The following is a 72,089-nucleotide window of genomic DNA, read 5'->3' on the forward strand; positions in this document are numbered from 1 at the left end:
TTACTGCATGGTGGTCAGAAAAGATGCTTGGAATGATTTCAATCTTTTTTAATTTACCAAGGCTAGATTTATGGCTCGGGATGTGATCTCTCCTGGAGAACGTTCCATGTCCACTTGAGAAAAAGATGAAATGCATTGTTTTGGGGGTGAATTATCCTATAGATATCAGCTAGGTCTAACTGGTCCATTATATCATTTAAAGTTTGTGTTTCCTTGTTAATTTTCTGTTTCATTGAACTATTCATAGGTATGAGTGGGGTATTAAAGACTCCCACTGTTCTTGTGCTATTGTTAATTTTCCCTTTCATACTTGTTAGCATTTGCTTTACATATGGTGGTGCTCCTATGGTGGGTGCATATATATTTATAATTGTTATATCTTCTTCTCACATGGATCCTTTGATCATCATGCAGTGACATTTTTTGTCTCTTTTCATGGACTAGATTTTAAGGTCTATTTTTATCTGATAAAAGTACTGCTACTCCTGCTTTCTTTTGGTCTCTATTGGCATGGAATATCTTTTCCAGCCCTTCCCTTTCAGTCTGTATTAGTCCGTTGTTTTGAGGTGGGTCTTTTGTAGAGAACATGTATAGGGGTCTAGTTTTCGTATCTGTTCACCAGTCTTTGTCTTTTGATTGGGGCATTCAACCCACTTCCATTTAAGTTAATTATTGATAAGTATGATCCCACTGCCATTTAGTTTGCTGTTTTGGGTTTATACACCCTTTCTGTGTTTCCTGTCTAGAGAAGATCCTTAGCGTTTGTTGAAGAGCTGGTTTGGTGGCGCTGAATTCTCTCAGCTTTTACTTGTCTGTAAAGCTTTTAATTTCTCCTCCATATTTGAATGAGGTCCTTGCTGGGTACAGTAATCCGGGTTGTAGGTTTTTCTCTTTCATCACTTTAAGCATGTCCTGCCATTCCCTTCTGGCCTGAAGAGTTTCTAGTGAAAGACTAGCTGGTTTCCTTATGGAAATCCCCTTGTGTGTTATTTCTTGTTTTTCTCTTGCTGCTTTTAATATTTATATATTTTTTGTGTTTGATCATGTTAATTCGATTAATGTATGCTTTGGGGTGTCTCACCTTGGGTTTATCCTGTTTGGGACTCTCTGGGTTTCTTGGACTTCAGTGACTATTCCCCTCCCCATTTTAGGGGTGTTATCCTATTATCTCCTCAAGAATTTTCTCATGGCCACTGTCTTTTTTTTTCTGGGACTCCTTTCATTTGAATGCTGGGACATTTAACAGTGTCCCAGAGTTCTCTGAAGTTGTCCTCACTTTAAAAAAATTTTTTTTTTCTTTTTTCCTCTCTACTTCATTTATTTCTATCATTTTGTATTTGACCTCACTTATCCTATCTTTTGCCTCCTTTGTTATAATGTTGATTCCCTCCAGAGTGTTTGATCTCATTGATTGCATTATTCATTATTGATTGATTCCTTTTTATGTCTTCTAGGTCCTTGTTAAACATTTTTTACCTCTTCTCAATCCTTGTCGCCAGGCTATTTATCTGTAACTCCATTTTATTTTCAAGATTCTTTATTATTTCTGAGTTATTTTTCAGGTGGACTCCCTATCTCCTCTTTTGTCTGGTTTGATGGGCATTTATCATGTTCCTTTACCTGCTGATTTACATGTTTTAAGCCCAGCTTTGACTAATGTCAGTGAATCACACACTTAAAAAGTGATGAAAGGAACAATTTTTGATACATCCCATTTATCACATTAAAAATAAAATAGAAACTACCCGAAACGATTATACCCTTTAAATACTATCTCAATATCTCTCTAAAATGCCAACCATCCTGGCTTCCCAGTTCCTTCGGATCATAATTCGACCCCCATACCCCTAGACTGCTCTTCATTCTCTGATCTCATCACCCCCATCTCCAATGCCAAATCCCTCATTCTGGCCTCAGTAAACTTTCTCCTCGTCTTTGAAGATCCAGACGGCCCCTCAGGTCTTTTTCATTTGTTCTCCCTTCTACCTGGGACATTCTTCCAATCAGGGTACAGGCTCTGAGATCTAGCTGCCCAGCAGAATCACCTGATGAGTTTATGGATGCCCCAGCCCCACCTCAGAGAGTCAGATACCATTATTTGGGGAGAGAGGGTGGCACCTGGACATTTATTGTTGATTTAAAACTAGCCAGGTACTTCTAACATTCATCCAGCATTAGAAATCACTGCCCAAGACATCATGCTCAGTCCCCACCATCTTTAGGTTTCATTTCAAAGGCCAGTTCTGCAAGAGGCTGTCTCCAATCACACCGTCTACCTCCCTTCCATCCTCTACTTATTTGACTCTATCCATCTAGGATTATATCATATACAGATCTGCTTCCCAGTGAGAATGTCAGATGGATGGAGGCAGAGGCTGTGTCCTCAGTGCTCGGCTCACAAAGATGCTCAGCACACAGCTGTTGCCTGAAGGAATCTCCACTGGTGCCCTCCTGGGTCTAGATCCAGCTTTAAGGGCTGGAGTTCTCCATGAAGACCATGAGGTGGAGATAGTGCCTGGCTGCATTAAAGGTCATCCCTAGACCCACCCCTGTGCAGGGCTGCGTAGTGGGGCCAAGGTGGGGGAGCGGGCAGTAGTGGTATCAGGTAGCTGTGGGTGCCCATCCTGCCCTGCACCAAGCCATTGTTCAGGGACAGGAGCAAGAACCATGGCAGGAGCAAGAACCATGGCAGACAGCATAGTGGCCTCCCTCTTCTCCTCATTTCTAGACTCTGAGCCACTGAGCCCTGAAAACACCCAACTCAGACTAAAATCAGAAGGAGAAGGTCCTGCCCCACAGTCGGGAACCTCCAAGCCCTTCCCCTCTTACCTGGCAAGTCCCTGAGCCCTAGAAATAACCTCCTGGGATGAATCCCACAGACCTCTCACCTAGCTCATTACTTGTACACAAGGCTGGTATGCTGGCTGTCGCTGGTGTCTGCAAGCAACTTGAATATCCATCATCCAGGGGCTGTGACACGACCTGTCATCTTCCACGTGGCAGGCTCCCATACACAGAAAGGAACAGGGAAGCTCTTGTAAAGTCCTCTCTCAATCAGTCTCATTCCATTCCTTTCACAGCACTAGCCAGGGATGGCCTGAGGGGCCTATGCCCTGCTTTTGTCCAGCCATGGAGCTGAAGGGTGTTCACATATTTAAATGATTGGAAAAAAAAAAAAAACCACTTTGACCCATGAAGATGAAATGAAAAGTGTGTGCCTGGGCAGAGTCAAGGTCACATGTTGCCCACAGAGCTCCTTTTAGCCCAAGCTGCCATCTTGGCCACTGAGAGACAAATTCACTCCCTCCCAGTGTTCTTCAGTGAGTGACCCAGGATTTACCTTCTGTCTCCATCTCTGTCAGAAAATCCCCAAGAACTGGACTTCCCAGGAAAGCTCCCAGTGGGGGCCGTTATTTATAAGGTGGAGAAAATTGTTCCTGACCTCTTGTGGCCCCATCTCCATCTTTGGTCCAAACCTGATACAGCCATCCCGACCAAATGGAGAACTGCACATTCGACGATGACCAAGGCATTTTTTTCTAAAACAGTTTAATTTAAATAAGGTGAAGAATCTGAAAAAATTAGGGCATGGAGAGAACCCAAAAGAGCATACCATGTGAATCCACTGGTTCAGTCACAGAGAAACACCATCATCAAAAAAGATATTTAAGTTTAATACAAATGTAATATGAAGAAAATAAATGCTAAAAGCAATTACGCTTCACAAATAAGGCCAGCTAGGCTAGTTTTTTTGTTTGTTTGTTTTTTGGTTCTTTTGACAACTGCAGTTGACAGATGTTCTTTCCTGTTTCCTCCTAGTACTTTCTTTTCTTAATTTCTTTCCTAATATGAATAACTAGCTGGAAACTGTAGAGTTCACATCCTCTTATCAATAATGAAGAGAAAGGAAACAAAACTAAAATGTACAACACAATGTACTGGAATGATATTGTACAATTAACTTTTCTCATATACATACATCACCCTTTTGCTTTGTTCAATGCTTCTTGTTTTACACAACACACAAAATGGTTCTACAGCACATGTAATGTAACAGCACAGTGGTGGTCTCCTTCCTGTCAAACTGCCTTTGTTTCATGCCGACATGAAACCATAAAATTCCACCATATAAATATTACATACATGCTTCATCTCAGGCTCAAATGTCCTCTGCATGTGTCTCGCCTTTGACTTCTCACTTCTGTGAAGCATGGTCATCTCTTACCAAGAAATTGTGAGTGTCTTTAAAGTATCCACAAAGCAAAGAAAAACTGTTTCACAGCTTCTCACTTGAATACTTTCTAAGGTCTTCTCTTCTGCAAACTGAGCTGAGTGGGGCTTGCTTCTAGTTAATCATCTGTAAACAAGGATCGAGTGTTTTTGTTTTTTCTTTTTTCCCTTTTATTGGAGTGGAGTCATCATGGAAATCACATCAAATTAATGAGCTCCTCCATGTACCCTTCCGGTGCAGAGAGCTTCCCTTTTATAGCATGGTAACATAGTATTTCAAAGGGGCCAATGGGTACATGTGATGTGTCCATAGCAGCACTGAACTCTGTGCTGGAAATTCATGATCCTAATATGCTGTGTACAGCCATACAGATGGAAACAGCTCATGGGGCATCATAGAGGAGGAGCTGTGCATTTCAAAGTGACCCTGGTGCCCTCTTGGTACCCCTGTGACAGATGGCTGGCTGGCCATCCTTTCTCCAGTATCCAAACATTCTCTTTGTTGTTGGGTGTGTTTTTTGTTTCTTATTCTCTCTCTCTCTCCCTCTCTCTCTCTCTCTCTCTCCCTCTCTCTCTCCCTCTCTCTCTCTCTCTCTCTCTCTCTCTCTCTCTCTCTCTCTCTCTCTCTCTCTCTCTCTCTCCCCCTCTCATAAGTTAAAGCTAATACAAATGTGAAAAGGGGAAAGTACTCTAGGCTCGATGACATTCACAAATTATAAATTTATTTAGTCAGTTTAGTTTAGTTTACTTGCTCATTGTGTTCGACTCTTTGTGACCCCATGAATCGCAGCACACCAGGCCTCCCTGTTCATCACCATCTCCCAGAGTTCATTCAGACTCACATCCATTGAGTCCATGATGGCACCCAGCCAGCTCATCCTTGGTCATTCCCTTCTCGTCCTGCCCCCAATCCCTCCCAGCATGAGAGTCTTTTCCAATGAGTCAACTCTTCTCATGAGGTGCTCAAAGTACTGGAGTTTCAGCTTTAGCATCATTCCTTCCAAAGAAATCCCAGGGTTGATCTCCTTCAGAATGGACTGGTTGGATCTCCTTGCAGTCCAAGGCACTCTCAAGAGTCTTCTCCAACGCCACAGTTCAAAACCATCAATTCTTTGGCGCTCAGCTTTCTTCACAGTCCAACTCTCACATCCCTACATGACCACAGGAAAAAACACAGCCTTGACTAGACGGACCTTAGTCGGCAAAGTAACGTCTCTGCTTTTGAATATACTATCTAGGTTGCTCATAACCTTTATTCCAAGGAGTAAGCATCTTTTAATTGCATGGCCGCAATCACCATCTGCAGTGACTTTGGAGCCCCCCAAAATAAAGTCTGACACTGTTTCCCCATCTATTTTCCAAGAAGTGATGGGACCGGATGCCATGATCTTCGTTTCCTGAATGTTGAGCTTTAAGCCAACTTTTTCACTCTCCTCTTTCACTTTCATCAGGAGGCTTTTTAGCTCCTCTTCACTTTCTCCCATAAGGTTGGTATCATCTGCATATCTGAGGTTATTGATATTTCTCCCAGCAATCTTGATTCCAGCTTTTGTTTCTTCCAGTCCAGTGTTTCTCATGATGTACTCTGCATAGAAGCTAAATAAGCAGGGTGACAATATACAGCCTTGAGGTATTCCTTTTCTTATTTGGAAACAGTCTGTTGTTCCATGCCCAGTTCTAACTGTTGCTTCCAGATTTCTCAAGAGGCAGGTTAGGTGATCTGGTATTCCCATCTGTTGAAGAATTCTCCACAGTTTATTGTGATTCACAAAGCCAATGGCTTTAGCATAGTCAATAAAGCAGAAATAGATGTTTTTCTGGAACTCTTGCTTTTTCCATGATCCAGCGGATGTTGGCAATTTGATCTCTGGTTCCTCTGCTTTTTCTAAAACCAGCTTGAACATCAGGAAGTTCACAGTTCACGTATTGCTAAAGCCTGGCTTGGAGAATTTTAAGCATTACTTTACTAGTATGTGAGATGAGTGCAATTGTGTGGTAGTTTCAGCATTCTTTGGCATTGCCTTTCTTTGGGATTAGAATAAAACTGACCTTTTCCAGTCCTGCGGCCACTGCTGAGTTTTCCAAATTTGTAGGCATATTGGGTGCAGCACGTTCACAGCATCATTTTTTTTTTTTTTTTTTTAGGATTTGATACAGCTCAATAGGAATTCCATCACCTCCACCAGCTTTGTTCGTAGTGATGCTTTCTAAGGCCCACTTGACTTCACATTCCAGGGTGTCTAGCTCTAGATGAGTGATCACACCATCATCATTATCCAGGTCATGAAGATCTTTTCTGTACAGTTCTGTGTATTCTTGCCACCTCTTCTTAATATCTTCTGCCTCTGTTAGGTCCATACCATTTCTGTCCTCTATTGAGCCCATCTTTGCAAGAAATGTTCCCTTGGTATCTCTTAATTTTCTTGAAGAGATCTCTAGTCTTTCCCATTCTTTTCCTCTATTTATTTGCATTGATTGCTAAAGAAGGCTTTCTTATCTCTTCTTGCTATTCTTTGGAACTCTGCATTCAGATGCTTATATCTTTCCTATACAGTCACCCCCAATTATGAAAAACTAAAATAAAAAAGGGGGGAGATTGTCAGGGTATGTTCACTTTAAGGGATCCAGTATGTTTTCTTCCTTTGCGTGCCATTTCTCAAGTACTCTCTGTCCCTTATCAGTCCCTGGAAAACAGGAATGAGTAGAGCTGCAGGCAGTTCTCAGGACTGAGATCATGGGAAAAAGCACCTGCTTGGACTCCCTTCAGTGACTCCCCTCAGGCACTCTCTTCAGTGACCTTTTATTTAAAGGACTATCCATTTTGAACTGTGGTGTTGGAGATGACTTTTGAGAGTCCCTTGGACTGCAAGGAGATCTAATCAATGCATTCTGAAGGAGATCAGCTCTGGGATTTCTTTGGAAGGAATGATGCTGAAGATGAAACTCCAGTACTTTGGCCACCTCATGCGAAGGTTGACTTTTGGAAAAGACTCTTATGCTGGCAGGGACTGGGGGCAAGAGGAGAAGGGGACCACAAAGGATGAGATGGCTGGATGGCATCACTGCCTCGATGGACATGAGTCTGAGTGAACTCCAGGAGTTGGTGATGGACAGAGAGCCTTGGCGTGCGGCAATTCACAGGGTCGCAAAGAGTCGGACACAACTGAGCGACTGAACTGAACTGATCCATTTTGTTGCCAAGGGTGCAATTCCATTCTTTTTAATGGCTGAGTAATCTTTTTTTTTTTTTTTTAAGATATACAGGCATGCGTTTCTGCAAATAAAGTATCCTTGTTTCACTCGAGACTTGCATCCCCTCCGTCACTTTTCTTGTCGAACCCAGCCCCCAGGTCCCTGTCCATGAAGACCGTGACACTCATGCACCTCACAACTGGGAGATGCTGTATCTCCCAACCACGTTCCTACATGCAAGCCTCCTTGTCCCACCAGATTCCATACCCGACAGCATCACCAATCCTCATCTTCCTATGTGATGACATCACTTTGCTAATCCAAAACTTCAACAGCGCTCTCTGCCTGCAGCAGTGTTTTCCCAACTTGAACCTTTCCCCAGGTCAACCACCTCGGTGGCTTTGAACATCCAAAATCCCCCTATGTATGCCTCAGCTGATGTTTATAAAGTCACTTTGCACTTAAAGCAAACAGAAAGTCATATCATCACCAAAAGCAGGAAAGCATAATACCTGCCATACACAGACAGCGACTCTACAAATCAACATAATGAAAACCAAACTGTAGCAGGAAACTTGAGGTGGGTGCTATGCTGCTGCTGAAGTCTCAGGTCTGCTCTGCCTTTGTCAAAAAGAGAAGCTAGAAGAAGGGATGAGGAAGATGCCTCAGCTCCAAAATCAATGTGTGCTCAAGATGCAATCATAAGACCTAGCGAGAGTGAGAAGGGAATTGACAGGCAATTCAGTTATAATTCCATGCCTATTCCTATTCCTATTCCTCCTAAAGTCAGCTCATGTCACTCTCCCTTCATGTCTCCTGAACCTAAATCCCAGTTCCAGTGCCACTGGGAAACCTCCAGCCACCGAAACAAGGGGCATCATTTCTTCCTCCATGTACTCAATATGCAGAAGTGGAGAGGGAAAAAAAAAAAGTTTGGTTTTCAGTGGAAGAAAATGAAAGAGAAAGATCCTGGAGCTGAAGGACCCTGAAAAAGCATAATTCTGTGGATAAACTGTTTTGGAATGCCCTAAGACTGGTGTGAGAGCATGCAAGGGAAAGCGCATTGGGCTAGGAAAGAAGACAGCATAAACTCCACAGAAGATGAAAACTAGAAAAGTTAGTGCCACCCGAAACAGGCTGCCAGGTTATCCCTTGAGAGGAAAGATTTTTACAGAAAGATCACTTACCTAGAAATGCTTTTTTCCTCTGAAGGCCTCCAAGGAATGTGGGTGCTGGGACCTCAGGGACAGTTTCACACAGTTTCATTCACTACAGTCATTTCTGAGGGCAGAAGCACTGCCCAAACCAAATGTATCTTCTACCTCACCCAAGGTCAGCAAAGAATCTGTCTCCTTTGATTCAAAACTCAAAAAAAAAAAAAATTCAAATAAGGTAAATACTGATCCCTTTGGAGAAATGCCACAAAGCTGCTTGCCCAGCCATCTGTCACCTCAACTGACTGACCCAGGGTGCCCCGAATGATTCCTAGGGAGCCACAGTTTGAAAACCACTGACCTTAAACCTTCAGGCTTTCCCTGAGGACATGGCTCCCCTCTACCCTGGCAAAACATAAGAGTACATTCACCCATTAGGGGGCAACATATCAGAGCCTAGATTGGAGCCTAAGAGAAAGGAGAGGGCATCTTCCTGGAGCCAGAGAGGTCAAGGGTCTAAAATACAGAAAGAGAGAGATGTAGGCAAGGCACTGTGGGAAACAGAGCCACCCTCCTTCCCCCACCCCCATCCCCACCCCCCCAAACTTCCCCCGCCCACCACTCAACCGACGGAAATCCAGGGATCCATGGACATGGCTCCAATGACACCGTCATGCCCCCTGTTTGGCATGCTCAGAGAGGGAAGGCCAGGACAGCCAGGGTGGCCTTAACCCTGTGCCCCTTTTTGCTCTGTCTCCCTGCACACAGAAATAGGGAGGCCCCTTACTCAACTATAGAGCCTCACCTTCAAGAACACTGTTCCTCAAGTCCCCCCCTCTCATATCTACTGCTTCTCTGGATTTCTACTTTATCTCAAAAGGAAATGCAGCCATCCCTTAGTACCCAAGATGGAATGGTTCCAGGAGCCCCCAAGGATACTAAAATCCAAGGATGTGCAAATTCCTTCTATAAAATGGCCTAGAAGGATGAACACAACTGTGCCTTTGTATCTGAGGGTTTCACATTCACAGATTCAACCAAACACAGAGGGAAATTTGGTTGGTTGCCTCTACAGGTGAGAAATCCATGGATAGCGAAGGCTGCCTATATATTATATCATATTACATTGATTCACTTTTATTTCACAATAACCTCTTCCTAGGCAATGATATCAATGAAGTCAAAGACGTTTGACTTCTGGGATGACTTGATGTTTTTCCAATACACATGAAGTAAAATCATAATGACTGCAAAAGTCAAATATGACCAATGTGTCCTCTAAAATAATGTCTGCATACTATCCATATACCACACCCTTGGAATATAAGAGATTCGATCTCTGGGTCCAATATGGCAGTCACCAGCTACCCATGGCTATTGTATTTAAAATAATTCTTATTAAATTAATTTAATAACATCTGAAATCCAGGTTCTGGGTCACACTAGCCCCAGTTCAAAGGCTCACAGTTCAAGTGCCGAAAGAGGCCAGTTGTTGAACACCTGGGGAGAAGACCTGCAGAGACTCTGTCACCTCTACCTGCAGCCTGAAGACAGACAATCTCCCACACCATAGGAATTGCCATGGAGCTGGGAGGGGTACAGGTCTGAGATTCTGCTTGGCCCCAAGGTGTGTGGGATGGATCCTCACTGGGCCACTGTCCTTGCTTCTCTCAGCTGGTGTCCCCTTCTCATTCAAGGCACTGGTTTCCAGGGGTTGCTGCCTGAGTATTGGAGGAGGTGCCCTGGGATGACTTATTTAGTGTTTCTGTGTTCACCTCGGGGTCTATGTCCTGCTGAGGGGTGGTAGCTGAGTGCAGAGGGGGACGGAAGCCACATATAAGCCGAGCATAATAGCTCCCAGGACTGCAGGGAACCCTGCTCTGTGCAAACCACGTGTTAAGAGATGACACACAGCCCCACCAAGGTTACAGCAAGAGCCCAGAATAATTGGATCAAAGCCTTCCCAGACATAGGAATTCCAGACTGTGTGTGAAGATATGTTCATTTTTAACAAACTGTGATTTAAGTTTTATTAAATCATTCTGGAGAGAAAAGAATGTTCCTGAAGCAAACAGTATGGCTGTTCCAATTTCCTAATTTCCAAATGTAGGCCAGTGTTCACCCCAATGCACTTGCTTTCACCCTGTAACAACATAGTTGAGAAGTTTTGACAGACCACAGGGACCACAAATCCTAAAACATTCATTCTCTGGACCTTTATAAAAAAAGCTTACCAACCCCAGCCTAGAGCTTCTCAAACTTGGGTCATTCATCTACCACCTTTGAAAAATGTGGCAATCTATTGACACATTCCCTTGCCACATTATTTATGTTATTTGTATTTAAATAAATTATTTGAAGTGGATGCTTTTACTTCTAAACACAGAAATCTAATATTGGCCATAAATAGGCACTAACTATAAAATATTACAAATACATATTATTAATAAATTCTAACTAGAAGTTGTTTCCAGCTAGAGTTTCCTGGCCTGGGATCTGCTTGCTGTTCATTAGAAAGAGATTTTAAAGACAGATTGGTTTCAAATCAACACTTTGTCCTTCACAAAAGAACTGGTGATTGTTTATAGCCTTGAGTCCAAGATGAGCTCCATGGCTTATGCACTGTACAATGTGCATTGTAGAATGGGGTAGAAGATGCATTTAATTTGTGTGTGTGTGTGTGTGTGTGTGTGCGCGCGCGTATGTGTCTGCTTAGTCATTCAGTCATGTCCGAATCTTTGCAACCCCATGAACTACAGCCTGCCAGGCTCCTCTGCCTGTGGGAGTCTCCAGGCAAGAATGCTGGCAAGGGTTGCCATTTCCTTCTTCATGGGATCTTCTCAACCTAGGGATTGAACCCAGGGATCTTCTCAACCTAGGGATTGAACTCAGGTCTCCTGCATTGCAGGCAGATTCTTTACCATGTTAGCTACGAGGGATGCCAACACTGGTTTGGGCAAAAACAAATACTGTCCCCAGTAGAGAACCACAGCAAACCACATGAAACTAAAGTCATCTGGGCTATCACTACAAGCTCCATTCACACAAGTGAATGCTGCCAAGGAAACCAGAGGGTGGAGACAATGGTGCCTGGAGACTCGCCTGTGTCTGCCTGCTGCTCTCATGTATGTAGGAGTCATTGGTGGTGAGTAAGTGTGGCAAGTGCTCTGCGGTCCAGGGGGAGCCAAGGGCCCATCCACCACAGTCTGGGCCAGGGGGCACTCCTAAGGCCCTACCTGACTGGGTGCAAGACTTCATGTGCTAGGGCCAGTGGGCCTGGTGGCAGGGGTAGTCACAGTAGCTGGTGTTCCAGCAGCAGTAGGACATGGCCTCCTTCTTGCAGTTGGCACACCACTGCTACTTCTTGGTCTCATCCACTGCCTGCCACTTCTCCAGCTCCAGTTGCTTCTTCACCTCAGCAATGAGCTGACCCTGCTCCTGCTCGAGGCTTGACCACATCTCTGCATGGTTAGCTCTGCCAGGGGCGGGGAGAAAGAGGATGCCAACTTCATCCCCATCACAGGCCATGGGATTGTTCACACCAGGTCAGAAGGTGAATCCTAAACGGGGGGAACCCCAGGGTCTCAGATGCCCTGGTCACGTGAGCCAGTGCAGAGAGTCACCCAGCTTCCCTGAACTCCAACATCTTCATCTGTAAAATGGCCATCCACCCTGCTCACCATGAATGTCAGCATGATTATGAATGTCAGGTTCCTGAGGATACTGACAATGGGGCCCTGTGGTGATTCTGCAGGAAGTGCTCACATAAATCCTCAGAAAAATTTCCACTCAATTCACTTCAAAATTTACCATTTGTATAAGCTTTTTTCTCTATTAAAAACTTATACAGCACCTATGATTGGTACGCACTGTTGTAAACACTTTATAAAGAGGAACTCTTTTAATCCTTACTCTAATCTTAAGGAGGTGAATACTACTATAATACCCATTTCACAGATGAGGAAACTGAGACACACAGCTAAGATGAACAGAGCTGGGACAACAACTTAGATATACTTCCTTCTTGAAGTGTTTAGTGGCAGCAGATCTAATCTGCCAGACAGGGCATCAGGCCGGATCCTTAGGCTGACAGGACAATTATCAAGCCGCTCAGACTACTGAGATCTCTCTCAATTTTACAACAGGTCAGAGCTCACAAGCAGGAGCAGCTACCACAGCTGTTGTGTTGCATTTGTTGCTGATGTTGGTATTCGGAAGAGAGGAAAAGGGGTTCCTGCCACCTCTTGCTTCATACCTGGTTTCTCCAGGTTAGACTCCCCAGGATGCTGTGTTCTCCCAAGGAGTGGTAAGTCGCCCCAGCCTACTTTTGACTCAGTTCACATCTGGGCCCAACTCTAGACATGCCAAGAAGTTCCTATCCAGAACCTTTGTCAGTGCAGGCCAGGTCAGCAGCACTTACCCAAGTTGTATTTCATGTCCGAGAACTGTTGGTATAGCCACTGGAGATTTTGTAGCTCTGTAGACCTGTAAGGAGACAGAAAGACTCACAAAGTGCATCTGGGTGCCTGTTGCCAATAAATAGGGCTCGGAAGCTCCAGCTATCACTATGGGGTTATTGTCACGTGCTGAGTCAAAGGGTGGGAAGCCTGGTCTCTCCTGGCCTCCCCCAGATGGTTGCCAGTAAGTTAATTCAAATTCATGAGAAATTCTGCTTAAGAAAAACAAATACAAATGCTCCATCTTTTCTAACAGATGCTCCAGTAAAAGCCATTTAAGGTGAAAAAGAAGAGTAGATTTTCAAAGTAACTAGTACAGAGCATGTACATAAGTCCAGTTTGTTTGTTTGTATAAGTCCAACAAATTTACGCTAAGCGACCAACTAACACAATCAGCTATACAGTATAGTACCAGCGACATCACCGCTGCTTTAATGCTTGATTCTGGACATCCTGGGTTTGAAATAAAGATACTGTAATACTGGACTTTATACAGTAAAGCACAGAAAGCACAACCACTTGTAGAGGATGTATATGGGTGACAAGGTAAACAAGAGATGTGAACTAACTTACATGATTAGACATGCAAACATTCATGTCTTTCAAAATTTAAGTCTGAATTTGGCAATAAGGAGTTCATGATCTGAGCCACAGTCAGCTCCTGGTCTTGTTTTCGTTGACTATATAGAGCTTCTCCATCTTTGGCTGCATAGAATATAATCAATCTGATTTCAGTGTTGACCATCTGGTGATGTCCATGTGTACATTCTTCTCTTGTGTTATTGGAAGACGGTGTTTGCTATGACCAGTGCATGTTCTGGGCAAAACTCTATTAGTCTTTGCCCTGCTTCATTCTGCATTCCAAGGCCAAATCTGCCTGTTACTCCAGCTGTTTCTTGACTTCCTACTTTTGCATTCCAGCCCCCTATAATGAAAAGGACATCTTTTTTGGGTGTTAGTTCTAAAAGGTCGTGTAGGTCTTCATAAAACCGTTCAACGTCAGCTTCTTCAGCATTACTGGTTGGGGCATAGACTTGGATAACTGTGATATTGAATGGTTTGCCTTGGAGACAAACAGAGATCATTCTATTGTTTTTGAGATTGCATCCATGTAGTGCATTTCCTATTGAGTACATACATTTATTTACATCTTAAGTAAAGTTTCCGTATGGGTGGAACAGTCTTCATCAAGGTTAAAGCCAGACATGAGACCGTGTGGCCTGCCCTGCATACCAGGTGCAGAGGCCAAGCATGAGGGTGGCGGTCCTCCTGTCTCACGTCTTTTTGCTGGTTCCAGTTTCTCTGGTGTCTGGGTTGTTTCTCTCCACAAGATGGGTGATTGTGTCCCAGTATGTCCTGAGTCTCAGAACGTGTCCCGATGGGACTCTTTTGGGATGAGGCTCTTTGAGCTGGTACTAGTGTTATGCTCAGAGCAGGTTGACCCTTGCTTCTCCTCACTGCCTCTCCAACAACGGGATTTACTGCTTCGGGAATGGTCTGGGCAGGAGGGAAGGCAAGGGGAAAGGGGGTTTTAGCATTCCTGACCATCCCTGGCCATTGCTGCCCACCCCCTTCTACTTGATCTGTACCTGCTCCCCCAGGAAGCCACCTTCCTCTCCCGACTCCCCCCAACACACAGGGGAAAAATCCTGCCACCATTTACTGAACTGAACTTTGGGGTCTTTAAGGATTTAACAAGAGCTGGTTGGAAAAAAACAGAAGGGCATCATGCTCAGAGGAAATAAAGATTAGTGGGGAAAGGTACTAACTTATTAAGGAAGATGTTTCTTATGCAGTACTTGGGTTTAGGCACCCTTGCTGCATGAGCAGACATCAAGTACCCCAGGCCATTGTTATGTTCAAACTTGGGCACTAAAAAAGGCACTGAGATTTGGCGTTCTCTACTTACTTCTGTTAATGGAGTTTCTTTCATCACTGTATAGGCAACTTGAAAACAGACTTATACCTAAACCAGCCAAAGGAAAAGGAGGGAGGACCAGAATGGTTAAACCCAGCTGGTTTAATGGTTAAGATCTACTGGCTCCCGGTAAGGAAAAGCTACAGGGCCAACTGAAGGGTGAAAGAAACAGAGTAAGACCTTAGGGAGCTACAAAGACATGTGCGTTGTAAGGAGCTACACTGTGGATGAGTAAGATGTGACAACACTGAAGGAAGAGCCAGATGAGTTTTCTGTTCAGCTGGGAGATGACCCAGCCTGCAGGCTCAGTGGGGTGGCTGACTCTGAGACCCATCAGCACATCACTAAGATCCCATCATACCTTAGATCATTTACCAAGTTTAGACAGATTGGGACAAAACATTTTTTAACTTCTTGAGGTGGGATGATAATATTCGAACAAAAGAAGTTGGCTTCATTGACTATACCAAAGCCTTTGACTGTGTGGATCACAATAAACTGTGGAAAATTCTGAAAGAGATGGGAGTACCAGACCACCTGACCTGCCTCTTGCGAAGCCTGTATGCAGGACAGGAAGCAAGCATTAGAACTCGACATGGAACAACAGACTGGTTCTAAACAGGAAAAGGAGTATGTCAAAGTTGTATATTGTCACCCTGCTTATTTAACTTCTATGCAGCATACATCATGAGAAACGCTGGGCTGGAAGAAGCACAAGCTGGAACCAGGATTGCTGAGAGAAATATTAATAACCTCAAATATGCAGACGACACCACCCTTAAGGCAGAAAGTGAAGAGGAACTAAAAAGCCTCTTGAAGAAAGTGAAAGAGGTGAGTGAAAAAGTTGGCTTAAAGCTCAACATTCAGAAAACGAAGATCATGGCATCTGGTTCCATCACTTCCTGTGAAGTAGGTGAGGAAACAGTGGAATCAGTGTCGGATTTTATTTTTTTGGACTCCAAAATCATTGCCGATGGTGACTGCAGCCATGCAATTAAAAGATGCTTACTCCTTGGAATAAAGGTTATGACCAACCTAGACAGCATACTGAAAAACAGAGACATTACTTTGCCAACAAAGGTCCGTCTAGTCAAGGGCATGGTTTTTCCAGTGGTAATGTATGGATGTGAGAGTTGGACTATGAAGAAAGCTGAATGGCGAAGAATTGATGTTTTTACACTCTGGTGTTGGAGAAAATGCTTGAGTGTGCCTTGGACTGCAAGGAGATCCAACCAGTCCATTCTGAAGATGAGCCCTGGGATTCCTTTGGAAGGAATGATGCTAAAGCTGAAACTCCAGTACTTTGGCCACCTCATGCGAAGGGTTGACTCATTGGAAAAGGCTCTGATGCTGGGAGAGATTGGGGTCAGGAGGAGAAGGGGACGACAGAGGATGAGATGCCTGGATGGCATCACGGACTCAATGCACGTGAGTTTGAGTGAAATCCAGGAGTTAGTGATGGACAGGGAGGCCTGGCCTGCTGCAATTCATGGGGTCACAGAGAGTTGGACATGTCTGAGCGACTGAACTGAACTGACTGAACTGTGAAGCTTAGAGACAGAATCAGAGTGAGGCAGTAAGGGACCAGACCATCACCTAGCAGGGTGACTACTCTTATCATCACCTAGTGATAGGCAGGCATGGTGATTTCCTGAGCTCCGGTTCTGGAAGAGAAGAAGCAAAGACAGTGATAAGGACCTCCCAAGTTATATAATCACTCAGGAGAGAACGCTTCCTCATCACTTCCATCTGGGACCCAAAGCAGGTGTTATTGTGGAGGGCACAGCTGGGGTCCGCAGTCAAGCTCTCTTATGGTTCTTGTCCACCTCTTCTTACACATTCCTCCCTACTCATGACACCCACACTGTTAGTCCTCTGGAAGGTCAGTGATGCAGCTGGTCATCACGACACGGAAACTCTTGACAAAAATGCAGTGAAGTTACATTCAGTCTCCCCAGTTCTGTTGAAGGCAGAGAGACCAGCTAGGCAGCAGGGCTTAGCTTACTTAGCACAGAAACCACACCCCAGAGCTAGGCTGGCCACCTGAGTAACTAAAGAACCTGACCTCTCCCACGGACAGGACAGGACACGCGGGCTGGTTCAGCCAGTCACTGTGGAGGACAGTGGGTGTTACTCCAGGGCGCATCATGAAAAGAGCAAGGACAGAGCTCCTTCAAGAAGCCAGATCAGGAATCCCCTGGTTAGGGGAATCGGTGCTGGTCTGGACTTGGTGCTTTCAACCAGGTGCAAGTCCTGGTTAGGATTTGGTGCTTCCACTGCCAAGGGTACAGGTTTACAGGTTCAATCTATGCGTGGGGAACTGAGATCCCATGAGCTGCTGAGCGTGGTCAAAAAGAAAAAAAGAGAGAGAGAGAGAAACCAGACCATCCGTCCTCACTCTCTCATTATCTACTGCAGCTTCCAGTGGCCATGAGAGGCACAGCGAGGAAGAAACCAGGCAAAGCCAAGACCCATCACTCAGGAAAAGACACACCCATAAAGGAAACACACACAGAGACACTCACAAGGAGAGCTCTTTGGCTGCTGGGAAAAGTTCCCTGTTGGCTGCCATGAGGTGGGTTCATACTTATACTTCTGGGCTGGGTAGTTTCGTCGAGGCGGGTCGTCCATAGTAATTGGGACAGAGGTACGTTGTGTGTCACACCTGTTGCTAACTGGAGATAGTACAGCATCCTCAGAGACTGGCAGAGAGCTACAGTCTGGAAGAGAGCTTGAGTCTGTGCAACCCCATCAGCTCACTATCCTGACCTCCAATAGGCTACTGATCTTAGCACTGGAGAGCTGGTGGGTCAATGTCGCCATTTTCCAACTTAAGGCATTTAAAGAAAACTAACGCTTTTAAAAATGCATACTAAACCGTGAACAGGATCACTGGACACTGCACTAGATTACAGGTGGGAGTAAGGCAACAGTTCAGTTCAGTCGCTCAGCCATGGTGCAGAGGGTGGAGTGGGGAGAAGAACATCCCAAGGAGCCTGATAAATGGGGTGAGGGGCGTGGAGGAGGGAAAGATCCTGAACTGTCAGTATTAGCGAGTGCTGCAGTATTACTCTAGAGTGTGAGCTGAGTTGGAGTTCCCTCGAGGCCTGACCAGGACTGTGAGCTCAAGCCTTATCATTTCCCCCCTGGTTGCACTCCACAGCCATCTAGCTGAAGGGTTGTGTCAAAGCAGACAGACCAGCTCATGTCTGACTCTCTAGGTCATCCCAGTGCACCAGCCCTGAGCACCCTGTCTCATGCATCAAACTTGGAAAGGTACCCAAATTGGAGGGGAAGGGGTTAGAGGATTAAATAAAATGATGACATCAGTAACAAAGAGTAGTAGGTAAGGCCTGGGATTAGGTAGGGTGTCAGTTACAGCCCCATCACCTGCTGCTGTGATGGAGACTGCTGGCTGGCTTGCTGCATTCCATAGGTCACTAGGCGTGAAATATGCTTGGAATTACAGATAGAGGTTTGTAACACTGTATGGGAGGAAGTGGTGAAAACCATCCCCAAGAAGAACTGCAAAAAGGCAGTGGTCTGAGAAGGCCTTTCAACTAGCTGAGTGCAGAAGAGAAGTGAAAAGCAAAGGAGAAAAGGAAAGATATATCCATCTGAATGCAGAGTTCTGAGGCATAGCAAAGAGAGAGAAGATAGCCTTCCTAAGGATTCAATGCAAAGAAATAGAGGAAAATCATAGACTGAGAAAGACTAGAGATCACTTCAAGAAAGTCAGACATACCAAGGGAACATTTCATGCAAAGAGGGGCACAATAAAGGACACAAGTGGTATGGACCTAATGGAAGCAGACAATACTAAGAAGAGGTGCCCAGAATACACAGAAGAACTATTGATAATGACTGGGATAACCACGATGGTGCACTCACTCAGCTAGAGCCAGATTTCCTGAAGCAAGAAGTCAACTGGGCCTGAGCAACTACCACTATGAACAAAGCCAGTGGAGGTGACGGGATTCTGGCTGAACTATGTCAAATCCTAAATGATGAGGCTATGAAGGTGCTGTACTCAATACCCAAGCAAATTTGGAAATCTCAGCAGTGGCCACAGTACTGAAAAAGGTCAGTTTTCATTCCTATCTCAAAGAAACGGCATGTCAAAGAATGTTCCGACTACCAACAATTGCACTCATCTCACACACTAGCAAAGGAATGCTCAAAGTCTCCAAGTCTTCAACAGAAAGTGAACCAAGAACTTCTAGATGATCAAGAGGGATGTAGAAAAGGCAGAGGATCCAGAGAGTATACAGCCAACAACCGCTGGATCACAGAAGAAGCAAGAGAATTCGAGAAAAACATGCAGTTCTGCTTCACTGAGTATGCTAGAGCTTTGGACTGTGTGGAAAATGCTTAAGCAAATACCAACGCTAGAACAACTTACCAGCCCCTGAGAAATGTGTATGCAGGTCAAGAACCAACAGTTAGAATCAACATGGAACAATGCACTGGTTCCAAATTGGAGGAAAGGAGTATGTCACGGCTGTCTATTGCCACTTTGCTTAGTTAACTTCTATGCAAAGTACATCAAAGGAAAGGTCGGATTCGATAAAGCTCAAGCTGGAATCAAGATAGCCGGGAGAAACATCAACCTCAGATATGTAGATATGCATATTTCAAATGTGTAGATGACAACCTCAGATATGCAGATGACACCGTTTGTCAGAAAGCGAGGAGGAACTAAAGAGTCTATACTGATGAAAGTCAAAGTGGGCAGTGAAAAATCTGGCTTAGAACTCAACATTCAAAAAACGAAGGTCATGGCATCCGCTCCCATCACTTCATGCTGAATAGAAAGGCACACAGTGGAAACACTGACAGACTGTACTTTCCTCAACTCCAAAATCACTTCAGATGCTGAATGCAGCCATGGAATTCAAGGACACTTGCTCCTTGGAAGAAAAGCTATGACAAACCAAGACAGCACATTAAAAAGCGGAGACATTAGTCTACTGACAAAGGTCCATCCAGTCAAAGCTATGGCGTTTCCCGTAGTCATGGATGGGTGTGCGAACTGGACCATAAAGAAAGCTGAACGCCAAAGAATGGGTTGATGCTTTTGAATAGTGGTGTTGGAGAAGACTCTTGAGAGTCCCCTGGGTTTCCAGAAGATCAGCCAGTCAATCTGAAAGAAAATCAGTCCTGAATATTCATTGGCCGGACTGATGCTGAAGCTCCAACAGTGTGGCTACCTGATGCGAAGAACTGACACACTGGAAAAGATGCTAACCCTGGGAAAGACTGAAGGCAGGAGGACAAGGGGATGACACAGGATGAGATGGTTGGATGGCATCACTGACTCAACGCACACAAGGCTGAGCAAGCTCGGGGCAGCTGGCGAGGAACAGGGAAGCTTGGTGTGCTGTAGTCCATGAGGTCACAAAGAGTCGGTCACGACTGAGCGACTCAACTGAACTGAATAATGCTTATGAGAACCGTCCACTATAGCTGAGTCCTGGCTCCAGCTCTATGAAGTATTCAAGGTTTTGGAACAAGTCTGATACAGCAAATCTCCAGGAAGTTCCAACAACCCCAGAAATACCTGCATATTTCAGATGTTCATATGACAACCTCAGATATGCAGATGACACCACCCTTTGTCAGAAAGCGAGGAGGAACTGAAGAGTCTGTACTGATGAAAGTGAAAGCGGACAGTGAAAAAGCTGGCTTAGAACTCAACCTTCAAAAACTAAGCTCATGGCATCCAGTCCCATCACTTCATGCTGAATAGAAAGGCTAACAGAAATATGTCCTGAATTTCTAAGTGGTGACACTGCACTTAGTCTAGTCTGGCATCAGTTCAGTTCAGTTCAGTCGCTCAGTCGTGTCCGGCTCTTTGCGAGCCCATGAATCGCAGCACACCAGGCCTCCCTGTCCATCACCAACTCCTGGAGTTCAGTCAGACTCACGTCCATCGAGTCTGGTATGCTGAGGCACTAAAACCATAAAAGCTCAGAGGGCAGTGGCTACATTTCTTTAATAAATTTGGTAATAAGTCCCCAAGCCCTCCAAACATGTCTGAAGCAGCTCCCACCACCTCAGGAAGTCAGATCGTAGCTCAGAAATCTCCCGTTCGTTCTCCTTTCCAACTTCCTCCATGAAATCACCTACCTGTAGCATTTTCTGTCCCTGGCCTGGGAAAGATTCTCTGTTCTTAGAGTCTTCACTGAATTCCATGAGTGCCCATCCATTGTCCATATTTTGAGCTGCCTATAGACTGACTGGAAACATTGAGGAGTGGAAATGAGAGGCTGAAGGCAGGCCTGCACTGCGATTAATTAAGTTCCGTAGAGAGAAACTGCACTTCCTTTTAGCTAAGCTGAGTATTGTTAGTGATTTGATCATCTGGGAGATGAGCAGTTTCTCTCTGAAACGGACATTAAAGGCTTCTATATGGCTTCACTTTGGGTGTTCGTCTTCTCCAAGGCCTACTCTACCTTACTGTTACCTCCAGTGTTCTTATTTGAGCATGCCTTGGTCCTGATGTGCTGCAGTAGAGACTCTTCCAGGCATGGCTAACGTGGACGGTGGAGAGGTCTTGCTAGCAGTTTCTCGAGCTGGTAGAGGACTTGAAGTCTATACTCTTTATCAATCCTGGGGATGTGTCCCTGGCATGGCTAAAAGTGTTAATGGTGAGCTTGCCTGGAGCTGTGGTTTTGCTGCTCACAGTGGCCCTTGTTGGGGTTGAGGACTATGTACTTCTCCAGGGGTTGTGGCCCTTCAGTCTGGAGTAGATTGTATTCCTGTCTTTCCCCGCCCCCCCCCCCCCCAGACATGTAGTTAGGAAGCTAGAATGGTGGCCTCTCTGGGGTCTCAGGAATCCAGAGGACTGGAGAGAAGAGCGCCGGCCATAGACAACAAACTCTGTTGTGGACAAGGTGACACCAACACACCCACCTGGCCAACTGTGTGGAGCAGGCCCAGGCAGCTCCAATGGTTTGAGAGGGCTTGAGATCCTCTAGGCTGCCTCATGGCTACTGCAGCCTAGAGTCTTGGTGAGGGGAGGTTTAGGGAGGCCTAGACCTCCCTCCTTACCATGATGTCATGGTGACCATGACATCACAACTGTGTGATTTCACTACAGCAATGGGCAGCGATGCCTTGGTCACTACCACTCGCCTCCTCAGATTTAAAAGGAGAGGACTGTGTCTTTTTAATGAGGTCAGACTGCCTTCCTGATGTGCTTATTTTCATCTACCACTGCCTGTGAATTATGCTCACTCTAATAGATCAACTTGACCCATGAAAGAGAAGTACATTCTAGCCCAGCTGAATCTCTAAAGAGACAGTGAAAGCTCTTAGGGAGCATGAGGAATCTGTGAGGATTATCAGTTGATTGGAAAAAGAGCTCTTTAGGATTTTCCATTCCCTGAAAATATATGTATGACAAAGTCAATACAATATTTTAAAGTAATTAACCTCTGATTAAAATAAATAAACTTTTTTAAAAAGTAAGAAAAGGATGCCTGTTTTGGAACTGACAGCTTCGTTTCCAGAGAAACTCCATGTACTGCTTTCCTAGTGTTGTCATAACAAAGGGGCCCATACCAGGTAGCTTCAATGAATATCTTCTCCAAACCCTCGGGATCAAGTCAGCAATCAAAGGGTAAGCAGACGTTCTTCTGATGTCTCTTTTGGATTGTGACTGGCCATTTTTTTGCCTTTATCTTCACATAGTAATGTCTCTGTGTTGATTGTGACTGATCTCCTGCTCTTATAAAGTCTGCAAGCAATAAATGCTGGAGAGGGTGTGGAGAAAAGGGAACCCTCCTATACTGTTGGTGGGAATGCAAACTAGTACAGCCACTATGGAGAACAGTGTGGAGATTCTTTAAAAAATTGCAAATAGAACTGCCTTATGACCCAGCAATCCCACCTCTGGGCATACACACCGAGGAGACCAGAATTGAAAGGGACACATGTACCCCAGTGTTCATCCAAGCACTGTTTATAATAGCCAGGACATGGGAACAACCTAGATGTCCATCAGCAGATGAATGGATAAGAAAGCTGTGGTACATATAGACAATGGAGTATTACTCAGCCATTAAAAAGAATACATTTGAATCAGTTCTAATGAGATGGATGAAACTGGAGCCAATTATACAGAGAGAAGTAAGCCAGAAAGAAAAACACCAATACAGTACACTCACACAGATATATGGAATTTATAAAGATGGCAATGATGACCCTGTATGCAAGACAGCACAAGAGACACAGATGTGTAGAGCGGACTTTTGGATTCAGAGGGAGAGGGGGAGGGTGGGATGAGTTAGGAGAATGGCTTTGAAAACATGTATACTATCATGTAAGAACCGAATAGCCAGTCTATGTCTGATCCAGGATACAGCATGCTTGGGGCTGGTGCACGGGGATGACCCAGAGAGATGTTATGGGGAGGGAGGTGAGAGGGGAGTTCAAGTTTGGGAATGCATGTACACCCGTGGTGGATTCATGTCAATGCATGGCCTAACCAATACAGTATTGTAAAGTAAAATAAAGTAAAAATAAAAATTTAAAAATATAGGAGGAAAAAAAGTGCCAGTCTTATTAACCCAACTACCTATATAGAGACCCTATTTCCAAAAGGGGTCAGAAATAAATGATAATTTATGCAGTTTGACTATACATAAAGTACAGACTGTTAGAGGTTCAACATACACATTCGGAGACAATACCATTTATTCCATAATATCGAGTTTCTTCTTTCCACTTGGTACAGCTGTATCTTTCTCTCTCTGTTCACCCTATGAAGTATGTCTCCACAACACAGAAAGCAACTGGTTAAGAAAAACGGATTGTCCAGGGGTAATACGGATGAAGACAAATTTCAGAATTTATAACCAATCTAGAAATCCTCTCCTCAAAGACATAATGGAAGGAAAGCATTTCTATTTTGGAGTTAAGTATTAAAATATAATTTGATGCACATAATAAGCAAACTACTAAAAGACTGACAAGACAAAAGATATACTCTACATATGCATCCTAGAAAATCAGCTCATTACAAAATTTTCAAAAGAGTAAGTAGTCCTTGAGTAAGACTGGATGACAACCTTTGTCACACTTGGTCTAAATTCACCTGGTAATTGGGGGAGCTATCAGTCTCTGCTAATTTGCTTTATACAGAAGGAAAAACTGCTCATACTTTTCTGAGTGTATTTGGTTTAGAACTGAGTCATTCTCTCAGAGAGTCTGTTACCCTGCATAGACTTGAAAGATAACTTGCTTCTGTAACAAAATACCCATGCAACCAACATCTTTAGGTCAAGCGATATTGAAACACTGGAGTTTAAAGCAGAGAGATGCTTTGTTGCAGAGCCATGCAAGGAGATGGATGGCTTATGCCTTTAAAAATCACAATCTACCTACAGAAACAAAAGACCTACACATAGAAAACTATAAAACACTGATGAATGACAACAGTAGATGGAGAAATAGACAGTGTTCATGGAATGGAAGGACTAATATAGTGAAAATGAATATACTATCCACAGCAATCTATAGCTTGAATGCAATCCCTATTAAGATACCAAGGGTATTTTTCAGAGAACTAGAACCAATACTTTCACAGTTTGTATGGAAATCCAAAAAACCTCCAATAGCCAAAGCAATCTTGATAAGGAAGAATGAAAGTGCAGGAATCAGCCTGCCTGATTTCAGGCTATACTACAAAGCAACAGTCATTGACAGTACGGTACTGGCACAAAGACAAAAATATAGATCTACGGGACAAAATAGAAAGCCCAGAGTGAAATCCACGCAGCTATGGACACCTTATCTTTGACAAAGGAGGCAAGAATATACAATGGAGGGAAGACAATCTCTTCAATAATTGATGCTGGGAAAACTGGTCACGCACACATAACAACAAAACTAGAACACTTTCCAACACCATGCACAAAAAATAAACTCAAAATGGATCAAAGGTCTAAACGTAAGACTACAAATTATAACACTCCTACAGGAAAACATAGGCAAAACATTGTCTGATGTAAATCACAGTAGGATCCTCTATGGCCTACCTCCCAGAATAATGGGAATAAAAGCAAAAATAAAACAAATGGGACCTAATTAAACTTAAAAGCTTTTGCACAATGAAGGAAACTATAAGCAAAGTGAAAAGACAGCATTCAGAATGGGAAAAAAATAATAGCAAATGAAGCAACAGAAAAATAACTAACCTAAAAAATATACAAGCAACTCCTGCACTCAATTCCAGAAAAGTAAGCGACCCAACCAAAAAATGGGCCAAAGAACTAAACAGACATTTCTCCAAGAAACACATGCAGATGGCCATCAAATACAGGAAAAGATGCTCAGCACAACTTATGATCAGAGAAATGCAAATCAAAACCACAATGAGGTACCATATCAGGCAGGTCAGAAAGGCTGCTATCCAAAAGTCTACAAACAATAAATGTTTGAGAGGGTGGGGAGAAAAAGGAACCCTCTCACACTGTCAGTGTGAATTGAAACTAGTACAGCTACTACGGAGAACAATGTAAAGATTCCTCAAAAACCTGGAAATATAACTGCAATTCTTCTGCTGGGCATACACACCAAAGAAACCAGAAATTAAAAGACACGTGTGCCCCAATGTTCACTGCAGCTCTGTTTACAACAGATAGGACATGAAAGCAACCTAGATGTCTATCGGCAGACAAATGGAGATGAAATTTGTGGTATATATAGACAGTAGAATACTACTCAGCTATTAAAAAGAATGCATTTGCATCAGTTCTAATGAGGTGGATGAAAGTGGAGCCTATTATGCAGAGAAAAGTAAGTCAGAAAGAAAAATTAACGCATATGTATGGCAGTAACAATGACCCTATATGTGAGACAGCAAAAGAGACACAGATGTAAAGAACAGACTTTAGCATTCTGTGGGAGAAGGCAAGGGTGCGATGGTTTGAGAGAATAGCATTGAAATATGTATATTATCATATATGAAACAGATCTCGCCAGTCCAGGTTCGATGCATGAGACAGGGTGCTCAGGGCTGGTGCACGGGGACAACCTTGAAAGACGCGATGGGGAGGGAGGTGGGTGGGAGAATCAGGATGGGGAAACCCATGTGATTCATGTGAACGTATGGCAAAAACCACCACAATAATGTAATTAACCTCCAATTAAAATAAAATTTTTAAATGAGGTAAAAAATAAAGATTAGAAAATATTGCAACTGAGAATAAAACCACAGCATATCAGAATTTGTGAGATGCATATCTAGAAGTGCTTATAATTTAAAATGCTTGTATTAAAAAAGAATAAAAGCCTAAGTCAATGCAAAGAAAAATCGCAAACTCCCTCAAAGCTTTCAGCAAAGGCCACATATAGGAAACATGAGGGAGGGGTGTGATTAGCTGTTGCAAACTTCTTGTTGTCAGATCTTGTGTTCTTGAGGTAAGGAGGTGGTCAGCTAACTGTGTCCTATAATCCTCAACGGAAACAAATATTATTCCCTATGCCCTGAAAGGAGATTCCAGGATTCACTTTTACCTTCCAAGGTCCTGGTTGCAAGGAGGGGGTCCCTGTATACCCTGATTATCCTGTCTGAGAACATTCATCTAGCACCCAATCTTGTTAATTCCAGCAGTGCCCAGTCCCAGCTGGAAGACGCAGATCTCAGTTCTCTGTGCCCTTCCCTTACCAAGGCCCCCACACACTGCTCAGCCACCTTCAATGAGGGAACCAGGTACCCAGCATGCAGCTGACCCTCAGCCTCCTCAGTCTACCCAAATGGGGAGATGGGTCCTGTACACTGTGACCCATGGAGACTGCCACAACCATTCAGACACAGAGGTGGGGATGGGACATGTTGGCCATTGTTTTGAAACCTGGGCCAGGCCAGTGAGTGGATCCAGCAAGGGCTCCAGGACTCTGCAGGACACAGCCTGTCTTCAAGCTTGTCCAAGCTCCACAGTTCATTACCCAGCCCAAGGCACAAGGGCCTGGAGGGCTCTGTGGGAAGGCTGTAATATATCTTTCAGTACATTCTGCTGAGAGGCTTTCTGTTGGTGGTGTTGGGTTTTGTAACTTCCCTAATGGTCTTGGGCTGTTTTCCATCCTGCCTCTATTACACTATCTTCCTTGATGAGCTTATTGAACCTGTGAGTAAAAGTTGGTAACTTGGGCCATCATGGGCCATTTCCACTAGCCTGACGACCACATTGTACTCTGTTTCTGTAACGCAGGGATATGAACTTCACAATGTCATGTGATGTAAAGGCTTTTGTCTGCCTCTAACTGAACTATTTAACTTAGCATAATGCCCTCAATGACATATATGGGGCTACCATTTATTTATTCACTGCTGGAATTGTAGTTGACATGTAAAGTGTTTCTAACAATTATATTTGGACTACAGATGCATAACAGTGTTGCTTTAGTTTCTGCTGTACGTATGTCACACTGAATCAATTTTAGGTGTACATCAGTTCAGTTCAGTTCAGATGCTCAGTCGTGTCCGATTCTTTGTGACCCCATGAATTGCAGCACGCCAGGCCTCCCTGTCCATCACCAACTCCCGGAGGTCACTCAGACTCACGTCTCTCGAGTCAGGGATGCCATCCAGCCTTCTCATCCTCGGTCGTCCCCTTCTCCTCCTGCCCCCAATCCCTCCCAGCATCAGAGTCTTTTCCAATGAGTCAACTCTTCGCATGAGGTGGCCAAAGTACTGGAGTTTCAGCTTTAGCATCATTCCTTCCAAAGAAATCCCAGGTCTGATCTCCTTTAGAATGGACTGGTTGGATCTCCTTGCAGTCCAAGGGACTCTCAAGAGTCTTCTCCAGCACCAGAGTTCAAAAGCATCAATTCACCGGTGCTCAGCCTTCTTCACAGTCCAACTCTCACATCCATACATACGTCCCGTCAATTTTGGGTTTCCTTCCCATTTATGCCACCATAGAGCAGTTGAGTCCCTCTCTTCTTTTACTTTTCTCAAAACATAGTAGTTTTAAAAATTTAACTGGGGGTTAATTACAATACAATATTGTGATGGTTTCTGTCATGCATCAACACTAATAAGCCATAAGTGCACAGGTGTCCCACCCATCCTGGAGCCGCCCCCACATCCCTTCCTATGCTATTCTTCTGGGTTGTTCCAGACTCCTTGCTTCGCATGCCCTGCTTCATGCAGATGAAAACGTGGATGATGATTTTTCTACACAAAATATGTAATTTTCTCTATTTCACATGTGAGAAAATGGGTGCAGATGTTTCTACCTGAAATAGGAAACTGGCATTTCACATTTGAAAATCTACTTGTGTAATTTTCTTCATCATATGTGGAATCTTGTCTGTTTCCCAGAGGTACATCTGTGCACATGTTTTCCTACATGAATGGGGAATTCTATATATTTTAGATATGAAAAGTTGAGCATATACTTCCCTTCTTGAATTCTGAAACTGTATACATTTCCTATATGAAAATATCAATGAAATTTTACTGACATGAAGTGTGTAATTAAGATCTGGGGAAGCGATATGGAATTGAAATTATCTCTATTTCATAAACAAAATTCTGGGCACCACCATTTCCTTGTGAAATACTTAATCCTTTGTATTTCTAATGTATAAAACAAGGACTGTCCACCATGAAATATGGAGTTCTCTATATTTCCTGTATCAAAATCTAGGCATTCTTCTCCTTCATGAAAGTTGGACTTCTCTATATTTCATATCTGAAGACCAGAACGAACATTTTCCTGTGAGAAATAAAGAAATCTATGCATTTCATAGATTTCAGGAACCACTGGTTCTTCAGTCTCTGAAACACCTGTTAGCATTTGTGTCTCTGTGTGTTGCACGTGTGTGTGTACATGTGTGTACTTGTATCACCTGTTTGTGTGTGTGGGTCTGTGAGTGTGTCAGGCCTAAGGTAGGTGCTCAGTGTGAAACACCAGACATCCTAGGAGACAGAGTGTGAGCAGTGGAAACTGTCCAGGCACTTAACCTGAGTGTGCCCACCTTAACTATGGGGTCTGGAGGTAGAGTAACTAATGCTCAGGAGGGGCACTTTGGGCCACTTGAAACACTTACAGGAATACCTCTGTTCCTCTGGGAAGTGCATCCCCAGGTGCACATCCTTAACTACCCAGGTGCCTCCTCTAAGCCGCAGGCCGGGGGTAAATGCCAAGAGCTGACAGACAGTAGGCCAGGGGCTCCAGGGGGGCTAGGCTAGGGGCTGCACTGTGGGGCTCAGACAGCTGGCCGAGGAAAGTGCACTGCTTCTTCCTCAGAGGATGGCTGCATTCTTGACACTGCTCAAGCCTAAGGCACAAGTTTACAGATGACTCTAAAGCACGTGCACATCCGTGAGGTTGGCATAAGCCCTCCCCCAACCCGCCCACCTTCCCCCACCCCCTCCACCGTGCACTCCCCTCCCAACCCCCCAACCCTGCCCGCTTCCGTCCTACTCCACCCACCCCCAACCCGTGGCTTGCAGTTTGGATCGGAAGTGAGCAACTCTGGACCTGAGGTACCCAGGAAACCTGTCTGACCTGTGTGGATCCCTGAGCACACGGAGTCGCCCACTGCCCCAGGGGTACCCAGGAAACCTGTCTGACCTGTGTGGATCCCTGAGCACACGGAGTCGCCCACTGCCCCAGGGGCAATTTCAAGCTTGAGGATGATTGCAGCGGCAGGTGGCCTGGCTCTCCCAGTCGCTCCTCAGGCACTGCTACATTGTTAGGCAGGCAAACGGCTTGCGAGGACACGCCCCCTTTGCACTGGACCGGGTGTGGCCGCTCTTCACCTGCTGCCAGAAGGCCCAGAATTCCAAGGGGCGTGTCCAAAGAGCTAACGCCTTTAGGCTCCATTTGATTGGTTCTGTGATGAGGTCTGGAGGTCAGGGTGGAGAGTTCAACCCCTTCCCGCCGCCATATTAGACGTGCGCAGTGGCACAGGGTTCTGCGCATGCGTCTCTTCCTTTCCCTGTTCGTTGGCTGTGGGCAAGTAACCCGTTGAAGTACCACGTATACTGCGGTGGGTGGGCGGACTGTGCGGGCTGTCTGCCGTGGTCTAGTGTCCAGCTTGTTTGCAGCTTGGGGCTACGGCGAGAACAACATGGAGAGTGAGACGGGGCCAGAGGAAGGCGGCAGCACTCCAGGATCCCGGATCTTAGTTGTGAGCCTGGGTCTTCACGAGGGAGGGGCCCTGGGGCCTACCAGCCTGGTGGGGGCGGCAGAGGCGATGCAGGCCCTAGGTGGTGTGCCAGGCGAGGAGGCCGCCCTTTTCTGGGTGGAGGAAGGTGCGGCCCTGGAGGAGGGAGACGTGGGGGGAATCAGGCAGGAATTAGACAGGATTCGCTGGTGTAAGACATCATGGAGGACACGGAGGTGGTGGTGTACCAGGAGCAGAAACAGGTGTCCTCGGAGGAGCAAGGCCAGGAACATCCAAGGCCCGGAGACCCGAGTGACCGGCTTGCGCTGGAGGCACTGGTGGCCCTGCAGCTGGAGTTGGATCCCGTGAATAAGAAGGCCCAAAGGGCGCATGCTCGCCTGAAACATAAGACCTGCCAGAGGCGGAGGGTGCATCTAGAACACAGAAGTGCCATCATCCAGGGAATCCCTGGCTTCTGGGTCGAAGTTGTATCCCTTGGTGTGGTGCTTGTGAATTTATTTATTTATTTTTTTAACCTGGGCTACTGCAGGAGCAGTTTACAGATCTGGCACTTCTGGTACAAAATTTACTTTTTTGGATAATGTGTATTGGTTACCGTCCTGCATATCTGTTGCTGAAAGTAGGTGTGATGTCCTTGCGTTCTGGTTAGCACAACCTATACTTGGGCTTTATTTGCAGAGGTCTCAATCAGAATTGTCATTAGCACCAGGGACTCTTCAGAGAAAAGGCTTGTCTGGAATCCAGTTCTTCTCCGAAAAGCTGAGTGAATTTGGGGGTGAGGTTGTGATGAGTAAGTGGTCATACCTGTTCTAGCTAGGAGTGCTTGTTTTGCACAAGTAAGCTAACTTTCAAGGGGCTGCGATGAAGCTTATGCTGTTAGGAAGAGAACCTCCAGATAGTGCATGCATAGGCACAGCCTTGGACCTTATTCAGCATTCATACAGTTTGCGTCAACAGAAATGTGACGAGTTAACTAGTAGCAAGTTGAAGTCAAACAGTGCCATTCTACTCTTTAGGCTAGCTTTGTTTTTCCAGCACTTTTCCCTCTAGCATCTAGAGGCTCCTTGACTTAAAGCAGTTTATGAACCACCCCCAAATGTCAATTTTGATGAGCAACCAAGATGAGGACATGCTTCACTTCATGACCAACTTGAAGGTCAGGCAGGGGACACTGATGATTGTGGAGGGGAGGTGACTGGGCGGGGACATGGTTTATCCCTAAAACGTGGAAGGACAGCTCTTCTGTAAAGAGGTTGCCCACCTACCCCACCCCCAGCTCCCCACACTTTGTCCTGGCAGGTGGAGGAATTCAGGCACCCCACCCATCACTGCAAGATCACATTGTCCTTTCGGAGGAATAGGTATTTCCAGAATGAAGTGATTGTTAAGGAGTATCTGATTAACATCACTGGTAAGAAGCAGCTCCCTGGATTTGGGAGGTGGGGGCAGAAAAGTGTAGGTTGAATTGGAAAGTGATTTAGATCTTTCTCCCATATGCCTTTTCCTGCAGGATATCAGGCATCTTGTTCGACTCCAGTTCAGTGGTACCAGGGGTTTGAACGTAAGGCATACAGTCGCAGGCACCATGACAGCAGCGTTAACTTCTTCAACTGGTTCTTTGACCACAACTTCTCAGGGTCTGACTGGATTGCTGAGGTGGGGTCCCATGTAGCCACTGGGCCAGAACTGGTGATAAATGTTGGAGTTGGTGGTGGTACATGGGAGGGCTCATGGTCTGGCCAGCCCTGTGCTGACCTTGCTCATTTCCCTGGCAGATCATCATAAAGGATCTGTGGCCCAATCCTTTGCAGTACTATGTGAAGAGGAAGGCTCCACCACAAGAGGTACTGGAAGGACAAGAGGTGAGGCGCCCAGGGTCTGAGCACTGGCATATGTGTTGTCCGGGAACTTGGGTCGTTTATTTCACTTGTGGAGAAAGTGAGACTCCGTGGAATACACAGTGACACCAGGGCATGAAGGAATCACCAAGAGACAGGACTGTAGTGAAGAAGGGGTTCTAACTAGAGAAGCTTGAGGCAGAGGAAGTGGCCTGGCCAGGCCAAAGTCACTCCAGTTTAAGTCAGCTGCACATCTCTGAATTGTCATTCCATGGCCAACAAGTCCACCCTCAGGCTCCTCTTAAATTGGGACCCACCTGCTATTCCTCATGAAGTCCCCTTTCCAAAAAGGTCTGTGAGTCTCCTTTGTGCAAGGCGGTTCCCCCACTGACCCATCATTTGATTCCATTTTGATCATCACACTTGTTATGTGTTTTAAATTTCTTTCACACCTTTTTCATCTGCCACCCTCATTCTGAGAATACTGACCACTGTGCTGGATTATGGAGAAGAGTCTTTTATTTATTTTAACTGGGGGGTAATTATTTTACAATACCATGACAGGTTTTGCTCTACATTGGCCAACATGTGTCCCCCCAAATGCTGAACCCATCACCCACCGACCTGCCCTACCTGTCTTTCTGGGTTGTCCCACAGCATGTCTTTGGTTGCCTTACTTCATGCATCAAACTCGCACTGGTCATCTGTTTTACATAAGCTAATGTAAATGTCTTAGGGCTATTTTCTCATATTAACCCACCATCACCGTCTCCCACTGAGTCGAAAGTCTGTTCTTTATATGTCTGTGTCTTACTTGCTGCCCTGCATGTTGGATGTTCGGTATCACTTACAAGGTCCTCAACTCCATGTATTTGTGTTAACGTACAGTGTTTGTTTTTCTCTTTCTGACTTAACTACACTCAGTGTAATAGGCACCACATTCATTCCATCTCATTAGAACTGACCTGGATTTGTTCCTTTTTAGAGCTGAGTAACATACCATTGTGTATCTGTACTCCAGCTTCCTTATCCCTTCATGTACCCATGGACATGTAGGTTGCTTCCATGTCCTAGCTGTTGTAAATAGTCCTATGGTGAAGACTGGGATGTGTGTGTTTTTTACTCTGTGCTTAGAGGAAATGTAAAAGGTCACAGACACTCTTCCCTGGGAACTGACTTGAAAGATTCAAGGTGTCTTTAGTGTTTTAAGAGAGGATAGGTTTACATATTTCTTTCTCTCTCTGTTTTGAAAGGAACCCGCTCCCCCCAGATTTTGAGAAACTTACAATGGAGTGTCCTCATTTACCTAAAATAGAAAACCGAAGAAGCTGCTTCACATGAAGATCAATGGCCAGCATAGTTCTCTTGGATGGGAAATTGATGAAGAGTGGTCTGGTGCTGAAATGGATTGAGCGGGAGACACAAATAAACCTGAAATAATTGTGAAGGATAAATAAAAAGCATCTACTGCCTGTGTCTGCGCATTGTTTGGGCAGGATTTCAGGACAAACACTTCAGCTGCATGTAGGATTCTCAGTTTACTGCGCGTGAATTACCATCCATGGAGATTTGTAGAGGGGGTTAAGTCATATGTTGGGGTTGTGTCGGGGACGCAGTTCTTCCTATGGGGAGGAGGTTGGGGAGGATGGAGAAAGAAGATGAAGGGCCCATTAACTGTGTGTATGGAAGTTTTACAAGAGAAATGTGGATGTTCATGGAGAGGGTCTGGTGAACAAGGACCAGAGATTGAAACAGTGGAACACAAAATTTTGTTGGAAGCTGGTGCCCCAGGTATCTTCTCTGTCGCATATCATCAGACATTTTAAGAGTACAGGACAAAGAAAAGGCCTTCACATTCAACTCACTATGAACCTAGAAGGCCATATGTATATGAGTGTGTATATGAGTGCACAGTCAGCTTTGGTGAGAGTCCACTTCCCAGAGCTAGGGTTCCAGGTAACATGTATAAGGTATATGGAGGGGGGCTGTGGCCTAGGGAGAAAGTGAGGGGTGGGAAGGCAGTGAGGATATTAGTTTCTGGTAAAAGTGACCAGGGGAAAAGATAAATTGCAAGGAGTCAGATAAAGGAAAACTAATCCCGTCATAGATGTTTGAGGTCATGTGAACTCTTGTTTTTTCCAGGAACTCAGTTTAGGTACAAAGTGTGCAGGGGTAGAAGTGAGGGGAGTGAGGATGTTAGTGCCAACCTACCCAGCCATGTGCTCTGTGTCCCATGCTGCTGCTGCCATGGCTCGGGTAAATATTCCTTTTTCAAGGAAAGCTTAAGCTATTTGCCCAAGGGCCTCTATCAGGCCAAGGTGTAGAAATAACATTTTTCTCACGAGCCCTCTGGTGACAGTTTCCCTTCCTTGCTGAATGGCTCAGCACAGAATGTTTTTTAACCACAACGGACCTGTCTTTCATCTAGGGCTTTGTCGCTACTCTGTTCAAGGGCCAATGGGAACACCTGAAGCATATGGAGCTCACTGAAGGACTGCTCAGCACTTAGGGTGGTCCTTCTGAAGTAGTTGACTGCTTTCCAGAATTGTGTCCACGTCTGGATTGGGCAAAGGACAGACTGGCACAAGTAGGGTAGGGAGAGTTCAACATCTGTACCCCAAGTGTTGCCCTCTCATCCCAGATAGAATGGCTCCAACATGGGCATGCCTGAGGGTGATGTCCCACATGAAGTTCTGTGCCACATGAAGTTCTCACTCTACAGCTTTTCTCCCTGAAGCAGCATCTCTTCTAAGGGCAAAGGGTAAATGTTGAACGTCAAAGTTCACGGGTTTATGGATGTCCACTTCAAGATGCCCTGAATGAGATTCCTGCTCAGGGCCAGCTTTTCCATTTGAATATCTACACCCCAGCTTTGCTCCTACAGAGATGCATCTGCAGCTCTAGAAGGCAAGGCATGGCCTTCTCTGGGTGATTTCTGAACAAGCGGCCCAGGAGACACTGGAAACATGTCTTCTTACTTTCTTAATCTGTAAACTTCAAAGAATCCTTGGGGCTCTGGCAGGCTGGTACCTGTCTTTCTTAGTGCTAGTTCAAAACAAAACAAAGCAGAAACAGTGGTGTAGTAACTCTACAGCAGGTGTGAGATAGCATATTGGGGCATGGATTTCGGGACCTTAGACTGGGTCATTCTAGGGACTGCATGGCATTTATCCACATTCAGAAGTTTTAAGCATTGCAAAGAAGACAGAGACAAGAAAAGTTTAGGACAGTGTCCCCCAGCGCCTAATATTTCCTACCAGTGCTTCAGGACCAGGGGTGACTTTAGCTCTAACCTGTCCTGCAGTGAAGTGCAGAGATAATCATGGATCGGTTAGTAAATCCGAACTGTGGATGGTTGACTGGATAGCCATTCTCTGGAAACTTGCCATGACTTGTGTCCCAGACTCTTTAAGGCTTTCACTTGGGCCCTAAAGTCTAGGTGCTATCAGATTTGACTGCACACTCGGATGTGTTGTGTAAGGTTTTCTTCCACTGCATATCAATGCATGTGAGACTTGGCGGATTAGCGATGAATGCATGAGCATTCTGGCTCAATCAGCCTGAGCTGCGTTTGCTTCCTGTGCCCTGGATGTGTTCATGTTTTTCTATGTTTAGAATGAAGACTGGGTGTGTCCATTGTGTTTGCCCATAATTGTGAGTTGATATTTCTTCCTGTGAGTCTGCCTGTGCCTCCTGTCTTCTTTCATGTTGCACCCATGCTTGTGCCATTATGCACAGCTCTGCTGCTATATCTGTCTTGCACGTTCCTATTCAACATATATGCATTGTATTGCTCGTATTTACTCCTTTTTTTAAGTTTGTGTATCTTTGTTAGACTGCATGTGAATTTGACCTATTCTTCATTCCTGGATCAAATGCTTCCAACATCTTGAACTGTGACTTGTTTAAAGACTTCCATGATATTTGTACACATCAAGAAATTCTTTATCACAGGAACAGTTAACAGTGATCCACATGTGGAAACAAGAATATCCATACACTTACAGTAATGCCTGATGGGCAAGAATATCACTCGTTGAAGTGAGAATATTAATTAGGATCACAGAGGGCAAAGATGTTGCTGGAATGCATCTGTCAGGAAATATTTTATCTGTCAGGAAAGATTTGGGGTTGACTTGTTAAGTGTTCTAAAAACACTACTGCAGGACTGAAATACATTGACTTTTACCCCTACCCATGTATTCTTGCCTTGATCGTTAAACTGACATTACCCACGCAGAATTTCTTCATGATTGTCAGTAAATCATCACCCACATGAGAGGAACTGGGGCTTGCCTTTCTGTAAAGAGAAAGTTGTTAAGGAATACTTGTCCCAGGGAAAAGGCGTGCATGATCAATTTCAAGTTCAAAGTCCCTTGCCATTTCTGTTGTGTTTCTGGAAGGAAAGCACAGGGAATGGAACCACACCAACCTGATTGGCACTGTGAACCAGTCTAAGGCGACAGAAGTAGAGAACACGGGCACAGGTCACTCAGCTGTCCACAGTGAGGACTTCCAACCCTGCCACATCCTTGCGTGTCCGTCCCCCTCATGAGCAGATCCCATTCACCTTCCAGAATATATCATAGAAGTAGAAGAGGACACTGACTTGCTCAACTAGCGAGTGAAAAATTAACCGGGGCCAAAAAGAGAGTGGTACTTACCAAAGTCCGTTATACTGAATAAATAAACCAATAGTTCTGCATGTCTGCAGGTTTCTTTTCAGAATTCTTTGTGTCTGTGTGTGTGTGTGTGTGCGTGCACACAGGCACATGCACACATGTGCGCTTGCCAAAATGAGTGTGTGAACTCTCTGAACTGGTTTGGCTGAGGGATGGAAGAATGGACACTGAAAACATGAAAGAGCTTGTGTAAGGTACAGAGATCTTGGGGCAGCAGAAACATTGATGCCCTGGAGAAAAGCCCAAGGATGTCACTCACAGAGCAAGCCATACATGTAAACAGGCATGTAACTGTAAACATGTATCAGAAAGGAGAGGCAGAAAGGAGAGGCAGGCCAAAGGCACCTAGGGGCAGTCACAGAGGATGCGAAGAAGCAGAGGCAGAGAGGGCCAGATTCCCAGACACAGAAGGGCTACACACGCCCCAAGACACCCGGCTACAAAGGGTTTTCTGTTCTCAAGTGAAGGAGCATTCTTTCCATGACAAGACCAGCGATATGAACACAGCTTGCTGTTTTCTGTAAGGTTTGGGGGACTGATGGTCTGTAGCATAAGCAGCTGCTACATTCAGAGTTTGCCAGTTTGAAATATCACTCCTTAAAAGGGTGTCTTCGGTTGATCCTCTCACCCCTCCCAGTCCTACAGGCCTGGGCTGATGGGGTAGGCTGGGGTGTGTTCTCACCTGGAGGCTGGATGAGAACAGAACTACTTTGAAAGGGCCTCTGCACAATAAGTGGGCAGACTTCAATTCCTCTGGCACTGGTGAGCCATGGCTCTTAGTGGGACACTCTTCTTAGCATCTCTGTATTTAGAGATGTTTCATCTGAAAATCTCTCTCTACACAGAGAATTTGTGTCACATTTTGACATGTGCCCAAATGTGTTCTTTTGAAGCATGGAACTCTATTTCACGTAAGAATACACGCATTAAGTTTTCTTGAATGAAATATGGAATTCTCTATATTTCACCTGTGAAAATCTCACCACAAAGCTTCCAAAACTAAAATGAAATTCTTTATATTTATATAAAAATGTATGCACATGTTATTTTCCTACATGAAGGTTGGAATTCTATGTACTTCACATATGAAAAACTGGGTGCTGACTCTTCCACATGAAATCTGGAATTTTGTTTATTTTGCTTATGAACACCAGGCCACTGATTTTAGTACAAAACATATGGCATTTTGGTGATTTTATGTATGTAATTTGAGGCAGTGATTTTCCTCTGTTGAGTACGGATTTCCTTATATTTCACATAAGAAAATCTTGGCAGAGACTTAATCCATGAGATAATGAACTTTTATATTTCATTTAGGAAAATCTGGGTCTTGATTTTCCTACATGAAATCTGCAGTTGTCTGCATTTAATGAATGAAAATCTGGGCACCGATTTTCCTACCTGAAATTTGGATTTCTGTACTTTGGCATTTGAACATCTAGGCACAGAGCTTTTTCCTATGAAATATGACATTCTTCTATTTCACATTGCATTGGGGATAAACAAGGTAACATGATATATGGAATTTTTCAGATTTCTCATTTGAAAATCTGTGTGCTGACTTTCCTTCATGAAGTACAGAAAACTGTATATTTAACAATGGAAAGAATTGGCATTGATTTTCCTACAATAAATATAGAATTTTCTATTTCATACATAAAGTGATTTTCACGCTTAAGGTATGAATTCACTATAAATTAAAATATGAAGTCAATGCTAGTTCAAGGTGATGAACAGGCAAGTAAAAATCCTTGAGGATGCGACCACACCTAATAGTTGAACCCTTCCTGTTCTGAAACTCAGAGTGTTGATAAAAATTCTTCTTTTATTCAAAATGGGGGAACGGAAATACTAAATAAGAGGCATACCCCTAAGACTTGGAACTTATCTCTTTAGCCACACTGACTCTGCAGAGGAGTTGCTCTAAAAAGCCACATGTAAGAACAATCAGTTTGTGGACAGCCAAGAGCTGTGGTCAGCAGGCCTGGTGTGAATTCAGAAGTGAGCTCAAAGCCAGGTCAAGAGGGTATTCTAGATCCTGGCTGCTACCATTCAAATGCCAATTAGACATTCACGGATTATGTGACCTTGGAAAAGCTGTTTGACCTGGCCAGATCTCAGTGTGCTCATCTGTAACATGGGTGTGAGGACGTCCGTGAAACTCCAGTGGTTGAGACCTTGCCTTCCAGTGTGGGGGATACGGCTTTGATTTCCTAGTCAGGGAGATAAGAGTCCACAGGCCTTGTAGTCAAAAAACAAAAACGTTTCCAAAGAAGGAAAATAAAGCAATATTACAACAAATTCAATAAAGACTTTAACAATTGTGCACATTAAACAAGAATGTTACTGGTAAGAAGCCCAATGAGATATTAGACTTTCATTCAAAAGACATTAGATTTTCATTCAAAAACCTGCTTTCATTCTACAACTATGTAGCAATTACTGTTCTAGGCCCCAGTAGGAGGCAGAAGGGATTTCCCAGAGACTTGCGATTCTGGTGGTGATTTTCACTCCTTGGGTTCTACAGACTTGAATCTGCAACTCACTGCAGAGCACTCTCATCCGACAGCAAGGAGATCTGCAAGCTTCACTTGCCCAGATTAAACAGTGAGCATAAAAGCACTTGGCAAATAAGAGAGAAGTAGAGAGGAGGGCTGGGGTGGCGGATGGGACACTTTGGGAATCTGGGAGTAGCAGATGCAAACTATGATGTATAAAACAAACAACAAGGTCCTTCTGTATAGCACAGGGAACTACAATCAATATCCTGTGATAAACCATAATGGAAAGGAATATGAAAAACTATGTGTGTATATAACTGAATCATTTTCTTATATAGTCGAAGTTAATACAACATGGTACATCACCTATACTTCAATAAAATAAATTTTAAAAGACAGAAGACAGAACCTAAATGGAGAGTGTGCCCACAAGTGAACATAGAGCAGGTAAGCCTGCCCACCACATCCCTAACAAGGACCATGCCAAGAGAACAGGCAAGTTGGAGATGGATTCCGCCACTCCCCGGTCCCCTTTAATTCCTGGAAAGATCCAAGGTTGGCCCTCCCCTATGCAACCACTGGCACTCACATTGCTAGTGTACTTGGCGGTGTCTGCAGCGACATCAGCTGAAGCAGTAGTGATGGGTGTGCTGACCGAAGAAGCAAGGGTGCTCATGGATACTGAGCTGGTCACCAGGGGTGACGAATATGTTGCTGGTCACCAGGGTGATTGTGGAGGTAGATGGGTTCTGTGTGATCTCTTTCTGCTGGACACCTGAAAAAGCAAACGTTTTTGGTCACCCACAGCCTGGGGAAGGCTGTCCCATCTGGAAGCTGTGGTGGGAGCAGGGCCCAATCCACACTCTTTGAGTTTCTCTGTTTTCAAAGAACAGAGATTCTCACATTGGCCAAATTTGAGCAAGGCTCCAAGGAGCCCTTTCTCAGTAAGTCCTCCACCTGGGTCTTTAAGTTTCCGACAGCTCAAGGCTGCATACTAGGATGACCCCCCAACACCTTTAAAGTCCCCACCTAAGAAAACTCAAGGCTGCCAATAAAATTGACTATTTGCTCCAGTCAACACTTAAGGATAGGGCCCATTGCCCAGTCTCTATGGGAGGGCAGAAGCCTACCTTTAAGAGGTACCAGAGTTACCAAACCCAGATATTTCACATGGACCAATACCCCCTTCCCACTTTGCGTAAAAGTGTCACTTTCCGACTCTATAGAGTTCCCATGATTCCCCCTGCCTATTCCCAGATTCTCCCTTTAAACCCCAGTTCCCTGTGTACACATTTGGGTTGATGTCAGTTCATGCTGGACATTTTGCCCTACTGTGATAGTAAATAGCAGATTAAAATCTATCCTAACTACCTCAACTAGTTTTGAACAGTTTTGTTTATGTTTAACAGCACAATCTGGGAATTAGGAACCATACCATCAGTGAGCTCCTTCTTGCCAGCTCCCAAGTTCCCCTGGAATGCTCATTATACTTAATTGTTATGAATTCAGGAGCCTGGAACTGCCCATCCCTGCCGGGGGCCAGCGTGAGGAATTCCGCCCATGGCAAAAGTCATGAGGAATGAGGCTTGGCATACGCAAAGGCGTGATCAAGCCTCAGGAAACCCCCTGTTCCCGAGCATCTAACCCCAAAGCCAGGGTCTATTTTATGCTCTCACCTACACCTCTGACTTTACGGAGGGCTCTCCCCCATAACCGTTTCTCTCGGAGAAGGAGTAAACGTGCAGCTCCAAGGCAATAAAAATTCTTGGGCGTGACAAGAGTGCTTCAGCTTACGGACTCCTCTGAAGGTTATCTAGCCCACCTGTATAGGTTTGTCTGGCCACATGTGATTGTTTACAGCCTCCAAATCTGAGAGGCATGAGATGTTTTAGACTTATTAAAGGCGAATTCTTTTGGGGAGTTAGAAATTATTAGTATAGTTGGTTAGGAATTATATTGGTGAAGGGTCTCTTCATTTGTTGTGTCAATAATTGCTGCTAATTCCCTGCTCTGGGTGGGACAAGGATGTCTCAGGTCAAACCTCTCTGCTGACAGACTAGCTTGGGTGACAGGCTTATCCTTACTGCTGCCACTAGGCACATGATTGTGTACTACCTCTCAACCATAAACAGCACAGAGAATTTTGGAGTATTTTGAGAGTCTTAATTAGCATAGGACTTTTTCTTCTTGTTGAGTCAATGATTGCCGCCAGGCCTCTATATCCTTAGGCACCTGGGAATATATTAATCAATATATTTGGAATATAGCAAAGGAAATATAGTAGTTTTTGATGTTAGCAATACTAGACTTTTTGAGTTAATGGATTTTCTCTTTTGTAATAGATCACTGTACTTTGTTATATATCACTGTGTCCTTGCTATGTAAAAATGTAGCTTTATCATATCTTAAGACTAAATAGATCTTAAGAGGAGCATTGGTGAAAGGATTTTCATTTGTTGGGCTGATGTTTGCTGCTAAATCTCCATGTTCCCTACCCTTATAATGAATATAACTAGCATATAGGAAGAAATAAGTATTAACCTTTAAGCATATAGGAGAAATAAGTATTAACCTTTAAGACTAATCATGTTAACCTTGGGTTAAATAAATTCCTTTCTTGATTGTAACTCACTACACCCTCACCCTATAGGAATGCAGCTTTATTTGGAGGATGGTGCCCGGTTTAAGAAAAAACACCCTTGGAAGAAATAAGTTTTTTGGTTATCAGAAAGAAAAGATCATAAAATGTCAGCAGGTCTCACTCATGGCCAGAAGATGATATAATATCCCTAAGACCTTTTCTTTCTATACATTTATGTGAACACCTGATTTTGACAAAGGTCAGGACTGCTGACCCCCACGTGGCTCTGTATTCATCCCTATATGTAACAAAAGGTATATAAGCAAACCCCAAAATAAAGAAATTGGATCAGTTTCCGGAAAGACTGATTCCCCCATGTCGCTTCTTTCTTGCTCCCATTTTTCTGGCTGAATTCCCATCTGGAGCATGGATGCTATTCCACGTAATCCAAGTTATTCAGCCTCCTTTTCTCCACTAATCTTCCTACTACACTATCCATTCCTAATCCCTTTCTATCTGTAATTAAATAAGTTATTTCCAGAGACGCCGACTCCATCCCCCCACGTTCGAATCACCCTGGATCCACCGGGGCTGGACCCCGGCAGATCCCAACTTGAAAGATCCCAGATCCGGTTCGGCCATAGCAAAATTTCGGACAGCAGTATCAATCTGGCTGTACTCCCATACTCTGTGTTCAATCGTTGGGTCTTCCTCCACCCCAAGCTTTGAAGAGTTTCACTGGGGGCCAGTTCCATATCTGGCTATTCTTTTATTTCACAACGTGCTGCAACTCTTACCAGTTCTCCTCCTCATGGTGCACTCAGTATGTGAGAGTTCCAATTCCAGAGCCCAATAATGCAGGTTTCCTCATGAAACAAGACCAGTATCAGTTCTCATGAGAACCAGACAAACTAGTCCCCATCAGATCAGCACTTTCTTCCATTTTCATCATCCCAGAAAGAGACTCCAGCTGGGAGCTGTCATTCGGCACTTTGGCAATGGTTCTTGACACTGGCTCTTCTTGCACTGGGTGGCAGGTGCTAATCCCTTGGTATTAAGGTATCCTTTATCATCCACTTCACACACTCTACTCTTTCAAAAATAATGCCCAGGGGTTCATCAACATGCACAAAGATACTTATACAAAGATATTTATTGTAGCAATGCTTACAACAGATAAAAGCTGGAAGCAACTGAAATGTCTATAAGGATGCAAATATTTTATTAAATAAACTGTGGAATATTACACACCAGTCCAAAAGAAAAAGAGAGCCATATGCACTGACATGGATTGCTCTCCAAAACATGCTGATGGGTAGGGGGAGAAAAAGGTAAGGACAGTACAATTTTTATGTTTTCAAAGAGAAAAAAAAAGTAATAACTTTATGAAGTCATTTATGTATATATAAACACACATAGATAAATATATGTGATACATGAATTAGAGAAAGATCTCATGGTTAACATGGTTAACCTCTGAGAAAGGGTGCAGAAAGAAACAGAGTCAATAAAGACAACAGATTGTTATGTGTCTAGGCATCCATTTCACCCCGTTTTAAGAAGATGTGTATATACTGTATATGAAATGAAATTGAAAAAGAAAAAAAGCAAGCTGCCAAATAATTTTTAAACATAATGCCAAATGGAATGTGTTAGGCCTCCAGGATACAGTGGCCATGTAAAGAAGGGAAACTAAGCAAATAAAACAAGGACTATTTTCCTCCTGTCCATGTGGCAAAGAAGGAGAGGGTACCATGGAGAACAGAGCGGGGACGCTCAGTACCTTTCACAGCCTGTCTCTTCGGATATCTTGTCCCCTGTGAAGACTGAGGCTGCTGCTGCTGCTGGCGCTGTATCTTCTGCATATGCCACTTTTAGGAGGGCGATTGAAACCTGCTTGATGAGTTCCAGTCAACCTGCTGCATGGCCAGGGCAGTCTTCTTTGGTAAAAGCGGCCTCAGCCTTTGCACCGGGCTTCCCATGGTGCTGGTGGCAGCACCGACTGCAGGGCCATGACCGTGCAGGTGGTGATGGCAGTGGCCGTGACCCTAGCCGTGGGAGTTCAGGAGGATGAGCGGATGAGGACCAGCATTTCAGGGACAACTGGCTGCCCACTGTTGTGGCTGGTGGAGCTTTACTACGACTGAAGCCAATACATGAAAAAACAAAACAGAAAGTAGACAGGACTCAGACTGACCTGCAAGGTCACCATGCCACTGAGTTCTATGTGACCATCCCAGGCTGCCATGCCAAAGACTTCCACATGAATGAGAACATTCTCACTTTATATTCTTAGGCCTCTTCTGCAGCATGTTCTAGCTTAAAACATCAGCTTCCTCGGGTCAGGTGCTTGTTCACATTTGAGATACTTGCCAAAACCTCTGAGGTTCTGAGGCCAACTGACCCAGCCCCTGGCCTGGAGTTGCCCACCTGCCAGCCGATAACCCAGTGGATGAACAGAATCATTGAAAGTACCTTGTTTTACAAAGTTAGAGTTCAGTAAGCACTGAGAAGGACTAACCAAAGTCCCTCTGGACAATAACAAGAACACTTTCCTTGGCCAGGAAACCTACAGAGCATGTACCCCAAGGAAATTGACAGCCTCCCAATGGCCAAAGCACTGAAGAACAATCACTGAGAAAAATGGGTATTGTTCTCATCTCTTTTAATTCGTTCCAGAATAGTCTCAGCATGGTCCTGGCACCTTGACACCTAACACTCAAGGCAACTCACACCAGGAACAGAACAATCCCCAGCAAAATGGTATTTATGGAGAATTTAGAAGAGTTGCTTTTGTTTTGACTGCAGTTATCCACATTGCATCTTTTATTCCGAGCAAAAATACCATCTTAACCTACTGTCTGGTAGTCAAGTTTATGTCCAAAATTGAAATCAGGTGGTTTTTTTTTTTTAAAGAGCTGCTGCTTCAGATTAAAAAATATATTAAGGCAGTAATTGTATTATCAGGTCTTGGGAATGCCAAAAATAATAAATACAAGTGACTAGAGTTTGAAAAACACTGCCTTTCAGAATGTATCTATTGGGAGGAACTGGGCTATGAGTGTGGAGGGCAGGATTTCAATAGGCAACAGGGCAAATTTGGAGGAGAACAGTTTTAGACAAGACACGCCCAGGAATAGGCAGAATTTTGGTGAACGAGGACAGACAGGGAGAAGGACTGGCCAGAATGCAGGTTAGAGCCAGAAGCACTGAGCAGCAGAGGTGTGACCACAAGAATATTTATCTGTGAGGGGAAGGGGGCCACCTCTGACTGCAGGGGCTCCAGGAACTGGAGAGATGAACATGCATCCCCAGAGAGGATTCTCTCATGTTCACACACACACACACACAAAAAACAAACTGGTGCAAGTCAGCATTCTTGATCTCAGACGATGTGCCTGGACACATCGTCACACATTTTTAAAAAGGACTGAACGTGAAGTCGCTAAGTCTTGTCCAACTCTTTTCCAACCTCATGGGCTGTAGCCTGCCAGGCTCCTCTGTCTATGGGAGATTCCAGGCAAGAATGCTGGAGTGAGTTGCCATTTCCTTCCCAGGGGATCTTCCCTACCCAGGAAAGAAATCTGGGCCTCCAGGACTGCACACACATCCTTTACTATCTGAGCCACCAAGGAAGCCCTTAATGACAACACCTCTTTTAGGGCCCAGCATGCTTCTGCTGTATGACTCCATGCCTGTCATTTTTAGATTTCTATCACCCTAAAAAGACAGGAGTTCTTAGTTATTCTAGGGGAAAGTTTCAGTTAACTGTGGGTCCGTGACAACCAAGGAGTGTGAAAGAAAAAGTGTAAGAAAAAGTGTGCTGACAGGCTGATTTTTCTGCCTGGGGGTGGGGGTGTCTTGGTCATTACACAACTGACTCACCCTTTTGCTCCTCTGGGGAAGAATTCAGCCAAAGTCCTGGGTAGGAACACAGGGTGGCTCTGGGAGCAGATCTCTACCTAGAGTGAGGAGCCCCCATCCTTGCCTAGGACAATCTTTTGGATATCAGTCACAGCCACTGCCCCTTCCCCTTGTAGGGGCAGAATTGGCTTTGAGCTTGGCCCTTCTAAAAGGAAGAGCTCCCACAGGCAAGGCTTCTAACCTGCAAAAGCAACTTTATGCCTCTTATTTTGGCCATGTGATTAAAAAATATTCTGTCTTTGTCATTATGCTAGCCCAATAGGTCCATAGGCAAAGGGCAACCAGGAAAAGATCCTTCTCCTCCCTCATCTTGCAAAAGCAAATAGCTGGCTTTCTGGCATGTTTACCACTCTGATAGAGTCCCACTGGAACTCTTTTCCAATTAAAACAAATAAACAAACAACAACAGAAACAGAAGTATGCAATCTGAAAACATTCCAGGCTTGACACACCCTTGGGCAGTTTTAATTTAAACACTAAAATATTTTAATTTCTAAAGGATACTAATGGTTTAACGGGGGCAGTGCTGGTGAGGGGAGGAAAGGCCATGGGAAGTTTCATTTGTCCTAAAACTTTAGGAATATATAATCACCTGTAGTCTCATAGAGAAGAGAACTTCTTAAATGTCAACACTCCAAAGTGATCCCACACAGCTAGCCTACTTATATCAGACTTAGGTCACTGTCTTGTACATTAATAAAGGGCTTTTAAAGAGAAGGCTGGAAATGACAGATGTGATACAGGTTAAGTGTAGTAGTCATGGTCCTGAAGTGAGCTCACTTAGCCTCTGCTCTAGGATCTCTAGCAAGAAAAGCCAGAGGATTCAGATTCTGTGTATAAGCTGAACTCCTAACTGAAGATTGGTTGGAGGTTACCAAGCACTCTCAAAAACACCCATCACTTAAACTTATGAGTTAAAGCATACCTTTGAAAAGATGCTCAACTGCATTCTGATGTGAAGTCGATTCTTCAAGACTGCACTCATACTCAGGTGGCTCTGGATTTCAACCTGTGCGAAGTTCCTCTAACTGAATTATTGTTTCACAATCATCCATTGCTTAAAAGCCCCACACACTCGGAGGATTCTAGAGAAAATTCAGTCAGACACCAGTGAAAGGAAAAGCTCAGCTTCATTTTATCAACTGGAGTACTTTTTTATTTAGGGTGTGAAACACAAGCTCTTTTCATGCACTCATATGTTTTTGCATTTTCACTTTGACTGACAGGAAGCTCAGAGCCAAATGGAAGCCTGACGTTGCTACTTCTGAAGGCTGAAATAGTTATTTTCGTGTACAAACATTCCCCCAGATCTCTCACTATTCTATTTTCATCTTTCTCACTGTCTTGATTTCCATTCTATCAGTATATCGCAAATCCTTTCTGGAAGGGGTGAAAACAACCACCAAACAAAACACCTATTTGAGAAAGAGAGGAATAGTATAAATGTATCATTCATAGGAACACTGTCACAGGCTGCTGCTGCTGCTGCCGCTTAGTTGTGTCAGTTGTGTCCGACTCTGTGTGACCCCATAGACAGCAGCCCACCAGGCTACTCCGTCTCTGGGATTCTCCAGGCAAGACTCCTGGAGCAGGTAGCCATTTCCTTCTCCAGTGCATCAAAGTGAAAGTAAAGTTGCTCAGTCATGTCCGACTCGTAGTGACCTTAGGACTGCAGCCTACCAGGCTGCTCCGTCCATGGGATTTTCCAGGCAAGAGTATGGGAGTGGGTCTCCATTGCCTTTGGGACACAACAATTCCACAAACTTCATGGAATAAATGCCACCCCTTTTGCTTTCTACAATATCAGATGTGGTCCCTCAAACCCCAATCCACACAGAGTTGGATGTTTCAGATGCCATTCATAATTTTAAGGGATGGGGTGGTGATCCATCCTTCCTGACTGACTCAACTGCCTCTCTCTCTTGCTGCCCTGTGTCACTGAGAGACAGTCCCTCCTCTTTCAATGAACTGCCAAACTGAGGTTCCGGAACAGTTCACAATGATGCAAACACAGAGGAAAAACTGCTCAGAACACTTCCCCGCTCCTGCTTTAAGCAGCCAGACTAGGAAAGCCCCAAGGGACACAAAACTGAGATGATAGCTCCTGTCAAAAGCTGTGTGTTGTCTGTTTAGTCACTAAGTCATGTCCAGCTCTTTGGTGACCCCAGGGACTATAAAGCCCACCAGACTTCTCTGTCCACGGAATTCTCCAGGCAACACCACTGGAGTAGGTTACCATTTCCTTCTCCAGGAGATCTTGCTGATCCAAGGATCAAATTCATGTCTCCTGCATTGGCAGATGGAGTCTTTACCACTGAGCCACATAATGAAACCTGACTATCCCTGTATGTGGGTCTGAGTGAATTCCGGGAGTTGGTGATGGACAGGGAGGTGTTGCATGCTGCAATTCATTGGGTCGCAAAGAGTCAGACACGACTGAGTGACTGAAATGAACTGATCCCTGTATGTAACTCACAAAGTACAAGAGGTTTTGTGGCTATCATCTCCAATTTGTCCTTAAGCCATGTCCCTTTGGGTCCTTAATTAATTCTTCTCTTTCTCGGGCATACCATCTCCCACTTGCCAAGCCAGCTGAGAAATTCTCTGACTGCTTTGCCAATGGGACAAATATCCTTCAAATATTCCTATGTTCTGTAGGGTGTCTGCCTGCATGCCTGGGGTGTGGCAGGTTTGAGAGCAGCCACTGCTGGTTCAGTCCCTAACAGCAGCAGCTGTTAAGACCTGCTAACACTCAGGCAGCAGTTCACAACTAGGGGAGATTTCGCTTTGTCAAGACACTTTTGCAGGACACCACTGGATAGATGCTACTGATATCCAGTTGGTAAAGGCCAGAGATACCGCTAAACATCCTTCAATACTCAGGACAAAGAATTATCTAGAATAAAAAGTCAATAGCGCCAAGGTTGTGAAACATCAGGCCCATGTCAGTTACATGCAAATATGGCAGACCACAGGCACAGGTGCATATCATACAATGCCCCTTGGATTTCTAGAGGCCTAAAGAAGAACTCAGCAGTCTGGTCCCACTGACCCGAAAGGGCTTATAGTCTAGTAAGAAAATGTATTTTGAGATGCCTGGGCAGTGTGAGGGGAGGTAAGGTAGAATAAATTCATCAAGGTCTTTGACCTGAACACTTTCATCAGTGTCAGTCTTGTCCAGTGTCTTAACATTGACAAACATTTTAGGTATATTTGTGAACATACTGGAAAAAGAAACTGCTTAGGTTCAAAATGACTTGACTGCTAGAAGCAACCGTTCCTTTCTAACAGACTTCTTTTCCGGTGCTCAAGGTCAACCACATTGGGTATCAAAAAGGTAAAAGGTGGGCAGGCCCAGCTTAAGTCCTTGTCCTGCTCAGTAACTAGCTATGTGACCAGGAGCTAATCCAAGCTTTGTTGTGCCACACTTTCTGATGTCAGAAGGCGACACGACATGCAACATTACAAATGGCAAGGTGACATCCTCAGACCAAATCAAGAAACCAGAAACTGGTACAGTCACTCACCCTCCTCCTTGGGAGACGGTTCTCTGGCTTCCTTCCTATATTTTTGACCCTCCTATGCAGAATGGTGTTTTCCTAAATCTATGTCAAGTCCACTCTTTGAATTGGAGTCCAGGCCCAAATGCACTGTTGGGGATTCCACTTCACCTTTTCCCTTCAGCATATCCTTTGTGGGATGAGGCAAGGGTTTTGCTTTGTCTGAAAAGTCCTTCTCAACCTGGGGGCTCATCTTCTCCTAGACTGCTCTTGGGTCCACTTTCTCACTGGCTGGTGACATGCTTTCAGCTCCTCTTCCATCTCCACTGGGTTCAGCAATTTGGCCTTTTTTCTTGACAGCACATGGCTTTTTGTACATCTGAGCCCCCTCTTTTCTTCAGCATCTTCTGGCTCTTTCTTGGACCTTTGCTCCTCATCATTCATAGAGTCATTTCAACTACTATCTGACTTCTCAGAATCCCCTGAACTGCTATGGTCGACAGGCATATAAACATCTGCTGAGATTTCATGTATGCCTAAGCAAACGAACAGATAAACCTGAAACAAACAAGCAAACCCAGCATGTAGTGTAGTCATAGAATAAAGAGCAGGACCAAAACCCCACAAATATTTTCCATGCTCACTGCTGGAATAAAAAGGAATATACAAGGCATCACACTGGCCTGGTGGGGTTAGCAGTAGACTTAAGTTGCAGCTGACTACAGGGAACAAATGGAACTTGCAGGCAGACCATCATTTACTGACATTCAGAGATGACATGGGACCAAACAACATGAATTTCTGATTTATCCAGAGCTCAATCTGGCCCGCATATGTAACACACCAGGACACAGAGAATGGGAGGCATGGAAGCAAATGATACACAGGAGTTGTTAAAACTCATTTAACATTTAACTGAACATTTTCAGTTCAGTTCAGTTCAGTTCAGTTCAGTTCAGTTGCTCAGTAGTGTCCAACTCCTTGAGATCCCATGACTGCAGCACATCCAACTGTTTTTCTATTTGTAATTGAGTCCAGAGGAAAGTCACCCATTTCCATGCCTCAAGCAAAAGGAAAAATGATAAAACAGCAGGAGTTTCCAACATATACAAGCAAAAATGGGAAAATCTCTTTTCTAACAAGAATTTCATTTAACCCATTTATGTTTTCTGCTCCTGGTAGTGAGTCTCATCCATCTGTAGGTAAATAATCTGATACCCGACAATTTTGAAAAGACGAAATCCCCATCAGCTCTGTATTGTCTTCATTCTAGAGCAATGGTTACCCTGAGTGGGATCACAGAAGAGAAAATCATAAAAGGGTAAGAACCACCAACAGCCCAGCAGGATCAGGAGTGAATGATATCCACCTCCTCCAAGACTCAAACGGAAAGAATCTAAAAACCAAATCGCGTTTAATTTCTGGATCTCAGGGCTGGTGCAATTAGTAACTAAAGGTTGGCCAACAGAATGACAAGCATGGCCACATATGCTTGGATACTGGAGCCCAAAGTAGGTGAATTCAGATCCTGCTTCTCTGCTTCTACTAGTTGTGTGACCCTGAATGAGTGAACTACCTGTCTAAGCCTCTGTCCCTTCCCCTGGATAATGGGTGTGATAATAGTATCAACCTTCCAGGACAATCTACACACAGTTCAAGGGGCATAGGAAGTCCTCTGTAAATCCTTAATAACAATGACAAAACGAGGACCTAGACCAGCTGCCTGCTAGGACCCAAGACACACACCTCACTGTGCTCTGCAACTCTCTATATCTTGTCGAGATTTGGCTGGAATCTGCTGTGAATCTGCCCCTTGGGAGAGAGGAGAAGAGAAAGGGGCAGACTACTGCTGGACAGACTCACTCACCTCCATCAGGTTCATCTTAGCCTTGCTTTGATCTTGAAGACACCACCACACTCTTGTGAGATCAGGCACTGGAGGGAAATAGCGAATAACACTCATCACTTGGCTTCTTCTAGAAAACACGTTCTTGCATTCAGAAGGGAAAAACTTTAAATATCTCCATCGTTTATCCCAACGATATTATCTACTTGACTGCCTGGGGTGACTTGGACATAAGAGGCTGAGAGAACATTTGGCTGGTTTCTACTGAACTATCACCTACTTTCAATATGGAAAATGCACTACTCCAGCCAGATGGTTGGTTTCCATGAAGCTCAGCATCATTGTGGTTCCTCCAAGGTCAAAGATTACACTATTTTCAACCTCAACAACACTTTGCTTGGAATTTCAGGTCCAGATTAGCATGGGTTTGTAACATAGAGTGGTGCTGATCCTCGCAGAGAATATGGTGATAAAGATGGGGAGATCAGCTCATTTACCCAGAGACTTCGTTCTTCATCAACCTGGTCTGGAGCTCAAATTAGAAAGAAAGGGAATGTCGGGGTCCAGCCCCAGTGGATCTAGGGAATTCGAAGTGGGGACTGCATTGGCGAGGAAAAAAACTTATTTATTTATAAATATAAGATTCGATTAGGAAGGAATAGTGTAGTAGGAAAATTAAGTGGAGAAAAGAGGCTGAATAACTTGGTTTATGTGGAAAGCCAATAAAGTTCCAGACAAGGAGCTTGCACCATCTACGTTAGGCCACTGGCATCTGTTTGAATATTGGATAGTGCCCTGCCTTGGGCTCCCTCTCTCATGGATCTTAGAAGCCGGGACAAGTACGTATACATGGCAAGCCTCCACACCCCAGATGGGAATTCAGCCTGAAAACAGAGTAAAGAGAAGACACAATTTTACGTATACATACATCCCATCAATTTTGGATTTCCTCCCCATTTAGGTCACCACAGAGCAGAGTCAAGTCCCCTTGTTCTTTTACTTTTCTCAAAATGAAGGTTTTGTTTGTTTGTTTGTTTGTTTTTATAACTGGGGGTTAATTCTTACACAGTATTGTGATAGTTTCTGCCATGCATCAACATTAATAAGCCATAAGTATATAGGGGTTCTATCCATCCTGGAGCGTCTCTCAAATCCCTTTTTACACTATTCTTCTGGGTTGTTCTACAGCACTTCCTTCATATGCCCTGCTTAGTGCAGATGAAAACCTGAAACATGATTTTTCTGCACGAAATATCTAATTTTCTCTATTTCCCATGTGAAAACATGGGTGCAGATATTTCTACCTGAAATAGAAAACCTGTATTTCATGTTTGAAAATCTACTTGTATACTTTGCTTCATCATGTACAGAGTCTTGTCTGTTTCACATACGGATATCTGTGGACATGTTTTCCTACACGAATGGGGTATTCTATATATTTCAGATATGAAAATTTGAGCATACACTTCCCTGCTTGAATTGTATACATTTCCTATATGAAAATCTCTGTGAGTGGGATGGAAACAACCTAGATGTCCATCAGCAGATGAATGGATAAGAAAGCTGTGGTACATATTCACAACGGAGTATTACTCCATTAAAAAGAATACATTTGACTCAGTTCTAATGAGGTAGATGAAACTGGAGCCAATTATACAGAGTGAAGTAAGCCAGAAAGAAAAACACCAATACAATACACTTGTTAGGTAAAGATGACCAGACACAAAAAAAGAGTGTCTAACAGGCTTTTTTGATGGCGAATCGTTCCTGGACAGGGTTCTCGGACCCGAACAAGGCAGGGTGAGGAAGTCCGTGCCTGGACCTTGTTGGAGGCGACTTATGTACATTCATTGCGATGGATGGTCAGGTTAATGGACGTGCGTTTGGATCAGTCGCCAGGCCGAGGTGTCTCGGGCTGATAGGTCCTTCTATGTGGCTGGGGTGGGGCAGCTTTAGTTGGTGAAGTGTGCTTAAGTTGGTCCCTGGGATCTGGGAGGCTCCTTCCATTAGGGACTTCCCCTGTCGGCAGGAGGGAGAGGAGGGGCAGCCCATCATGGCCCCTGGGGTCGGGCCTTACATTTTGACCCTTTTGATAGGATAAGGGGTGCCATTATTGCTCCTGGCTACTTCCTGCTGAAATGGGGTGCCACTGGGGCTGAGGGTCAAGACCAGATCCTGGTGACCTTTAGGGGGCCTCAGGGTCTCTGGACGGGAGTTTGGAGTATGTAGCCACCATCAACATCTGTCCAGTAGCCGTCTGGTTCATCTCCCTGACCCTCCAGAGGACGATCTGAAAAGCACAAGGTCCTGTTGACAGGATGAGGAACAAGGCTGTGAGGGGTCTGAGAAGCAGGAGAAGCCATTTTGCCCAAGACCACTTCCACCATCTCAAGAAACTGAAACCGCCTGACTCGGCCTGTCTACGTCTGATGTTCTCTATCAGCTCTCGGACCTTGTTCTGAACTATCCCTGAGACATTAACAAAAAAACAAGAGTCTGCCCTTAGGAACTGACACGTTCCCCTTTTTCAGCCGTTAGCAGGTCTAGGGCCCTTCGATTTTGGAGAGCCACTGCTGCCAGAGAGGTTATCTGGGTCTATAATGCCACTAGGGAATTTGCCACCTTGTCCAGGTCTCGATTGAGGTCTGCAGACAGCTTCTAGTCGGAGTGTGTGGCTGATCCCAATCCTCCTGCTCCCAGTCATAAGGCTGTAAATAGACCTCCCCTGAGGAGCAGGGGAGTTGCAGCCAATGTCCTCCGGTGGCGGTGGGTTTGGCTGGATCTGGTCTTCCATTGCCTGCGGTGTCAGAATGGTCAGGAAGGGAGTAAGGAAGACTGGGGTGTAAGGCTGAGTCCAGTTGGGCGGGAAACATTGTAATAAGGAGGTTTGATTACAGAGAAAGAATATCCCGGGTTTTCCGCATATCTGAGGGTTTGGGGATAGAGGGTCTCATCTTAAGCCATCACAGGCCTCTGTGGTTAATGAGGTGTGGTTGGCCAGAAAACAACAGGCATTGGCTGGAAGGTACAGTATCTCAGTGGTCAAGGGCCCCATTGGCATGGTTACTTCAGTGACATTTTGAGTGAGATTTTGGGCCTGTATCCACTTGCTGGGGATCGGTTGAGCAAGGAATGGTTGGGGTCTCAAGGGAAGATAGAGCCATCATGAGAGGTTTGGTGAGGTTTCAGTCAGGGTCTGATAGGTGTCATTGAGGCTGGTGAAAATTTGGGGTGAAAAATCTAGGGGTTTGAGTGCCTGATGAACCTGGTCTAGGAGTTTGTTGGGATCATGGTGTGGTTCAGAGGCTTCAGTTGCCAACTTTATGAAGTCCTCTTGGACCTTATGTTGGATTTGTTCTCGTCTCTGTCATTCTGTAGTGAGTTTGCATGGTAAACAGAGCTCTTTGTCCCTAGCTTTATAGCAGTTAGAGGCTGAGTTTGATTTGGCCGTTTCAAGGCTCTTGGCCGTCCAATAACACTTACCCCTATGGGAGCATGGCTGGGCGGGTGAGACATGATGGTCTCGGTGGACATAAGTGTAGGCTGTGAACCCAGTGCCCCAGCAGTCTTGTTTGGTGCAGCCCTGGGGGCAGGGCATAGGTTGCCCCGCCCGTATTATCATGGCCAGGAGGAATAGTGGTCAAAGCATGTTAAGCTATAATATTAGAAGAAGAGTGATAAAAGTGAAGAAGTCAATTTGAAATTCTGTAAAAGGAGGAAGGTCCCCTGCAAGTGTAGATCAGAAATTGCCTGAAAGAAAGAGTCACAGTCGGTGACTGGGGTAGCCAGCCAAAGGTCCTGTTAGTAGGGCCAAGAAAAAGTCTTGGGTGACCAGGATAAAGTCTTGGGCAGGCCAGCGTGAGAGACATATGGCCAGGTCAGGCTGTCCCAATGGAGTAGCATCCCAGGAATAGTGAACAGATAATAAGGTAAGCAAGGGCCAGCAAAAGTCAACGTATGAGCGGCCAGTCCTGGGGGGCTGTGACAGCCAGTCTAATGGCAAAGAGTATAGCCAGAGTTGCGATTGGCAATAGCCATAGCAGATGAAGCCAGACAAGCATTGGATGGGGTGTGTCAGTCACAGGCAGGAGGCAAGGATGTCTTAGTAATGGTGATCTTGGTAGGTCCCAAGATTTTAGAGGTGTATAAGTCTCCAGGGGTTTTGGAGAAGGTAGCTGTGTAGTGGAGCCCGCTTGAGCCATGTGATGTGATACCATGGCTCGTGTCCCCACAGTTTGGCTGCTGTAGGGGTGGTGAGGACCGCCATGAAAGGCCCAGTCCCCCAGGTTTGAAGGGGTTGAGGCATCAGAGTTTTTTAGGAGAACCTGATCTCCTGGTGCCAAAGCAGGGGATGGGATTGCCTGGGCATGGTCTCTGACAGGTTGAGGGAGGACATGTTCAGTGTGTTTTCTAAGTAGAGACCTCAGGAGAGTGAAACAGGACAAGTAAGTCTCTAGAAGGGGGTTGGGGGACCCAGAAGTTTAGTCAGCAGATATGGCCTACCATACAGCAGTTCAAAAGGTGTCAGACCAGTCTTGACATGAGGAGTTGTCCATATGTAGGTCAGGGCTGCTGGAAGGAGATCAACCCAGGAGAGACAAAGTTCTGCCATTAACCTGGTCAGACGAGCCTTCAGGATGCCGTTAGCCCATTTTACCTTGCCTGAGGACCAAGGCCAGCATATAACAGAAGGTCTGATGTCTAGGCATGTGAGTAAAGTCTATCTGCCAATCCTGTCCCTGCAGGTGTCCCCTCAGCTGGTGAGTTTCTTGTGGGGGCCTGAGTCCTCCTTGAGGAAAGGTCTTGACACACATTAGGCAGCGATGATGGACTGCCTGAATGGTAGGTCGGAGGTGTAATGGGGGAAAGAGAGGGCTAAGGAAGGTCAAAAGTGTGTGGGGCCCAATGTGTAAAGTCATGGATCAGGGTGATAATGGACATTGTCCGTCTTTCAGGAAAGATTAGTTTGTCATGGAGTATGATCCATCCTGAGGGGTGTTTGGAAGTGCCCTCCTGTGAGAAGAAGGCCTCCATTTTGGCCTTTGAGTAGTTAGGTGTAAGGGAGGTCTTAAGAAATAGTATAGGCAGAGGCCCCTGTTGTAAGGCTATCTGTCTGGCCATCTGGTCAGCCTCGTTGTTGTCTAGGGAAACCATGTCGTAAGTCGTCTGATGTCCTTTGTAGTGCAGGATGGCTACCTGGGTGGGCTGTGAGATGGCCTCCAGGAGGTTGGCAATTAGGGGGGCATTAGAAATGGGTGATCCCTTGGTGGTGAGGAATTTCCTCTCTCTTTTTTGCATTTGCATATAGAGAAGCTGCTGCTGCCAGGGCACGTAGGCAGGGGGACCATCTCTGAGCGGTGGGGTCTAACTGTTTGGAGATAAACGTCACTGGCAGCATTTCAGGGCCCGCAGGCTATATGAGGGCTCTAAAAATTATGCTCCCTTTTTCATCAGTGTATAGGTGATAGGGGAGGTTGGGATTGGGCAGGAACAGTGGGGAAGACGACAGCAAAGCTGAGCGGAGGTTGTAGAATGCCTTTTTGACCTCCGATTTTGAAGAGAGTGGTCTAGTAGGGGTGTCTTTTGCGGCTGTATAGAGGGGTTTAGCCAGTGAAGCATAGTTGGGGACCCAGTGCCAGAAGAATCCTGTTAACACCAAAAAGGATAAGATTTTTTCCCCAGTGGAAGGGGGGCAGAGGTCTCAGAGAAGGCTGAGTCTGTCAGTAGTCAAAGCTTTAGTTGTTGGGATAATCTTTAGACCTAGGAAAGTTACAGAGGTCTGGGTGAGTTGGGCCTTTTGTTGAGATGCTCGGTATCCTTTAGAGCTCAGGAAGTTAAGAATAGTGATACGTGTCTGAGAGAGAGCTTGTGAGGGGCTGCAGAGCAGAAGGTCATCCACATACTGTAAGAGGACACTGGGGGCCAAAGGGCATGTAGCGCGATCCTGGGCCAGAGCCTGGCGAAAAAAATGGGGGCTCTCTCTAAACCCTTGGGGAAGGACTGTCCATGTTAGCTGGGAGGACTGTCAGGTTTCTGGGTCGGTCCATGTGAAAGCAAAGAGGAATTGGCTGTCTGGGTGCAAGGGAATAGTGAAAAAGGCAACTTTGAGGTCTATGACAGTAAAGTGAGTCGTACTGCTAGGGATGTCACAAAGTAAGGTATAGGGATTGGGGACAATCGGATGGGCAGGGATCATGGCCTCGTTTTTCAGTCGAAGGTCCTGGACCAGTTGGTAGCCGCCAGCAGCTTTCCATACCGGGAGAATGGGGGTACTGTAGGGCGAGGCCATGAGGGCTAGGAGGCCCTGGCCTAAGAGATGGGCTATGATTGGTTTAAGACCACATAGGTGAGTCTGAGAGATGGGGAAGTGAGGGTTATTTGGTAAGTCAAAAGGATCACGTAGTTTAATCAGGATGGGAGTGTGATGGGTTGTGACCAGTGGGATTTCAGTGTCCTAGATGAACACTCAACAACTGGAGCCTCAGGGGAGCAGAGGAGGAATAGCGACAAGGTGAGAGATTGGGAAAATGAGAGAGGTGGGTGAATGGTGGCCCTAAGCTTAGCTAAAATGTCCCGCCCCAGCAGGGGAGTGGGCCATGAAGGGATTATCAGAAAAGAGTGTGTGAACAAGAAGTGGTCAAACTGACAGGGCTGTGGCCCAGTCTGCAAGGGTCTTGAAGATGTACCATCTATACCCACTACTGATACCTGCGAAGGATGCAAGGTGCCCCCGAAGGAGGGAAAGATCGAGTAAGTAGCCCCTGTATCTATCAAGAAATTGATAGACTTACCCACCACTTGAAGCATTACCCTGGGCTCGGCTTGGGTTATGGGGGTCCCAGAGTCTGGGCGCCATCAATCTTCATCAAGGAGAGAAGTTCCAAGGTGGGGTGCAGGGAGGAAATGTCCTTTTGGGAGCCCAGACCTCGGCCCAGTAAGGCTGAGGCCTTAGTTGCCTGGTGACAATCACTCGCCCAATGTCCCAGTTGTTGGCAACGAGGGCATGGCTTTGTCTGGAGCTGGGGGTTTGGGCATTGGCAGGCCCAGTGGCCCTCATGACTGCATTTGAAGCAGGCTCCGGGTGGTGGCTTCTGAGGAGCCAGCTTGTGTCCCGTGGCCAGCCACAGGGCTGCTACTAGTGCCTGGGTGTGTTTCCCAAGGAAGTAAGCCTGGAGGTTAGCCTGTAGTTCGGCTTTTTGTTTAAGCTTTGCCTTGCAGCTGGCTTTTCTGGCTTCCTCTCGGGTGTTATAAACCTTAAAGGCCATTTTACCAGGTCTCGGAGTGGGGTCTGAGGCCCATCCTCAACCTTGGAGAGTTTTTTTCTGATGTCTGAAGCTGATTGGAATATAAAACGGTTGGCTAGGGTAGTAACCCCCTCCAGAGAATCTGGGGCAATCCAGGTATAGGTGGTGAGCGCCTCTGTCAGCCTGTTAAGAAAGGCTGCTGGGTTCTCATCAGGGCCCTGGGTTATTTCATCTAGTTCAAGTAGGTTTATTACCTTGAGGGAGGTGGTCTCCTTTTGCTTCTATAGGCATTTTGCCATGCATTGAATGTTGGCTCTTCCTCTTTGTCTCTCCTGATAGTCCCAGTCTGGGTCTACATCTGGAATAGCAGCTGCTCCAGGTGGCTAGGCTGGGTCTGCTGGGTTAGCTAGATATTTTGGGCCAGCCATCACTTTTGTCACAGCCCAAATAGGCTTTCTCTCCTCTAGGGTAGTGGTGGACCCCAGAATGGTAAATATGTCCTGCCAGATAAGGGCATAAGACTGAGGCAGCTGGTGAAGTTTTTGATGTGGTTAGAGGAGTTGGCCAAATAGGAGCCTAGACGTTGTTAAATATGGGCGAGATATTGGAGTGAAAAAGGCACATGGACATGGGCGAGACCCTTCAGGCCGGCTGCCTGGTGGAGAGGAAACAGGGGAGCTGGAGGTAGATTGGGAGTGGTCTGGGAACTTGTGCGTGAACTAATCGGTGAGTCAGAAAGGGGTGGGCATGGATGAAGGGGTGGATATAGAGGTGGAGCTGAGGGAGCAGCGGGAGGCATAGTCACAGGAGGGCTGGGCTGTGAGGATAATGGGGAAGGGCTGGATATAGAGGAAGTTGGTGAGAGCGCTAGAGGGGGAGTTGATGTGGGGGAGTTTGGTGAGGCAGGGCACAAAGGAAGTGGTGTATAGAGGCAGAGCCAAGGGAGCAGCGGGAGGCATAGTCACAGGAGGGCTGGGCTGTGAGGATGATGGGGGAGGAGTGGATATGGAGGAAGTTGGTGAGGACGATAGAGGGGGAGTTGGTGTAGGGCTAGGAAGGGCCATGGTTAGGAGAATTTCAGAAGGGGAACAGTGGGTATATAGGATGGGACAGGAGCACAACAGCCAGAAAGCCTGTACACAGGGTACCTCAAACCATTTTCCCGTCCTCTGGCAGTAATTACCTAAGTCACGGAGGACATTAAAATCAAAAGTTCTGATTGGCAGCCGTTGTGAGCCATTATCTAAAGAATATTGGGGCCATGCATCAGAACAAAGGAAGGTTAAGCATTTGGAGTGAATTTTTCCAGAGATATGTAGAGTTCTGAGGTTGGCGAATAAACATTTTAGTGGTGTAGATCAGGGTTGGTTGGCCCTGGAGGCAGCCGTTCCCATGGCGAATATGAAACAGAGGTCCTAGACCAAGCATTAGCAGGGCTGGGAGTGGTCCAATCAGGAGTCTCTGAACGGGCCATCAATCTAGCGAGGAGAGAGCCACTCAGCCAAGACAGACATCTCCGAGATGTCTGGTGCCAAGGAATAGCAGGGCTGGCCTGCGGAGAAGGGGTACAGATGCATCCGCGATTCAAAAGGACCGAGAAACCCTAGGCATGATCACCATGGGAGCAACAACCCCCAGAACCCGACCAATGGAACTTACCCCATAGCCTGCCAGAAGGTTGCATGGTCCCAGAGGGGTGATGGGGTGACCTGGTCCAGCGCGGGCCAGACCCGAGGGGGCCACAAATCTCACTCGTCACGGGATGGCCCCTTGTTTCAGGCTCCTCGTTGGGCACCAAATGTTAGGTAAAGATGACCAGGACACTGAAAAGAGTGTCTAACAGGCTTTTTAATGGTGAAGCACTCCTGGGCGGGGTTCCCGAACCGGAACGGGGCAGGTCAAGGAAGTCTGCATCCGGACCATGTTGGAGGTGGCTTATATACATTCATTGAGAGGGATGGTCAGGTTAATGGACTGGGGTTCAGATAGGTCACCGGGCTGAGGCATCTCAGGTTCATAGGTCCTTCTATGTGGCTGGGATGGGGCGGCTTTAGCTGGCAAATTGTGCTGTCATTGGTCCCCGGGATCTGGGAGGCTTCTTCCATTAGGGACGTCCCCTGCAGGCGGGAGGGAGAGGAGAGGCAGCCCATCATGGCCCCCAGGGTCCAGCCTTACAATATTAACACATATATATGGAATTTAGAAAGAAAGATGGTAACGATGGTATGAAAAGAGACACAGATGTATAGAACAGACTTTTGGACTCTTTTGGAGAGGAAGAGGGTGGGATGATTTTGGAGAAAGGCATTGAAACGTATAATATCCTCTAAGAAATGAATCGCCTGTCTAGGTTTGCTGCAGGATATAGGATGTTTGGGGCTGGTACGGGGAGGGAGAGAGAGATGGCATGGGGAGGGAAAGGGGAGGGGGGGTTCAGGATTGGGAACTCATGTACACCTGTGGCAGATTCATGTTGATATATGGCAAAACCAATACAGTATTGTAAAGTAAAATAAAGTTAAAAAAAAGAGAGAGATGGAGGAAATCTAAGTCGATTTTAACATAAAAATGGAAATATTTGAAATTATTCTGAGATTCAAAAACAGTTTCAAGACTCGAACATTGATATGTAAATACATAAACTTGGGCTGCAAAGAAACACCGTTTCAAACTTCCAAGAAAAGCTGAAAAATGGGATAAGACATGTGTATAAAGTAACTTGATAAGTTTTCTGATCCTAAATCTAAGACTTGTGAGCACTGAGAAACTGGAATGCCATGAATATGTTATTTAAAGTGCATATAACTGTTCATTTCAGTTCAGTTCAGTTCAGTCATTCAGCCGTGTCCGACTCTTTGCGATCTCATGAATCTCAGCAGGCCAGGCCTCCCTGTCCATTACCAACTCCTGGAGTTCACTCACACTCATGTCCATCAAGTCCGTGATGCCATTCAGCCATCTCATCCTCCGTCATTCCCTTCTCTTCCTGCCCAAAATCCCTCCCAGCATCAAAGTCTTTTCCAATGAGTCAACTCTTCTTATGAGGTGCTCAAAGTACTGGAGTTTCAGCTTTAGCATCATTCCTTCCAAAGAAATCCCAGGCAGACCTCCTTCAGAATGGACTGGTTGGAACTCCTTGCAGTCCAAGGAACTCTCAAGAGTCTTCTCCAATACCACAGTTCAAAACCATCAATTCTTTGATGCTCAGCCTTCTCCACAGTCCAACTCTCACATCCATACATGACTACTGGAAAAACCATAGCCTTGACTAGATGGACCTTAGTCGGCAAAGTAATGTCTCTGCTTTTGAATATGCTATCTAGGTTGGTCATAACCTTTCTTCCAAGGAGCAATTGTCTTTTAATTTCATCGCTACAGTCACCATCTGCAGTGATGTTGGAGCCCCCCCAAAATAAAGTCTGACACTGTTTCCACTGTTTCCCCATCTATTTCCCATGAACTGGTGGGACCAGATGCCATGATCTTCGTTTCCTGAATGTTGAGCTTTAAGCCAACTTTTTCACTCTCCTCTTTCACTTTCATCAAGAGGCTTTTTAGCTCCTCTTCACTTTCTTCCATAAGGGTGGTGTCATCTGCATATCTGAGGTTATTCATATTTCTCCCAGCAATCTTGATTCCAGCTTGTGCTTCTTTCAGTCCAGCGTTTCTCATGATGTACTCTGCATATAAGTTAAACAAGCAAGGTGACAATATACAGCCTTAATGTACTCCTTTTCCTGTTTGGAACCAGTCTGTTGTTCCATGTCCAGTTCTAAGTGTTGCTTCCTGACCTGCATACAGATTTCTTAAAAGGCAGGTTAGGTGGTCTGGTATTCCCATATCTTTTAGAATTTTCCACAGTTTATTGTGATCCACACAGTCAAAGGCTTTGGCATAGTCAATAAAGCAGAAATAGATGTTTTTCTGGAACTCTCTTGCTTTTTCTATGATCCAGCGAACGTTGGCAATTTAATCTCTTGTTCCTCTACCTTTTCTAAAACCAGCTTGAACATCAGGAAGTTTACGGTTCACATATTACTGAAGCCTGTCTTGGAGAATTTTGAACATTACTTTACTAGCATGTGAGTGAGTGCAATTGTGCGGTAGTTTGAGCATTCTTTGGCATTGCCTTTCGTTGGATGCTTCTTTTCAGTTCAGTTCAGTTCAGTTCAGTCGCTCAGTCATGTCCAACTCTTTGCGACCCCATGAATCGCAGCAGGCCAGGCCTCCCTGTCCATCACCAACTCCCGAGTTCACTCAGATTTACATCCATTGAGTCAGTGATGCCATACAACAATCTCATCCTCGGTCGTCCCCTTCTCCTCCTGCCCCCAATACCTCCCAGCATCAAAGTCTTTTCCAATGAGTCAACTCTTCATCTTAGGTGGCCAAAGTACTGGAGTTTCAGCTTAACATCATTCCTTCCAAAGAAATCCCAGGGTTGATCTCCTTCAGAATGGACTGGTTGCAACTCCTTGAAGTCCAAGGCACTCTCAAGAGTCTTCTCCAATACCACAGTTCAAAAGCATCAATTCTTCAGCACTCAGCCTTCTACACAGTCCACGCTCACATCCATACATGGTACAGGAAATACCATAGCCTTGACCAGATGGACCTTAGTCTGCAATGTAATGTCTCTGATTTTGTATATACTATCTAGGTTGCTCATAACCTTTCTTCCAAGGAGAAAGCATCTTTTAATTTCATGGCTGCAGTCACCATCTGCTGATTTTGGAGCCCAAAAATATAAAGCCTTACGTTGTTTCCACTGTTTCCCCTTCTATTTCCCATGAAGTAATGGGACCGGATGCCATGAACTTCGTTTTCTGAATGTTGAGCATTAAGCCAACTTTTTCACTCTCCTCTTTCACTTTAACCAAAAGGCTTTTTAGTTTCTCTTCACTTTCTGCCATAAGGGTGGTGTCAGCTGCATATCTGAAGTTATTGCTATTTCTCCCAGCAATCCTGATTCCAGCTTCTGTTCCTTCCAGTTCAGCATTTCTCATGATGTACTCTGCATAGAAGTTAAATAAGCAAGGTGACAATATACAGCCTTGTTGTACTCCTTTTCCTATTTGGAACCAGTCTGTTGTTCCATGTCCAGTTCTAAGTGTTGCTTCCTGACCTGCATACAGATTTCTCAAGAGGCAGGTCAGGTGGTCTGGTATTCCCATCTCTTTCAGAATTTTCCACAGTTGATTGTGATCCACACAGTCAAAGGCTTTGGCATAGTCAATAAAGCAGAAATAAATATTTTTCTGGAATTCTCTTCCTTTTTTTCATGATCTAGCGGTTGTTGAAGCAAATGTTTAATAATTCTCTGTTGTCTGAATATTGAAAATATATTTCAAATATTTCAAATACAAAAAAAATAAATAAAACTAAAGTGAAGTGAAGTGGAGTCACTCAGTCGTGACTGACTCTTTGTCACCCCATAGACTATACAATCTTTGCAATTCTCCAGGCCTGAATACTGGTGGGGGTGGACTTTTGAGGGGGTGGACTTTCCCTTCTCCAAGAGATTTTCCCGAGCCCTGGGATCAAACCCAGGTCTCCCACATTGTAGACAGATTCTATAGCAGCTGACCCACCAACATAAATAATATTTTGTGCTCTGCATAAAGGATGCAATATGGATAACTGAATTCAAAACAAAATCAGGTGTCTTAGGGGCTGTGCATAACCCCTCTTCTGTGCCTGGGAATCTGGCCCACTCTGTCTCTGAGATCCTTGGCATCCTCCTGGACTTCCCCCAGGTGCTTTTTGCCTGCCTCACCTTTCTGCTCAGGAATCCATGTTTACACTTACATGCCTGTTTACACATACCGCTTGCTCCATTGGTGAGATCCCTGGGCCATTTGCCAGGATGTCAGTGCTTCTGCTGCCCCAAGATCTTTGTACCTTACACAAGCTCTTTTATGTGTTCAGTGTCCATTCTTCCATCTCCCAGCCAGGCCAGTTCAGAGAGCTCACACGCACATTTTTTCCAGTGCACATGTGTGCGCGTGCACACACACACACACACACACACACAAAATTCTGAAATGTAACTTTCACACATGGGGAAACATTGGTTTACTTGTCCAGTATTATGGATTTTGGAAGCACCCCTGTTTTTTGTCCCAATTAATTTTTTTCACTCGTTACCTGATCAAGTCAGTGCCCTCTTCTACTTCTATGATATATCCTGGATGGTGAATGGTACTTGCTCATAAGGGTGATTGACATGCAAAGAGGTTAGCAGGGTTTGACGTCCTCACTGTGGACAGTTGAGTGACATATGCCTGTGTTTTCTACTTCTGTCGCCTTGGACTGGTTCACAGTGCCAATCAGGTTGGTGTGATTCCATTCCCTGTGCTTTCCTCCAAGAAAGGACACAGAAGTTGCAAGGGAGTTTGAACTTGAAATTGATCATGCACCCCTTTTCCCTGGAACAAGAATTCCTTAACAACTTTCTCTTTACAGAGAGGCAAGACCCAAGTCCTATCACTTGGGTGATAATTTACTGACAATCATGAAAAGCTTCTGCATGGGTAATATCAGTTTAATGATCAATGCAAGAATACATTTGTAGGGGTAAAAGTCAGTGTATTTCAATCCTGAAGCAGTGTTTATAGAACACTTAACCAGTCAACCCCAAATCTTTCCTGATGGATAAAAAATTTCCTGACAGATGCATTCCTGCAACATCTTTGCCCTCTGTGATACTAATTAATATTCTCACTTCAGCAAGTAATATTCTTGCCCAATGTGGATTACTGAGTTGGCTGGATGGCATCACGGACTCGATGGACATGAGTCTGAGTGAATTCTGGGAGATGGTGATGGACAGGGAGGCCTGGCATGCTGCGATTCATGGGGTTGCAAAGAGTCAGACATGACTGAGCAACTGAACTGAACTGGACTGAACTGAACTGATGGGTATTCTTGTTTCCACATGTGGATCACTGTTAACTATTCCTGCTGTAACATTCCTTGCTGTGCACAAATATCATGGAACTCTTTTAAAAAGTCCAATTCAAGATGTTGGAAGCACTTGATCCAGAAATTCACAGGCAATCTAACAAAGATCAACAAACTTTTTAAAAAATGAGTGAATACGAGCAACACAATGCATGTGTGTTGAATAGGGACGGGCAGGAACTCAGACAGCTATGTCAGCAGGGCTGTGCCTAATGGTAAAGCATGTGTGCATCATGAAAGAAGACAGGAGGCATAGGCAGACCCACAGGAAGAAACATCAACTCACATTCATGGGCAAACACAATGGAGACATCCAGTCTTCATTCTATACAGAGAAAACATGAACACATCCAGGGAACAGGAAGCAAATGCAGCTCAGGGTGATTGAGCCAGAATGCTCATGAATTCATCACTAATCTGCAAAGTTTCACATGCATTGATATTCAGTGGAAAAATGCCTTACACAACACAGTCAAGTGTGCCCTCAAATCTAATAGCACCTAGACTTTAGGGCCCAAGTGAAAGCCATAAAGAGACTGGGACACAAGTCATGGCAAGTTTCCAGAGAATGACCATCCAGTCAACCATCCACAGTTAAGTTTACTAACCAATTCATGATTATCTCTGCAGTCTTCACTCAAGGACAGGTTACAGCTAAAGCCACCCCTGGTCCTGAAGCACTGGTAGGAAATATTATGCATTCGGGGACACTGCTCTAAACTGTTTTCTCTTTAACTTCTTTGCAATGCCTTGCTAAAACTTCTGAATGTGGATAAATGCCATGCAGTCCCTAGAATAAGCCCAGTCTAAGATCCTGAAGAATCCCAGGGATGGGGGAGCCTGGTGGGCTGCCGTCTATGGGGTCGTACAGAGTCGGACACGACTGAAGTGACTTAGCAGAAGCAGCAGCAAGATACCGAAAGCCATGCCCCAATATGCCATCTCACACCCACTGCAGAGTTATTACACCATAGTTTCAGTTTTGTTTTGTTTTGAACTAGCACTGAGAAGGACAGGTACCAGCCTGAAAGGGCCTTGAGGGTTCTTTGAAGTTTATAGATTAAAAAAGTAAGGAAACATGTTTCCAGTGTCTCCTGGGCTGGTTGTTCAGAAATCACCCAGAGAAGGCCAAGCCTTGCCTTCTAGAACTGTAGCTGCTTCTCTGTAGAAGGGGTAAACTGGGGTGTAGATGTTCAAATGAGAAGCTGGCTCTGAGAAGGAGATCTCATTCAGGGCGTGTAGAAGGGAAATCCATAAACCCATGAACTTTCACGTTAAAAATTTACCCTTTGCCCTCCAAAGAGATGCTGCTTCAAGGAGAAAAGTTGTAGAGTGAGAACTTCATGTGGGACAGAACTTCATGTGGGACATCACCCTCAGGCATGTCCACGTTGGAACCGTGGTATCTGGGATGAGAAGCCAACACTGGGGGGACAGATATTTGTGCCAGTCTGTCCTTTGCCCAATCCAGAGGTGGACGCAATTCCGGAAAGCAGTCATCTACTTCAGAAGGACTACCCTAAGTGCTGAGAAGTCCCTCAGTGAGCTCCATATGCTCCAGGTGTTCCCATTGGCCCTTGAACAGAGTGGTGACATAGCCCTAGATAAAGGACAGGTCCGTTGTGGTTGAAAACATTCTGTGCTGAGCCATTCAGCAAGGAAGAGACACTGTCACCAGAGGGCTCGTGAGAAAAATGTTATTTCTACACCTTGGCCGGATAGACAGCCTTGGGCAAAGAGCTTAAGCCTTCCTTGAAAAAGAGATATTAACCACTGTGCCATAGCAGCAGCAACAGCAGCAGCATGGGACACAGAGCACATGGCTGGGTAAGTTGGCCCTAACATCCTCATTCCTCTCACTTCTGCTTCTGCACACTTTGTACCTAAACTGAGTTCCTGGGGGGAAAAAAAAATAACAAAGTTCACATGAGCTCAAACATCTATGATGGGATGTGTTTTCCTTTGTTTGTCTGTTTCCTGGCAATTTATTTTTTCCCTGGTCATTTTTGTCAGAAACTAATATTCTTATGGCCTTCCCATCCCGCACTTTCTCCACAGGCCACAGCCGCCTTCCATATATCTTATTCCCCTACCTCCTAAAATGTTACCTGGAAATCTAGCTCTAGAAAGCGGATCTCAGCAAAGCTGACCATGTACTCATATACACATTCTTATACATATGGCCTTCTAGATTGATACTGAGTTGAATGTTAAGGCTTTCTCCTGTTATGTACTGTTAAAATCTGACGATATGTAACAGAGTGGATCCCTGGGGCACCACCTTCCAACAAAATTGCATTCCACTCTTTCGATCTCTGGCCATTTTTCACCAGACCCTTTCCATGAACATCCACATTTCCTTTGTAAAACTGCCAGAAACACAGTTGATGAGCCCCTCATCTTCTTTCTCCATCCTCCCCCACTCCCACCCCACAGTAAGAACTGCATCCCCTGACACAACCTCAACATGTGGCTTAACCCCCTGTATAAATCTCCATGGACTGGTAATTACCATGTGGTAAACTGAGAATCCTACATGCAGCTGAAGTGTTTGTTCTGAGGACCTGTCCAAAAAATATGCAGACACATGCTAGATGCTTTTTATTTAGCTTTTGAAATTATTTCCGGTTTATTTGTGTCTCCTTGTTGATCCATTTCACCACCAGAACACTCTTCATTACTTACTTTCCCGTCCTATGCTGGCCACTGATCTTCACATGAAGCAGCTTCTTTGGTTTTCTTTTTTAGGTAAAGTTGGACACTCCATCATAAGTTTCCCAAAGTCAGGGGTAAGGGGGTTCCTTTCCAAACAGAGAGAGACACAGATATGTAAACCTACCCTTTCTGAAAACATTAAAGACAACTTTAATCTTTCAAGTTAGTTTCCAGAGGAGAGAGTCTGTGAACTTTTACATTTTCTCTAAGCACATACTAAAAAACATCCCAGTCTTCGCCGTAGAACTATTTATAATAGCTAGGATATGGAAGCTACCTATATGTCCATTGGCAGATGAAGAGATAAGGAAGTTGGATTACAGATACACAAGGGTATGTTACTCAGCTCTGAAAATGAACACATCGAGGTCATTTCTAATGAGATGGAATGAACGTGGAGCCTATTATACTGAGTGTAGTAAGTCAGAAAGAGAAGAACAAACACTGTACGTTAACACAAATATACGGAGTTGAGGACCTTGTAGGTGGTACTGAACATCCAACATGCGGGGCAGCAAATAAGACACTGACATATAAAGAACAGACTTTGGTCTCAGGGGGAGATGGTGATGGTGGGTTAATTTGGGAAAATAGCCCTAAAACATTTACATTACCCATATAAAACAGATTACCAGCACAAGTTTGATGCATGAAGCAAGGCAACCAAAGTCATGTGTGGCACAACCCAGAAAGACAAGAAAGGGAGAGCAGTGGGTTGAGGGTTTAGCATTTGTGGGGATATGTGTATAATATGGGTAATTAATGTTGGCCAATGTAGAGCAAAACCTGTCATGGTATTGTAAAGTAATAATCTTACAGTTAAAATAAATAAAAGACTATTCTCCATAATCCTGTACAGTGGTCAGTATTCTCAGAATAAGGGTACCAGGTGAAAGAAATTAAAACAAACAAACAAACAATTGTGAAGATCAAAACGGAATCAAATGATGGGTCAGTGGGGGAACCGTCTTGCACAAAGGAGACTCACAGACCTTTTGGAAAGAGGAATTCATGAGGAATAGTAGGTGGGCCCCTATTTAGGGGGGCCTGAGGGTGGACTTGCTGGCCATGGAATGACAGTTCAGAGATGTGCAACTGACTTAGATATAAATTGGAGTGACTTTGGCCTGGACAGGCCACTTCATCTAACTCAAGTTTCTCTAGTTAGAACCTGATTTTCACTACAGTTCTCTACCCTTGCTGTCTCTTGCTGATTCTCTCATGCCCTGGTGTCACTCTATTCCACAGAGTCTCACTTTATCCACAAGTGAAATAAATGACCCAAGTTCCTGGACAACATTTATGCCAATGCTGAGCCCCTGGGCACCTCACCTCCTGTCCTCCCAGTACCTCTCATGGTACAGCCTTCCTTGTCACATAGTACTGTAAAGGATTGGGCCACAGATCCTTTATAATGATCTGCCAGGGAAATGAGCAAGGTCAGCACAAGGCTGGCCAGACCATGAGCCCTCTCATGCACAGCCAACAACTCCAACATAAATCACCAGTTCTGGCTCACTGGCCACATGGGACAGCAATTCAGCAATCCAGTCAGATCCAGTGAAGTTGTGGTCAAAGAACAAATTGAAGAAGTTAACGCTGCTGTTGTGGTGCCTGAAGCTGTATGCCTTACTTTCAATCCCGGGTACCACTGAACTGGAGTGGAATGAGATGCTCAGTATCCTGCAGGAAAAGGCATATGGGAGAAAGACCTAAATTGCTTTTCAATTCAACCTACACTTTTCTGCCCCTGCCCCCCAAATCCAGGGAGCTGCCTCTTACCAGTGATATTAATTAGATACTCCTTAATAATCATTTCATTCTGGAAATACCTATTCCTCCGAAAGGACAATGTGATCTTGCAGTGATGGGTGGGATGCCTGTATTCCTCCACCTGCCAGGACAAAGTGTGAGGGGATGGGTGGTTGCCTGGGTGTGAAACCTGTTTACAAAAGAGCTGTCCTTTTCTGTTTTCATGGATAAACCATGTTCTCTCCCTCCCCAATCACTTCCCTTCAACAATCATCAGTTTCCCCTGCCTGACCTTCAAGTTGGTTATGAAGTGAACCATGTCTGCATCTTGGTTGCTCATCATAACTGGCATTTGGGATGGTTCATAAACTGCTGTAGGTCAAGGAGCCTCTAGATGCTAGAGGGAAAAGTGCTGGAAGAACAAAGCTAGCCTAAAGAGTAAGGACATCACACCTAATATAAGTATGCAACAGCAAGGACATCACACCTAATATCAGAGACAGATATGCAGGACAGAAACCATTACCCATCATCTCAAAAGGTAAATTTTGTACCAGAACTGCTAGATCTGTAAACTGCTCCTGCAACAGCCCAGGTTAAAAAAAAAAAAAATTAATAAGCACCACACCAAGGGATACAACTTCGACCCAGAAGCCAGGGATTCCCTGGATGATGGCACTTCTGTGTTCTAGATGCACCCTCCGCCTCTGGCAGTTCTTATGTTTCAGGCGAGCATGTGCCCTTTGGGCTTTCTTATTCATGGGATCCAACTCCAGCTGCAGGGCCACCAGTGCCTCCAGCGCAAGCCGGTCACTCGGGGCTCTGGGCCTTGATGTTCTTGGCCTTGTTCCTCCGAGGACACCTGCTCCTGCTCCTCGTATACCACCACTTCCACCTCCTCCATGACGTCTACACCAGTAGCTGGAACTCCTGCCCGATTCCCGCCACCTCTCCCTCCTCCAGGGCCGCACCTTCCTCCACTGCCTCCACCCAAAATAGGGCGGGCTCCTCGCCTGGTGCACCACCTGGGGCCTGCATCGCCTCTGCCACCCCCACCAGACTGGTAGGCCCCAGGGCCCCTCCCTCGTGAAGACCCAGGCTCACAACTAAGATCCAGGATCCTGCGGTGCTGCCGCCCTCCTCTGGCCCCGTCTCACTCTCGATGCTGTTCTAGCCGTAGCCCCAAGCTGCAAACAAGCTGGACACGTGAGCACAGCAGAAAGCCCTCTCAGTCCACCCCCCGCCCTCAGTTTACATGGTACTAAGAGGTTACTTGCCCACAGCCAATGAGCAGGGAAAGGGAGACCCGCATGCACAAAACCCTGCGCCACCACGCATGCCTAGTATGGCAGCGGGATGGGGCTGAAATCTCTACCCTGATCTCCAGACCTCATCGAGGAACCAATCAAATGAAGTCTAAAGGCGTTGGCTCCTGGGACACGCCCCCTTAGAATTCTGGGCCTTCTGGCAGCTGGTGACCCAGTGGCCAAACACATCCTAGCGCCAAGTGGGCGGGTCCATGCAAGCCGTTTGCTTGACGAACAGTGCAGCAGTGCCTGACCAGTGACTGGGATAGCCAGGCCACCTGCCGCTGCAATCATCCTCAAGCTTGAAATTGCCTCTGGGGCAGCCGGCAATTCCATGTGCTCAGGGATCTACAAAGGTGAGACAGGGTTCCTGGGTACCTCAGGGACAGAGGTACTTACCTCGGATACAAAGTGAATGCCACGGGCAGGGGGTGGGGATGAGTAGGGAGGGGGCAGGGTGTGGGTGGGCTTACACGGACATCACCGCCGTGCACCTGCTGCAGAATCATCCCTAAACTTGTGCCTTATGCTTGAATAGTGGGAGGAATGCAGGCATGCTCAGGGGAAGAAGCAGAGCACTCTCCTCTTCTTGCTTTCCAGGCCGCACAATGCAGCCCCATGCCAAACCACCCTGGAGCCCCTGGCCTACGGTCTGGAGCTCCTGGCCTTTTCCCCTGGCCTGTGGCTTAGAACAGGCACCTGGGAGGCTAAGGTTGTGCGCATGTGGATGCACTTCGCAGAGGAACAGAGCTCCTCCTAGACACACACACACACAAATACACACACACGTGACACAAGTACACACATGTACACACCCGTGTGCAATGCACAGAGACACAAATGCAAACAGGTGATTCAGAGACTGAACTAGTGGTTCACATAAAATGCATAAATTTCTTTATTTCTCACAGGAAAATGTTCATTCTGATTTCAGATGTGAAATATAAAGAAGTCCAACTTTCATGAAGGAGAATGATGTCTAAATTTTGATACAGGCAATATAAAGAACTCCATATTTCATGGTAGACAGTCCTTGTTTTATATGGGAAATACAAAGAATTAAGTATTTCAACAGGAAACAGTGGTGCCCAAAATTTCACTTATGAAGTAGACATCATTCCAATCCCATATTTGTTCC

At 45.2% G+C, this 72,089-nt stretch overlaps 1 protein-coding gene and 3 pseudogenes across 1 annotated transcript; 1 reads left to right on the forward strand and 3 right to left on the reverse strand.

The window, feature by feature from the left end:
• Positions 1 to 9,003: 9,003 nt before the first annotated feature.
• LOC138431277 (MYND-type zinc finger-containing chromatin reader ZMYND8-like) lies at positions 9,004 to 22,015 on the reverse strand (annotated as a pseudogene).
• Positions 22,016 to 30,041: 8,026 nt separating this feature from the next.
• Positions 30,042 to 34,445, forward strand: LOC138431278 (testis-specific Y-encoded protein 3-like). The gene is made up of 7 exons (XM_070289521.1): positions 30,042 to 30,225; positions 30,294 to 30,565; positions 31,177 to 31,254; positions 31,398 to 31,509; positions 31,609 to 31,754; positions 31,874 to 31,960; positions 34,365 to 34,445. The coding sequence occupies exons 1-7, from the start codon at positions 30,042 to 30,044 to the stop codon at positions 34,443 to 34,445; spliced, it is 960 nt and encodes a 319-aa protein (XP_070145622.1).
• A 1,857-nt stretch (positions 34,446 to 36,302) lies between these two features.
• LOC138431279 (MYND-type zinc finger-containing chromatin reader ZMYND8-like) lies at positions 36,303 to 45,108 on the reverse strand (annotated as a pseudogene).
• Positions 45,109 to 49,143: 4,035 nt separating this feature from the next.
• Positions 49,144 to 51,015, reverse strand: LOC138431281 (MYND-type zinc finger-containing chromatin reader ZMYND8-like; annotated as a pseudogene).
• Positions 51,016 to 72,089: the final 21,074 nt, after the last annotated feature.

This window comes from Ovis canadensis, chromosome Y, assembly GCF_042477335.2.
Source record: "Ovis canadensis isolate MfBH-ARS-UI-01 breed Bighorn chromosome Y, ARS-UI_OviCan_v2, whole genome shotgun sequence".
NCBI classification, from domain to species: Eukaryota; Metazoa; Chordata; class Mammalia; order Artiodactyla; family Bovidae; genus Ovis; species Ovis canadensis.

Bases quoted from the DNA above. Each gene is read 5' to 3' on its own strand.
- LOC138431278 (XM_070289521.1), top strand. From the start codon at position 30,042: ATGGAGAGTGAGACGGGGCCAGAGGAAGGCGGCAGCACTCCAGGATCC. The intron at 30,226-30,293 runs GTGCGGCCCTGG...CGCTGGTGTAAG, and splicing joins CCTTTTCTGGGTGGAGGAAG to ACATCATGGAGGACACGGAG. The intron at 31,961-34,364 runs GTGAGGCGCCCA...TCTTTCATCTAG, and splicing joins AGGTACTGGAAGGACAAGAG to GGCTTTGTCGCTACTCTGTT.